The 71,532-nt window shown below is 47.3% G+C and overlaps 3 protein-coding genes across 5 annotated transcripts in view; all 3 read left to right on the plus strand.

Annotated features, from left to right (window-relative positions):
* The first annotated feature begins 2,111 nt into the window (after positions 1-2,111).
* Positions 2,112-8,724, plus strand: LOC133344964 (ras-related protein M-Ras-like). Of its 2 annotated transcripts, none has more exons than XM_061555294.1 (6): positions 2,112-2,358; positions 4,574-4,836; positions 6,312-6,465; positions 7,042-7,141; positions 7,363-7,442; positions 8,614-8,724. In XM_061555294.1, the coding sequence occupies exons 2-6, from the start codon at positions 4,644-4,646 to the stop codon at positions 8,708-8,710; spliced, it is 624 nt and encodes a 207-aa protein (XP_061411278.1). In that variant the 5' UTR covers positions 2,112-2,358; positions 4,574-4,643; the 3' UTR covers positions 8,711-8,724. The 2 variants fall into 2 exon arrangements, with proteins under 2 accessions (XP_061411278.1, XP_061411279.1); XM_061555295.1 differs by having other exon boundaries at positions 8,618-8,724.
* A 10,938-nt stretch (positions 8,725-19,662) lies between these two features.
* On the plus strand, positions 19,663-56,670 carry LOC133345054 (band 4.1-like protein 5). 2 transcript variants are annotated; one of them, XM_061555457.1, is made up of 21 exons: positions 19,663-20,150; positions 23,835-23,939; positions 24,529-24,571; positions 24,882-24,960; positions 25,903-25,947; positions 26,280-26,332; positions 29,156-29,276; positions 29,966-30,053; positions 30,207-30,295; positions 30,410-30,479; positions 31,343-31,512; positions 32,005-32,111; positions 32,665-32,695; positions 33,443-33,479; positions 34,137-34,246; positions 41,894-42,060; positions 44,233-44,306; positions 49,370-49,521; positions 51,145-51,859; positions 52,248-52,369; positions 54,266-56,670. In XM_061555457.1, the coding sequence occupies exons 1-21, from the start codon at positions 19,920-19,922 to the stop codon at positions 54,333-54,335; spliced, it is 2,679 nt and encodes an 892-aa protein (XP_061411441.1). In that variant the 5' UTR covers positions 19,663-19,919; the 3' UTR covers positions 54,336-56,670. The 2 variants fall into 2 exon arrangements, with proteins under 2 accessions (XP_061411441.1, XP_061411443.1); XM_061555459.1 differs by lacking the exon at positions 54,266-56,670 and having other exon boundaries at positions 51,145-51,377; positions 52,248-52,357.
* Positions 56,671-59,611: 2,941 nt separating this feature from the next.
* Positions 59,612-71,532, plus strand: part of FRRS1L (ferric chelate reductase 1 like) — a 15,931-nt gene continuing 4,010 nt past the window's right edge. The window contains exons 1-3 of the mRNA XM_061555460.1: positions 59,612-61,478; positions 69,338-69,422; positions 70,213-70,351. Of these exons, the coding sequence (XP_061411444.1) occupies positions 60,248-61,478; positions 69,338-69,422; positions 70,213-70,351 (1,455 nt within the window). The 5' untranslated portion in view covers positions 59,612-60,247. The remainder of the gene's footprint in view (positions 61,479-69,337; positions 69,423-70,212; positions 70,352-71,532) is intronic.

The following is a 71,532-nucleotide window of genomic DNA, read 5'->3' on the forward strand; positions in this document are numbered from 1 at the left end:
ATTTGATTGTCCACTCGAGGGCACTAGAACGCAGACAATCTCTCAAACCAAACACCTCGTGATTTATTATTTTATATCTATTATTTTTATCACTTATTTTTTACCTACGTGACTTTACCGATAAAAACCTAAGAGTATGAATCCTTGCAGTCACGAAAGCTTCAAATCTAGAACAAACACCTCTTGTATCCAATGGCATTCGAACAGCATAGTAACACCGGTTATGGGGCCGTCAATAAATGACGTCACGCACCTTGGGGGGGGGGGGGGTCAGATATTTGTGACGATGTGTGACGAAGGGGGGGGGGGGGAGAAATGTGACGTCACATCAAAATTCGCAACTTTAAATAAATATAGACAACACGTTCTACTTAATTAAACAGACTTATTAATACATGTTTTCTACCTACAACATCAGAGTGCAGCGCCACATTAAATACGCACTACAGTGGCAATAGTTTAAAGCGATTTGAAGCATGATAATTGTTTTTTTACCCTTTTATCTGGCAACAAAACTGACACCTTTTTTACAAGGAGTCATGTTTGCATTGAGCACAATACCTGCGGTCGGAATACAAACAAAAAACACAACTCTGATAATGTTTGCACTGTCCTTGAAATTGATTGGTTTCACACCCAAGACAGCTTTTCTTAGAGCCTAGTCTCACATGGTGATGGACCAGATGACGCCAAAGGGCGATTTGAAGCATGGTTTTTTTTTTGGGGGGGGGGGGGGGGCAGAGCTTTGTGACGTCATATTTTATGGGGGGTCTGACTTTTTGTGACGACGTGTGACTAGGGGGGGGGGGGGGGTCAAAAATCGTCCAAAATCGCGTGACGTAATTTATGGACGGCCCCTTACACACCTCTGTTCCCAACCATCATGCCTACGATAATCACCCAGGAATGTCTGTCCTTAACGCTCATGACGTTACTCCACATCGACCAGCCCCCCTTCATTAATATTCATGAGCAGGTGACGTCCTCCAAATGGACACCCCCCCACCCCTCCTCATTAATAATCATGAGCGGGTGACGTCACTCAATATGGTGTACTCCCCCCCCCCCCTTCACTAATAATCATGTGCAAGTGATTCACTCCACATCGAACAGCCCCCTCATTAATAATCATTAACAGGTTACGTCCTCCACATGGACCCCCCCCTCATTATTAATAATTAGCGGCTGACGTCACTCCACATGGGGGGCCGAGGCGCCTCCTCCCCCCTCCTCGGCGTCAACTCACAGCCCTCACTACAAAGGCAGAACCCTCACGTCACGCGGTCTCCGTAACGCTGTTGAGACATCAAAGTAAAAAGGACGTCATGATGAACAAGCGATTATAACCTTAAAATGAAATAGATCCGTGTCACCGCCCACTTACAAATTGCACACGCATTCATGCAACGAATATATCACGTCCCGGTCTGCTTTTCGCTTGCAAGTTTCAGATTTACTGCAATACACCCTTCCTTGGACGGGCTAAAGGCTGGTGTTATTATATAAGCAGGTCAGAGCCACAGGCAAACATGTCCCTTTCATGTCCCCTTCCAGGTCTGAATTTGGTTTTGTGAAAGGTTTTCAGTGGCTTAGAGACTATTTCGCGCACACGTGGGGTTTCTCCAAGTGCTCCGGTTTCCTCCCACACGTAAACACTCACTCGTTGGCTGAAAAAACATGTTTATAAAATATTACAATGCGGGACCCTTCTGAAAAAAAGAGTCCTGCGGCTCGGTGTCGCTTCCTGCATAAAATACGCGAGTACCGTAATTACATTTTTGACTTGAGTTATAATAATACTTATACAGTTGTTCACGCCGCAGCGCCACCTGTCTGTGAGACACGAGCTCTCACAGAATGAGAATCTTTTATTTTGGACTGGAGGAATCCGATGAGCTATGGGTCTTGTTTTTATTTTGCAGTATGGGCAGGTTCGCAAAGTTGGATGCCAACGTGACACAGGGGGTGGCCACCGGCCTGTTTGGTGGAGTCTCCCCCCCCCCCTCACCCCGAGTGAAGGAGGGCCTCGGTGAGTAATGCAGGAAAAGCCACGCATGGGTGGAGCAGCCCATCCGCCCGCCCATCAACACACCCACACCGTGAATAATTGCTACTTTCTCTACTTATTTCACGAAATCCCACACTTTTGTCGACGTAGTTTTGTCACAAGCGAGGGTGAATGTCGCCCGAGCTGCCAGGAATGAGCGGCATCGGCTGGAGCGAAGGGACCGAGATTTGAGAGCGCAGTTCGGTGGGGAGGTGACAATAGCACCCGGGGCTGGAGAAGAACCAACTTCTGGGAGAGTTGCCACAGCAGAAGCCGAGTCTGCCCACTCCGGGTGACCTGCACAGTGCCAGGTACCCCGCTTCTTCTTGGTGTTTAAATTCCCATTTTCTTTCAATACTTTGTCGTGTAACCAAACATATCGCCGTTTTAGTATCACTTCATTTTTATACACACAGTATATATATAGAGAGAAAGGCCGTCCTACACTACAGGGTGGTCTCGATGTCTTGTAACCCCTAATTAATTGACCCCTAACATTTATTTCCTTGGCATATTAATTTCTGCTTTAAATAAACTTTACTTTAAAAAGAGAACGGTTTAGAGAGCTAAAGAGCCATCTGGACCACCCTGTATGTATCGGCTCATTCACGGGTGGGTCTGCTCTGGGATATTTTGTCCAATTCTTTGTACTCATCTATCCACTGTAAATATATAAATACATTTGTTTACTGATAGTTTTAATATTAGTTACTCACGCAAGAGGATGATGATTATAACCCCCCAAAACGTGTGTAAAAAAACATAGAAGTAATGCTAACACACCCGTACTCAATGTTAATTTCAGAGCCCTTCACGCTTGTCATAAATTGAGTTACCTTGATTCCCTGCCAGAATCCGAGTTGAATCGCTGAACGTTACGAGTTTCCATGGTAAAACGATGTAAACAACATTACTCGATAATAGCTGTTCGATGTAAATGTAAAGCATTTTCCAACAGCCCCCCTCTGTTGGACATGTAAAGCTGTAAAGTCTGCAGAACTCTACAAAGAAATGCCCTTGCGATCGAATCGCCAACCGTAATCAACATTTTTGATGGCATCGGAGAGTCCCGCTTTGTGGTGATGTGTGCATTGTTGCGTGTAAGCTTCAACCTGAGGCGTTACAACAGCAGGGATGTTTCCTACGCTGTTGTGTGCGGATGTCGAGATGCTCACATTTACCCGTCATCGCGTTTCGTGTCACGTCTCTCCCCGAACGAAGTGAAATTTTTTTTAAAGCCTTCAGTGGGACATCAACACCACCTAAAATCATAATTCTCCGTGTTTATGCTATAGCATTGCGTCCCATTGCATAAATATTAAGCTGAAAGGAAATTCCCCCTGAGTTTGACACTTGATTAAACGAATGGCACAAGTCAAGAGTAAATGGTAATTTCAGGGGTTTTATGCAACTCCACTGGTGAGTGCCCAACTTTTCAAAGAAAACGTTGAGTGTATATCTTGGTTCAGTGACAAATCGAGCCATCATTCCTCAAATATTGAATAAATCAGTACGATTTTGGAAAGTAAACAGTTGACCTGTGGAGAGACAGGTGCCTATCGTAGGAATCTGGAGTTTCCACCAATGGCCCAACAAATGGAGGTGATCGCAATCCATTTTCCTTTTAAAAAGGTGGCTATTTTGGCTATTGACTCATTATAATAATTATTGTAATGCCAATAAATTACTTGATACATTTTGTAAAAAAAGTATGAAATCAGTACAGTACACCCTGCAACTATGAACAATTTTTTTAAATCAAATACTGTGTGGTGTCAACATTCGCATAAAAATACCATACTATTGCCATAATTTACAGTTTTCTTTTTCAATTGAAAAAACATTTAATCTACTTTTGAACACTTGGCAAATTGAGTGACATTGTCAAGCCAGCACATTTTGAGTTTGAACCTTTTCCAACACTTTGATGTAGCTCTATGTTGATCCCCACAGTATTTGTGCATGGGTCTGGCCCATGATAGTGTCGAGTTACGTAAGTACATTTATTAAATAGGCTACAGCTTTGCTTGCGAGCATCAGAGGAGCCGACACAGGTACAACATTTCCTCATTTAAACAAAGGCTGCGGGGCTTCATTCATCGAGAAGGCCGATTTACATTCGATGACCTGAATGCTCTTTAAATATCAGTGATTAAACAAACACCATTATTAAAATAGAAATCTTACTTCATAAAAAGGAGTGATATAAATGAATGGCTAATTGTCTTAATTCAACCTGTGCTTCACATACGATAATTAACTCAGCAATGATTACACAAAGGCACACGTGCAGCCATTTTGTCCATCCACTCTTGGATGAGGGTTTCCTCACACCGTGGTCTTGGGGGTTATTTGATCATATTTCTTCATGACAGTATGGTTTGGTGAGGGAGGTTAGCATATACTTGGACCATAGAAATATAGTACAACAGTGGCTTCTTCCGCTTGCAATGTAGCCCTCGCAGTAAGGTGTGAGTGATTCATTCAGATTGTGCTGCGTCTTCCTCTCGGACACGACGGATGCAGGTCAGCCACCGTCGACGAGCCACCTGTTGGTGGCCACGATTGTGGTCCCATTGAGTGGAGTCCTGCACTTATGGCCAGCGGTGGAGTTCCCAACGAGAACCTCCCCACCTACAAGGTGGTGGTAGTGGGCGATGGTGGCGTGGGCAAGAGCGCGCTCACCATCCAATTCTTCCAAAAGATCTTTGTGCCAGACTACGACCCCACCATCGAGGATTCGTACATTAAGCACGCAGAGATTGACGGACAGTGGGCCATCCTGGACGGTACGCCATAGCGCCGCGTCTTCTGAAGTGTTGTGGTTTTTGTCAAGTATTTTGCCGTTGCTAGGTGTGCCACATCACATTTATACGTCTAATCAAGCAATTAACTTCAAGTACCTCGCTTGTGTTAAGCATGTATTTTGACATGCACGAATGCACTAATTACATCGTCATGGCACCATGAAATTTTACTCAAACAAAAATATAAAAACTTAAAATGCGAGACGTGGAAGTTAGAATCGCTTCCACAAAGAAGAGAACCCTCGAGGTTAGGAAACATGGAAAACAAATCTCCTTCACCCTCCCCTCTGCATGACATGGAATGTTCCAATTTCAGCACCCTTGACCAGCACAGATGTAAGTGAGGTGTAAGTAACCTGGAATGTTCCTTGCTCAGGGAAGCTTGTGGAATGGTAGGTGTTGTCTTTGCTGTGGTGGACAGCGTCATAGGGCTGGTGTGGTTTGAAGGATGTTTTTTTCATGATGGTGGAAGTGCTCCCTTCCTCACAACTGGAGGGTATAAAGGGTCACTTCCTGTCCTATCTCAGACTTTGCCGGTGGATGCTCTCTGGGACAATAGCAGGAAACCTGTGATAATTCACGATTAGGTTTGTGCAAGTCTGTAAGAATACATGCAATGCAGAAGCTGCTTATAGATGACACCCGTAGAGTCAGGTGTTAAAAACAATCCCTTGTAAAAAAAAAGAGTCCAAAAGGCGAATATATTTGTGAATGAATTAACTGTCGCAGTCTGCTGCACATATCAGAATTTGAGTGTGGCTGTTGTCTTTACGAGGCATGTAATTGTGCATTTAATAAAATTGATTCTTACACTCCTGATACATACATACATACAATGGTGATTGTGTGAATCAAATGTTTACAATTGACACACATATGAAGTTGACATGCTGGTGGTACATTTATGCTAATGGGGCGAACACAGCTGTACAAAGGGGACAGGTATGAAAAAGGAAACAAACGAGACAGTAAACGTAATCAATTCCATCAACAGGAGAGTCATCAATTACGAGCCCCACAATAAACATCATAAGGCAGGAGTTCCATTCCAAGAGGTGTGGATGATGTGGTTCAGTGACCACTTAGAGGAGGGGGGAAAGGGGGATGTCTCTCTCAGGCCTCAGATCTAAAGGGGCACAATAAAGGGCCCAGGTGACCTCAAAGGGCCTCAACTGCCATTTTGCCACGGGCCTTTAAAACGTTTCAATAGCCCCGAGACGGAGCATGTGTGTGTGCATCTGTTGCGAAGTGGCTCCATTCACAAAAAAACGCAGCACATTCGTCAATACAGTATATAACATTGTGGCCTTAAAAGTAAAACACATAACGTGACATTTTGGCCAATGGGCCTTCTTCATAGCCCATATATTGTTTAGCGGAGTCCCTAAGTGCCATGTCACTAGTTCTTAGCATGGCGCATGGCTCATCTGTCATTGCTTGCGACCTCTCCCTGGCAGTGCTGGACACAGCCGGGCAGGAGGAGTTCAGCGCCATGAGGGAGCAGTACATGCGCACGGGCGACGGTTTCCTCATCGTATACTCGGTGACGGACAAGGCGAGCTTCGAGCACGTGGAACGATTCCACCAGCTCATCCTGCGCGTCAAAGACAGGTGGGCATGCCCACGTCGTTAGGCATGCTTGGCTATTGCTGGTATAGGAAATGTGGAGGTTAAAATATGTATTATTTAATTTCACACTCAGCAGCCCATAGCAATGGACTGGAAATAGGCTAATTTTGATAGCTTGAGTTAAATTTTGATTTAAAGCTTTCGTGACTGCAGGGATTCATATTTTTGGTTCTTTCGGTAAAGTCACGTAGAAGGGAAATATATGTTTTATATCTATATTATTTTATTATTTCCCTTCTACGTGACTTTACCGAAAGAACCAAGAATATAGCTTGAGTTCAGTTATATTTTGTAAGTGTTGAGCAACGCATTTCCAAAACCTCTTTTGAACACAACACAAATTGCATACGACCACCCCTTTGCAGTTTTTATCAATGACGACCAAACGCTTGATTCCTTATCATTATTTCACATTTGCTTTCTCCAATCTTATTACATTTTAACATCTGCACAGTATATGTTATTGTGCTTGACAACATGCTGTCCTTTGTGTGAGTCCTCATTCGATGATCATAACACCTGTTTCTTTTCTCGTTGGATTGAATGAACCTGGCTCAGAGAGTCATTTCCCATGGTCCTTGTGGCTAACAAGGTGGATCTGCTGCATCTGAGAAAAATCTCCACGGAGCAAGGCCAGGAGATGGCAACCAAGTTCGATGTAAGAACTCGTCGTCACGAGTTGTTGCCAAAAGGATTTGGGAGGCCTGGGTCAATGCAAGATGAGGCCTGCTCAGCCCTTTCTGAGGCTCCCTTGTATCTGAGGCTCAGAGTAAACTGCTCCACTTGCCCCCACCCCCCCTATCTGCAGCCATACTTTTGATGTCTACGAAAAACAGTTGTCATTTTAGGATTTGTTGATGTATCGTTCTCTATTGGCAGATTCCATACATTGAGACAAGTGCCAAGGAACCTCCCTTAAATGTGGACAAGGCATTTCACCAGCTGGTCAGAGTCATACGGTAAGGCTTCTGAATTCACCAGTGAGAGTCATCACTATTTTCAACATCCATTGTCAATATTGTGATGGTGTTTTCCGATTAAACTATTATTTGACGACTGATAATTGTTTTTTTACCCTTCTATCTGGCAAACAAAACTGACACAGTTGATTGGTCCACACCCGAGACAGCTTTCCTTAGAGCCTAGTCTCACATGGGTTGGACCAAATGACGCCAAAAGGTGCACAACTCAAAGACAATGCACCATCAGAGTATGAGAGCTCGGGGTAAGCATTTACACCATTGGAACTTCCTTTGCCAATAGCGCCTTTTGGCGTCATCTGGTCCAACCCATGTGAGACTAGGCTCTAAGGAAAGCTGTCTCGGGTGTGGACCAATCAACTTCAAGGACAGTGCATATATTATCAGAGTTATGTTTTTTGTTTGCATTATGGCTGCAGGTATTGTGGTCTATGCAAACATGACTCCTTGTAAAAAAAGGTGTCAGTTTTGTTGCCAGATAGAAGGGTAAAAAAACTATTATCATATTTTTTACTGGCAAATGAGGTTCCAATGGTTGTATTTGACGACTCTCTATGACCTGGTAATGATGGCAGAACAATTGCACATTCCCATACGTTGACCTCATCATTCCAATTATGAATGTAGAGTTGCAGCCCATGAAAGGTCTATCATCATCTAAATATTATTTTGTGCAAATTACATGCTCTCAGAGCACATACCATACATCAGTTAAATACAGTAACACAATTTAGAAGACAATTATTACATTTATTTAAATTTCCTGGAAAAAATATATTAAACTATTGAATTCCTTGTTCATGTACTTTTCATACAAACTAAGCTGAGCACCTGCTTTAGATGAGTCGCAAGGAAAAAAAATCCTATTTTATAAGTGGCTAGACAGGTTAGGAGCGACATCCCTTTCTGCACTGAACTCTGAAAACCGTCCACTGTACTGTGCTGTAAATGTCCAACTCAAACCACAGCCCATTGTTTGCTCTCTATATAACAGGCCATGTCCACCACCAAACCTATACTGGGTCACTCACCTCAACTTTGTAAACATTCATCTCTTTACACTTACACAGTGTTGGGTGGCAGGCTGTTCAAACGAGAATGCCACGGCTGACTACTGGCCTGCCCTGCCGCCCTCCCACATGCCCCACAGGCAGCAGGTGCCTGAACACGACTGCAAGAAGAAAAAGAAAGAGAAGTGGAGAAGGGAGCGAGTGAGAGGGTCCAAGGTCAAGTGTGCCACGTCCTAGTGTGGCACCCATGGTGCTGTCCACGCTAGGGCTGGTGTCACACACAGCCACCCACACGGTGCTGTCCACGCTAGGGCTGTGTCACACACAGCCACCCACACGGTGCTGTCCACGCTAGGGCTGTGTCACACACAGCCACCCACACGGCGCTGTCCACGCTAGGGCTGTGTCACACACAGCCATCCACACGGTGCTGTCCACGCTAGGGCTGTGTCACACACAGCCACCCACACGGCGCTGTCCACGCTAGGGCTGGTGTCACACATAGCCACCCACACGGCGCTGTCCACGCTAGGGCTGTGTCACACACAGCCACCCACACGGCGCTGTCCACGCTAGGGCTGTGCCACACACAGCCACCCACACGGTGCTGTCCACGCTAGGGCTGGTGTCACACACAGCCACCCACACGGTGCTGTCCACGCTAGGGCTGTGTCACACACAGCCACCCACACGGTGCTGTCCACGCTAGGGCTGTGTCACACACAGCCACCCACACGGCGCTGTCCACGCTAGGGCTGTGTCACACACAGCCATCCACACGGTGCTGTCCACGCTAGGGCTGTGCCACACACAGCCACCCACACGGTGCTGTCCACGCTAGGGCTGGTGTCACACACAGCCACCCACACGGTGCTGTCCACGCTAGGGCTGTGTCACACACAGCCACCCACACGGTGCTGTCCACGCTAGGGCTGTGTCACACACAGCCACCCACACGGCGCTGTCCACGCTAGGGCTGTGTCACACACAGCCATCCACACGGTGCTGTCCACGCTAGGGCTGTGTCACACACAGCCACCCACACGGCGCTGTCCACGCTAGGGCTGGTGTCACACATAGCCACCCACACGGCGCTGTCCACGCTAGGGCTGTGTCACACACAGCCACCCACACGGCGCTGTCCACGCTAGGGCTGTGCCACACACAGCCACCCACACGGTGCTGTCCACGCTAGGGCTGGTGTCACACACAGCCACCCACACGGTGCTGTCCACGCTAGGGCTGTGTCACACACAGCCACCCACACGGTGCTGTCCACGCTAGGGCTGGTGTCACACACAGCCACCCACACGGTGCTGTCCACGCTAGGGCTGGTGTCACACACAGCCACCCACACGGTGCTGTCCACGCTAGGGCTGTGTCACACACAGCCACCCACACGGTGCTGTCCACGCTAGGGCTGTGTCACACACAGCCACCCACACGGCGCTGTCCACGATGTAGGATCATCGAACGGCACAACCCTACCGGGCCGGCACCATACAGTGACATCCCCTATGCCACTACAAATGCACAAATGTTCGTTATTTTTGTGATAATTAAGATGATGGAACCTGTTTCTATTGTGTTCCTACCTTGGAGCCATTGAACACCCTCGCTAAGATTCGACAATTCAGTGTTAATATTTTAAATCGCGCCTGAAGGTACAACTTATACAAAACAGCGTATATAATTTAACTTGGCAGCACTGAGCGGTGTTTTGTTTAAATGATTTTAATCTCCGAACGTAGCTTCAGCACAACTCTACAGCCTTGCGTATTAAGTTATATAATTTATTTAGTTCGTTCCGATTGGTTGTTATCACGCAGATTATGATCGTCTATGTTGTGTTCTACAGTAACTGTAGATGAGGGTTGGATTGGTAAACATTTTTATAGTTCTTCATCCCGAAGGACACTATATATATCTAAATATATTGGATACAGTATTGATATATTTAAATGTTAGAATGGGTCTTAATTCAGCCAGTGCACTCCGAACACCCTCGCAGAAAATATTTCATGAAAAATTAAGCCCTGATTAATTACTGCGTGCAACAGTAAATATACGACAAAGCTAATGATAGGAATTCTACTTAATGAGCGGACGTTTTGTGAATAATAATTCGCAGCAATTAAATCTTGACTCGGAAAGCCTCCTTACAGTAAACATACAATACTTTTAATTATTAAGGGAGAGGAGTGTTGACGCAGTGGTCAGCACACTGCGTTATGAATCTTAACAACCAGAGTTCGATTCCTTTTTTTTAAATCCTCTATATTAAGTTCACTTGCTTGCTTGCTTAGGATCGTGCAAATCTTTCAGCCGTTTTTTAACCCACTTCCCGTGATCCAATCGAGCTGACATTTTGCACACAGACTCGTTGTGCGTGACAATTAATTTTCGTGAATTTTTTTTTCCAAATTTTACACTGTTTAGGGAAATTTTTAAATATTTAATTACCAATTGCTTAATGGTGGCAGACAATCATCTGACCCATAGGTGGCAGCCATCTCAAGCCAGAGGACGAGAGGACTCTAGCCGCCCCAATGCCACGCATATAAAGGATTTATAGTGAAAAACTTTGTTTTTACGGCTTAATTTTTTTTCCTCTGACCCCGTGGTTTAAAGTGCAGTCTCCAACTCGTGTTGTTCACTGCCTGCCCGGCCTCTATGAAGAAGGGATATTTCCCGAAACGTCACCTCTGATTTATATATTATTGCAAGGCCAGAGTGTTATTGGCGGATGTGAGTTTTGAGTGCAATTCCGGGGAAGTGAGCCTGAGTTCAATCTCTGGCCATGACGAACATCGGTAGTGAATGGTGACTGTAACCGTTCCTGGGTCTCCCCCTACACTCCTACAGCAACCCACATTGATCAGCACGGTGAAGTATGGTGAAGCATCCACCACCATCCACACAGCAGTGGGTGGACAAAGGAATACGAATAAAAGAATGAATCTAAGTTGCAAACAATTGTGTTTACAATTATTTTAACAAAACCTAATGCTTTCTCACACAGCCAAAAGTCGCAAACTAAATTCATAATTATAAAATATGCATAGTATAGTGACATGCTACACTTTTCAGGTACCAATGATGTACAAAATGACTGTTCCGTTAAAAAAAAACATACAGCAGTAATCATTTTTACACACGCAGTAAATGTACATAGTGTTCTGTGGGTGTAGTTTGGCATTGTACGCGGGAGGCCAGTCACTGTGAGTCCTGATGACTAACCGACGGAGAGAATATTGGAGAATTGACTTCACACAGTAGAGTCACAGTGCCCGTGGGGTGACGTGGCTCTATCACGTGTCTCGGCTCACCTATTTGTCTTTGTTACTGGATCTACTTAGACTAATTTAAGATAACCACATTTCTCATTCACTGCGTTATAAATATATGTATATATTCTTAATAAAAAATACCACGACGTTTCGATCGTGATATTTATTATTATTTTATATTTACGTGGCTTTACTGAAAGATCCAAAGAATATGAATTATTGCAGTCACGAAAGCTTTAAGTCAATAGATATATGCCTATAAATATACCCCGGGTTTGCACAAGACAAGCTGTTATTTTATTTCCATATTGATATTCCAATAATTTCGAAATATAATTAACAGGAGAGTACTTATTATTCGAGAGAGAAAAACGAATTTGAAATCCACTGCATTGTACTTTCACGATACCGTAATCAGCCACGATGCCTGCTGGGTGAAGGCATCACAATCAGAATATGTATTTCTACTGGAGGAATCCAATGAGCTTTCAAGCTCTTTTTTTTACAAATGGGTATGTGATTCAACAATTCATATAGCTTCTGCACACGAGCTAATTTCAGCGCTCCATCTCCTATTAATGTCCCTCCTTTGGCTGTTCTCCCATAGCCAGTCTCTATCACCTCTGCCATCCATTCTAGTGACATATCCTACCAAAGGCCACTATTTCTGAACATGCAATATTACGTCTCTCGCTTAATCCCTGCCCTTGTGTTCTGCTGTCCCTCGAAGTAATTCCGAGTAGGCATGCATGTGTCTTTGCCATGTACCTTATGTTTGCTTGTACCCTTATCAACGTTCCATTTTTTTCGTCAATGTCCATGTTTCTGATTCATATATGTCATAACAGGTAATATGTACTTATTGAAAACGTTCTCCTTTCGTCACATTGCTATGTACAGCAATTGCTTTTCATGATCAATCTCAGTTTTCCCAAATCAGCGTGTATAAAGAGCATCAAGTTACCCAGAACTCATGCGTGGTGTGCACATCCAAGCGTCGGGGACAGGCGGAACGCGCACAAACTCTGTCCGGTGCGAGTTCACTCCAGCGCAGGACTCGCCAATCGCTGGTGCTCTTTGCACACGTGTTGTATCTGCACTCACGTGCGTGGGAGGGGAGCTGGGTCGATGGGGATATCTGGAGATAGGGGAGAGGATTGGATGGTTTGCGGTTAGGGGTGGGGGTATATTTGGTCGTTAGAATTGGGAGGTGTTCTGGGGGGGGAAGAGATGCCGTGGGGAGTAAAAGAGACGGGTGCGGGGGGGGGGTGTAAGGAGAAGGGCTGTGTGAGAAGCAGGGCCGTAATTATAATATATCGGGGGGGGGGGGCACATCCCCCACCCCCCAATATATTGCATCCCCCCCAATATTCAAATATGCTCAAAATGTCCCCCCCCCCCCAATATATTGCTATAAAATAGATTTCTGTTTATATGATTGTGGTTATGGTTGGACTTTATTAATCCCTAATCTCTGCAATTACATACAATGCAACAAGAAAAGGTAAAGAAGAAAAAACAGAGCAATGGAATACAATACACTATTAGACATTATTGTAAAAAAAAAAAGTCCATCCTATGTGTTAGTGAATTTTGTAATATTTGAGGCAGGAAATTAGTTTTCAAATATAAATTTTTTTCTGGGGTGGGGGGGACCCCCAAACCCTCTGGAAGATGTGGTCCCCCCCAATGTCGACTCCATGGCTACGGCCTTGGTGAGAAGAGATGATTGGTGGGAGAAATGGAAGGTTGGTGGGGGAAAATTAAGGAGCTGTGGAGAGATTGGTGGTGGGGGGCAGATGGGAGGGGTGTGATGGGGGTGGACATGGGATGGGAAGGCATGAAACGTGTATTGGACGGATGGGAAAGGAGTGGGGGGGGGCATGGGCGGGGTAGTGTGGGGATGAGATGATGTGTGGGGGGCCATTGAGAGTGGTGGGGGGCATAGGGGAGGGAGAAGCGAGAGGGATTAGTTGGAGGTTAGTGGTGGGGCGGTGTGGAGAGGCCTGATGGGAGGTATAGGTGAGGGAGATCAAGGTGGGGGATGAGATGGGTGGGGGGGAGGTGATGAGATGGGTGGGGGGGTGATGAAGTGGGGGGGGGGGTGTGATGAGATTGGTGGGGGGGGGGTGAGATTGGTGGGGGAGGGTGGTATTGGTGGGGGGAGATGAGATGGGGGGGGGGGAGATGGGGGGGAGATGGGGGGAAATGAGATGGGGAGGGAGATGGGGGGTGAGATGGGGCGGGGGTGAGATGGGAGGAGGTGAGATGGGGGGAGGTGATATTGGTGGGGGGTGAGATTTGGGGAGGTGAGATGGGGGGGAGATGGAGGGGTGAGATGGGGGGGGGGGAAATGAGGGGGGGGGGTGAGATTGGGGGTGTGATTGGGGGGTGTGATTGGGGGGTGAGATGGGGGGGAGGGGGTGAGATAGGAGGGGGGTGAAATAGGGGGGGTGAGATGGGGGGGTGAGATAGGGGGGGGTGAGATAGGGGGGGTGAGATAGGGGGGGGGTGACATAGGGGGGGGTGAGATGGGGGGGGGGTGAGATAGGGGGGGGTGAGATAGGGGGGGTGAGATAGGGGGGGGTGACATAGGGGGGGGTGAGATAGGGGGGGTGAGATGGGGGGGGGGTGAGATAGGGGGGTGTGAGATAGGGGGGGGTGAGATAGGGGGGGGTGAGATAGGGGGGGTGAGATGGGGGGGGGGTGAGATAGGGGGGGGTGAGATGGGGGGGGGGTGAGATAGGGGGGGGTGAGATAGGGGGGGGTGACATAGGGGGGGTGGATAGGGGGGTGAGATAGGGGGGGGGTGACATAGGGGGGGGTGAGATAGGGGGGTGAGATAGGGGGGGGTGACATAGGGGGGGGTGACATAGGGGGGGGTGAGATAGGGGGGGGTGAGATAGGGGGGGGTGAGATAGGGGGGGTGAGATAGGGGGGGGGGGGTGACATAGGGGGGGGTGAGATAGGGGGGGGGTGACATAGGGGGGGGGGTGAGATAGGGGGGGTGAGATAGGGGGGGGTGACATAGGGGGGGGTGAGATAGGGGGGGGGTGACATAGGGGGGGGGGTGACATAGGGGGGGTGAGATAGGGGGGGGGGTGAGATAGGGGGGGTGAGATAGGGGGGGGTGAGATAGGGGGGGGGTGAGATAGGGGGGGGTGAGATAGGGGGGTGAGATAGGGGGGTGAGATAGGGGGGGGTGAGATAGGGGGGGGTGAGATAGGGGGGGGTGAGATAGGGGGGGGTGAGATAGGGGGGGGGTGAGATAGGGGGGGTGAGATAGGGGGGGGGGTGAGATAGGGGGGGGTGACATAGGGGGGGGTGAGATAGGGGGGGGTGAGATAGGGGGGGGGTGAGATAGGGGGGGTGAGATAGGGGGGGTGACATAGGGGGGGTGAGATAGGGGGGTGAGATAGGGGGGTGAGATAGGGGGGGGTGACATAGGGGGGGGGTGAGATAGGGGGGGTGAGATAGGGGGGGGTGACATAGGGGGGGGGTGAGATAGGGGGGGTGAGATAGGGGGGTGAGATAGGGGGGGGGTGACATAGGGGGGGGGGGTGAGATAGGGGGGGTGAGATAGGGGGGGGGTGACATAGGGGGGGGTGAGATAGGGGGGGGGGTGACATAGGGGGGGGGGTGACATAGGGGGGGTGAGATAGGGGGGGGGTGAGATAGGGGGGGTGAGATAGGGGGGGGGTGACATAGGGGGGGGTGAGATAGGGGGGGGTGAGATAGGGGGGGGGTGAGATAGGGGGGGTGAGATAGGGGGGGGTGAGATAGGGGGGGGTGAGATAGGGGGGGGGGTGACATAGGGGGGGTGAGATAGGGGGGGGTGAGATAGGGGGGGGGTGAGATAGGGGGGGGTGACATAGGGGGGGGGTGAGATAGGGGGGGTGAGATAGGGGGGGGTGACATAGGGGGGGGGGTGAGATAGGGGGGGTGAGATAGGGGGGTGAGAAGGGGGAGGTGAGATGGGAGGTGAGATGGGGGGGGGTGAGATGGGGGGGGTGAGATGGGAGGTGAGATGGGGGGGGGTGAGATGGGAGGTGAGATGGGGGGGGGTGAGATGGGGGGGGGTGAGATAGGGGGGTGAGATAGGGGGGGGGTGACATAGGGGGGGGTGAGATAGGGGGGGTTGAATAGGGGGGGGTGACATAGGGGGGGGGTGCGATAGGGGGGGTGAGATAGGGGGAGGTGAGATGGGAGGTGAGATGGGGGGGGGGGTGAGATGGGATGGGAGATGGGGGGGGTGAAATGGGGGGGGTGAGATAGGGGGGGTGAGATAGGGGGAGGTGAGATGGGAGGTGAGATGGGGGGGGTGAAATGGGGGGGGGTGAGATAGGGGGGGTGAGATAGGGGGGGTGACATAGGGGGGGTGAGATAGGGGGGGTGAGATAGGGGGGGTGAGATAGGGGGGGGGTGACATAGGGGGGGGGTGAGATAGGGGGGGTGAGATAGGGGGGTGAGATAGGGGGGGGTGACATAGGGGGGGGGTGAGATAGGGGGGGTGAGATAGGGGGGGTGAGATAGGGGGGTGAGATAGGGGGTGAGATAGGGGGGGGTGACATAGGGGGGGGGTGAGATAGGGGGGGTGAGATAGGGGGGGTGAGATAGGGGGGGGGTGACATAGGGGGGGGGTGAGATAGGGGGGGTGAGATAGGGGGGTGAGATAGGGGGGGGGTGACATAGGGGGGGGGGGGGGTGAGATAGGGGGGGTGAGATAGGGGGGGGTGACATAGGGGGGGGTGCGATAGGGGGGGGGTGAATAGGGGGGGGGTGACATAGGGGGGGTGAGATAGGGGGGGGGGGTGAGATAGGGGGGGTGAGATAGGGGGGGGGTGACATAGGGGGGGTGAGATAGGGGGGGGTGAGATAGGGGGGGGGTGAGATAGGGGGGGTGAGATAGGGGGGTGACATAGGGGGGGGTGAGATAGGGGGGGTGAGATAGGGGGGGGTGACATAGGGGGGGGTGAGATAGGGGGGGTGAGATAGGGGGGTGAGATAGGGGGAGGTGAGATGGGAGGTGAGATGGGGGGGGGTGAGATGGGGGGGGTGAGATGGGAGGTGAGATGGGGGGGGGTGAGATGGGGGGGGTGAGATGGGAGGTGAGATGGGGGGGGGGTGAGATAGGGGGGGTGAGATAGGGGGGGGTGACATAGGGGGGGGTGAGATAGGGGGGGTGAGATAGGGGGGGGGTGACATAGGGGGGGGGTGAGATAGGGGGGGTGAGATAGGGGGAGGTGAGATGGGAGGTGAGATGGGGGGGGGTGAGATGGGAGGTGAGATGGGGGGGGTGAAATGGGGGGGGGTGAGATAGGGGGGGTGAGATAGGGGGAGGTGAGATGGGAGGTGAGATGGGGGGGGTGAAATGGGGGGGGGTGAGATAGGGGGGGTGAGATAGGGGGGGTGACATAGGGGGGGTGAGATAGGGGGGGTGAGATAGGGGGGGTGAGATAGGGGGGGGGTGACATAGGGGGGGGGTGAGATAGGGGGGGTGAGATAGGGGGGTGAGATAGGGGGGGGTGACATAGGGGGGGGGTGAGATAGGGGGGGTGAGATAGGGGGGGTGAGATAGGGGGGTGAGATAGGGGGGTGAGATAGGGGGGGTGACATAGGGGGGGGGTGAGATAGGGGGGGTGAGATAGGGGGGGTGAGATAGGGGGGGGTGACATAGGGGGGGGGTGAGATAGGGGGGTGAGATAGGGGGGTGAGATAGGGGGGGGTGACATAGGGGGGGGGGGGGTGAGATAGGGGGGGTGAGATAGGGGGGGGGTGACATAGGGGGGGGTGAGATAGGGGGGGGGTGACATAGGGGGGGGGTGACATAGGGGGGGTGAGATAGGGGGGGGGTGAGATAGGGGGGGTGAGATAGGGGGGGGGGTGACATAGGGGGGGGTGAGATAGGGGGGGGGGTGAGATAGGGGGGGGTGAGATAGGGGGGTGAGATAGGGGGGGTGAGATAGGGGGGTGAGATAGGGGGGGGTGACATAGGGGGGGGTGAGATAGGGGGGGGTGAGATAGGGGGGGGTGAGATAGGGGGGGTGAGATAGGGGGGGGTGACATAGGGGGGGGTGAGATAGGGGGGGTGAGATAGGGGGGGGTGACATAGGGGGGGGTGAGATAGGGGGGGGTGAGATAGGGGGGGGTGACATAGGGGGGGGGTGAGATAGGGGGGGTGAGATAGGGGGGTGAGATAGGGGGAGGTGAGATGGGAGGTGAGATGGGGGGGGGTGAGATGGGGGGGGTGAGATGGGAGGTGAGATGGGGGGGGGTGAGATGGGAGGTGAGATGGGGGGGGTGAGATGGGGGGGGGTGAGATAGGGGGGGTGAGATAGGGGGGGTGACATAGGGGGGGTGAGATAGGGGGGGTGAGATAGGGGGGGTGAGATAGGGGGGGGGGGGTGACATAGGGGGGGGTGAGATAGGGGGGGGTGAGATAGGGGGGGGTGACATAGGGGGGGGGGTGAGATAGGGGGGGTGAGATAGGGGGGTGAGATAGGGGGAGGTGAGATGGGAGGTGAGATGGGGGGGGGTGAGATGGGGGGGGTGAGATGGGGGGGTGAGATAGGGGGGGTGAGATAGGGGGGGTGACATAGGGGGGGTGAGATAGGGGGGGTGAGATAGGGGGGGTGAGATAGGGGGGGGGTGACATAGGGGGGGGGGTGAGATAGGGGGGGTGAGATAGGGGGGGGTGACATAGGGGGGGGGGTGAGATAGGGGGGGTGAGATAGGGGGGTGAGATAGGGGGGGGGTGACATAGGGGGGGGGGGGTGAGATAGGGGGGGTGAGATAGGGGGGGGGTGACATAGGGGGGGGTGAGATAGGGGGGGGGTGACATAGGGGGGGGTGACATAGGGGGGGTGAGATAGGGGGGGGGGTGAGATAGGGGGGGTGAGATAGGGGGGGGGTGACATAGGGGGGGGTGAGATAGGGGGGGGTGAGATAGGGGGGGGGTGAGATAGGGGGGGTGAGATAGGGGGGGTGAGATAGGGGGGGTGAGATAGGGGGGGGGTGACATAGGGGGGGGTGAGATAGGGGGGGGGTGAGATAGGGGGGGTGAGATAGGGGGGGTGACATAGGGGGGGGTGAGATAGGGGGGGTGAGATAGGGGGGGGTGACATAGGGGGGGGGTGAGATAGGGGGGGTGAGATAGGGGGGTGAGATAGGGGGAGGTGAGATGGGAGGTGAGATGGGGGGGGGTGAGATGGGGGGGGTGAGATGGGAGGTGAGATGGGGGGGGGGTGAGATGGGAGGTGAGATGGGGGGGGTGAGATGGGGGGGGGTGAGATAGGGGGGGTGAGATAGGGGGGGTGACATAGGGGGGGGTGAGATAGGGGGGGTGAGATAGGGGGGGTGAGATAGGGGGGGGGGTGACATAGGGGGGGGTGAGATAGGGGGGGTGAGATAGGGGGGGTGACATAGGGGGGGGGTGAGATAGGGGGGGTGAGATAGGGGGGTGAGATAGGGGGGGGGTGAGATAGGGGGGGTGAGATAGGGGGGGTGAGATAGGGGGGGTGAGATAGGGGGGGGGTGACATAGGGGGGGGGTGAGATAGGGGGGGTGAGATAGGGGGGGTGAGATAGGGGGGTGAGATAGGGGGAGGTGAGATGGGAGGTGAGATGGGGGGGGGTGAGATGGGGGGGGGTGAGATGGGAGGTGAGATGGGGGGGGGTGAGATGGGAGGTGAGATGGGGGGGGTGAGATGGGGGGGGTGAGGTGAGAGGGGAGGTGAGATGGGGGGGTGGGGGGGGAGATTGGGGGGGGGTGGGGGGGGAGATTGGGGGGGGGTGGGGGGGAGATTGGGGGGGTGGGGGGGAGATTGGGGGGGTGGCCTCTGCGAGTGGTGCCGTCACGTCCGGCGCCGCTCTGCGTGGCGCATGCGTAGACCGCGCTGCTGCTGCTGTGGCTGGTGCTGTGGTGGCGGTGGTGGCGGAGGAGACGACGCAGCGCGAGTTACCGTCAGGCGCGCACCGCGGATTCATCATCGTCCTGTTGCTGCTCGCTCGCTCGCTCCCCCCTCGTCTCTCGCCCTCTCATCGCAACCTCGCGGGGGCACAGCTCCACGCCGACACCGCGCCAAGGACGAGCCGAGCAGAGCCGCCCTGAAGAAGCGGTAGGGGAGGGGGGGAGGCTTGGTTGAGGTGGAGGGAGAGATGAACTTCTTGCGACGGACCTTCACCAGAGGTCCGGTCCGGCCACCGGGCCAGGGACCGGGCCACGGTCAGGGCCACGGCCACGGCCACGGGCATGGACACGGGCACGGACAGGGCAAGGCCGGCCCCGTGGAGGCCGCGGCGCACATCCCCGCGGCTGGGGACGCGAGGGACCCCATCACCTGCCGCGTCTCGCTGCTCGACGGCTCCGACATCACCGTGGAGCTGCCGGTGCGAGACGCGTCCGTCGCTCTCTCTCTCACCTCCTCCGCGCTCTCACCTCATCTCTCACCTCCTCATCTCTCTCACCTCCTCTCTCATCTCTCTGTCACCTCCTCCTCTCTCTCACCTCTCTCATCTCTCTCACCTCCTCCTCTCTCATCTCTCTGTCACCTCCTCCTCTCTCTCACCTCTCTCATCTCTCTCACCTCCCTCTCACCTCCTCCTCGCTCTCACCTCCTCCTCCTCGCTCTCTCACCTCCTCGCTCTCACCTCCTCCTCCTCGCTGTGACACATCTCTACACCATCAGCGACACTTGGATTCCATACGAGACGGTCTCCTTCCCTCCTGTATCACTCACTCTTCCTCCAACACCTCATTCAGCTTGTGCACCTCTGACGACAAGCACGTCATTCCTCTTTCTACTTCCTCTTTCTTTACGTCTTCATTGACCTCAAACATTCCTACCTCCTGCTGCAACTCGTCCACCTTTCCGTCCAACCGACCCTGATTATTTTTCGAGTATTCACTTCACTCGCAACCATCTCTTTCTTCTCCAACACCTCTCAGCTATCCACCATTTCCTCCTCTTTGTGCTCTTCGACATTCATCGTTACCACCTCCTTACTCTTCTTCCTTCTTATCCTGTACCTCCTTCCCCGGTTAGTTGGCACACAGGGGGCCTCCCCCACCACCCACCCACCCACCTGGCCTCACGGCTACCTCTGGGATTCTGGGGATGATGGATGACCCACTGCCGTGTTGAGGCCCTCTCCGAATCTCGCCTTAGCAAGTGGCAGGTGGCTGTGGTGGCGTCTGTGGTGGCTTTGGTATTGGCACAAAGCGTATCTCTGTGCCGTTTTGACCAAGTCCGTAGTGTCTACGTCCTGTGACTGTGACCGCTTGGGAGACGTGGGCTGGCTGTGGCTGCTGCCTGCGTCTTTGGCTCAGTTGCCGTAGCTATGAACGGATGTGATTGGTGGTTGCTGTGGCTTTTGCTCGTGGCTTTTGCTCGTGGCTTTTGTGTGGGCAATTGTGTGGTCGTGCCTCGTGCGTTTAGTTCTCAACCCGCCACGTAACTCGGTTACAGATGGAGATGCACGAAGCGCAAGCGATTGAGGGCTGCATTCGTGGTTTATTTGTTTAAACACGCTCCACTGTCACCAGGCACCAGAACTAAGTAATACTTGCATCATTATTGGCATTTTTTTACTGCACTGGTGATGTCCTGTCATTTATTTGACTAATTTTAAATGCAATCTTTTGTCAATAAAAGTGGCAGTTGGCCTGCATTTTTTTAGCCAGCCAAATACAAAGAAAAGCCATCAGGAAATATCTGGTTGCTTTCGCTCGGGAGAGCCATGCAAACCATGCCCTCTAACTATCCATGTTAATGAATAAAGTTATGCGTGTAAAGCAGCATGGGATAGTGATTATTGTTTCTTGGCATGCCCACGCTCGCCACGCTTGTTATCCTGGAGTGTGTTGGCTCGAAGGTTCCTGCCACGGATCATTAGCATCATTTACCATGGCACCCAGTGATGTTTGCACGGTCCAAAGCTTCACCTTGTGACTTGCGGAACCACTTTGTTTTAAAGCACCTGGCGTGATAAATGTTGGCGATTTGCACTTTTTTCATCTTTTGTATGTCTGTGGGGTATCCTGGACAAATCGGTCTTTGAGTTCACAGGTTACATTTGTCATGCAAAGTGATTTGCAGGGACATTTCCCACAGTAGGCCACGCCGTTTTCTTTCCTTGTGTCGTCTTAGCAAGCGTTAGTGACAGATTATTCCCTTTTCTGGTTTTACACTTACGTAATTACAATCTGTTTAACAAGTTTTCCCAATGAAATTGGCCTGTTATATTTACCTTGGGTTGAACAAGAAATATCTGTAATTGGATCAAATATGAGTCAGCCTGGAATTCCCCAGGTGCTCCATCGGGGGGGTGGGGCAGTGGAGTGAATGTTTCATTCGAAAGCACTCCGTGTTCAGACAAACATGTTTGTCACATCTCACCTTGGTCTGGAAATTCCAGGTAGCCCACGTTTTTGCATAACAATTGGACTCGGCAACCAAACCTTGAAAACTGCCCCGAATTTGTGCTGTTTGGCTGACAGATTGCACCTTGCAACCTAAATGTGCATTGTTTTGGACTTTGGACAGTAACTGCTTTGACTGTGGTGCCCCTCCTTCGTGATATAGGATGTCGTTAATCAGTAAACAGACATGCTAATGTAGTAAATACATTTTAAGCCTCTCTCGCGCAACATCCGACGTTGCAATACAATCACATGCATGTAACTTTATCATCTTCACAGAGGGTGTCCCGTAATTAAAGACCGTGTGCCAGATCTGTTCATGACCTAGACACTTTCCTGTGACTCAATAGGCCACGGAAGTATTGCCTTCCCATAATGTTGCTGGTGTCAGGTCTTTTTTTTGCCGGTATTATTTTTACGTTGACAAGCGAGTACAAAATGAAGACATCTTAACGAACCTAGGCATATGCAAGCACGTCATTGGAGGCTTTCATTCAAAGCCTTATTCAAAAGTTTAAGAAAAAAAGTACATAGCGTGACTTGTCTTTATTTATATCTGGCAGCATTCCACCTACGCCAGCACGTGCAAGACTCGATTTAGCCAACCGGTTACCATCTAGTCCTCAAACGAAACTTGTTGCTGAAAACCTCTTGCAGCGGCATCAACCATGAGCTTCGATGACATTTTAACATGAATACACCACTGATCGCATTGCATCGTGAAGCAGACACCGAGTTTACGTGGCCGCAACACTCAAATATACTGGCTCACATCAGCACAGTTTCACCTTGTATGCGGAAAATGCAATCTGAGCTTATTATGTTCAAATCCATATCGTAATAAAGTCTATAATTCTGTAATATTGTGCCACATACAGTAGTAGTAGCCTGTGCTGTGGGATTGCGCTAATCCCTCCGACTGGCTGAGCCAGTACTGTCACCCAGCGTGTTGCTTGTCATCATCGTTCATATAAAACGCCACTTACGGAAGCGCTGCGTCGTGTACACAGTACTAGTGTAGGTGAAGGATAAATGTGTATTTTGGGTGAAGTCTTGCTTCATCATCACCCCGCATTCTCGATGTTTAACCTTGTTATGGTTACTGTATTTGGCAAAATTATGTTGTACGATTCTAATAAAATGTTAACAATACAAACTACTATACGGCAAAGACCATTACGAATGAAGCATTCTAATTACGCACGCCTATATCAACATCGAAGTGTATCCCAAGACTCAAACGAATAAAGGGCAGTGCACACCTTCCTTGCCATTTGCCAGTTTTGAGCCAGTGATGGAAATTCCACACTACTGTTCCTGTATCTAGTCTGTAGACCACTGCGTTGACTTATCGCAAATAAGTTTGCATTTAATTGGTTTGTGAGAGATTATAGGCTAAGTCAACCCCCAATTGGAATTTGCACTGACATCTAATCGTGAGTCCGACGTGTTGTCACATTGACACCTGCCCGGATATACTTGTATGTCGCCACCTCTTTGTGGAAAAGTGTCTTTCGTGGCGGTATATTTCTGGCTCCACTTGGATGTTGCTGCACATGTATTCCTAACCCAGATGGCAGAAAGGAAAGCGCATGCTTATGGCCACTCTAAAGCGTTCTTTCTCATGAAGGTAGCATGTTGTCGTTGCGCAGAAAAAGGCGGTGGGCCAAGACCTCTTTGATCAAGTGATGTACCACCTGGACATCCTGGAGGTCGACTACTTCGGCCTGCAATTCATGGACTCGGCACAAGTCTCCGTAAGGGAGCCTTTCACAATCTCATTCCAGTGTCAGCAGCAGACACAATAATGGATTTTATTTTTTAATTTTCACAGAATTTCTGTACAGATCTTTATTGACAGTTGTTCGGTAAAAAAATGCATTAATGTTTTGACGTAATCTCTCTGGATCAGTAGGAGCATTTCTGCAATCTGTTATTTTTGAGGCGGGGATGGTAGGCGCATGCATCATCATGTTTGATATACACCAACCTGTATAAACACAAGGTGCCTTTGAGAGATAGCACAGCAAGTAGATTGCTAATATCTTTGAAGGAGTTTTGATTGTTATCTTCTCACGGGGATTTGCCCTAGAAATTCTGGTTTTCCCCGAAATGCAAAAAAAAAATGCATTGCCAACATTTTTCCTTCCAGAACCCTCCTAAACTAATTCTGGGACTAAGTGAGGCTTTTTGGGTAAAAAAAATACATTTCATTTTTTTTATTATGACAGAAACATAGCAGAATATTAACAATATGAAGTGCTTTAGTTTATTGGCACTATTTATCATTCTAATGTGTGCCTGTCATATTGGATTGTTTTACAATTATGATTTGTTTTCATGCAGCACTGGCTGGATCACACCAAGAACATTCGGAAACAAGTAAAAAGTAAGGAATGTTACTGCTTTACCAAGCTGGTTTGGTTAATGGATGTTTGACAGTAGACCATTCAGCCATATAGATTTCCATTAACTACATGTATTGCACATGCATTTATTTACTTAAAATGTTATTGAAATATTTAGAGTTCATAAGTAGAAGTGCTATATTTAAATACATTCACTAAACACCCTTGAACTTTTAGAACAGCTAAAGGAAGGAAAGAGCCCAGGAGAGAGGTCTGCCGAGCTAACATTGCACTGCGGTGGCTTTACAAACTTTGCCATTCACAATTCCGTGCTCTCTTCGCTGCATGCAGTCGGCCCTCCCTACTGCTTCCACATGCGTGTCAAGTTCTACTCCTCGGAGCCGAACAACCTGCACGAGGAGCTCACCAGGTGCTCACCTCGGTTTCCCTCACTTGGGGCGCCCGTCTTGGAAGTGTCATGTTGGGCGATGGCAGCCAGACATGGTGCCGGCTCTCCACTGCCCCCCTTCCCCTTTGCAGGAAATTAGGGCCATGCTTGCAGAACATGCACATGTGGTCTTTTATGCCGGTAAAACAGGAAGGGGCGGTCATCGTCGTTAAAACTCGAAGTTTTGGGGTGCTGTAAACGGTTAGGAAACAAGATGCAGCGTTGTACAATTTTTTATTGTATTATTGGACAATTTCCAGGCAGTCTTTTGTGACTATCCCCAAACTTAGGAGTTTTTCTTAAATAATAATGTGTAAAAAAAAAACACCCTCCATTGTGAGCACAGTTTAATGTGCACTGGGTTGCATGTGTAGTGTTTGGCATGCCGAGTGCCGGCTGTGTAGCAGAGGCTGCCGTTGATGCGCACAAATGGTTTGTACAGCTTGTTGCTTTACTAGTCGACGCTACACGCGATCAGAGCCTGGGTTCCTGCATTTGAAAGAACGTTGCAAAGTTGAATTGTATCGTTAGATGTTATACATGTCTTGTGCTGGAAGGCAAATGTGCCATTGTTCTCAGAATGACTTATGCATGATCAGATATTTTTGGTTTTGTTGAAACCATATGGGAGGTGTCAATCATATCCTCATTGCAAGTAATTGCGCAAGCGTTCCTGTTGACATACTCAACGGCTGCTGTAATAAAAGTGGGCTGAACTTCGCATGGCATACTTATTTTGCCGTTTGAGTTTGCGTGCAGAGCTGAAACGTTGGTCAATGATTCATGTAATTTCGAGTTCTCGATCAATGCATTAATTGTTTGGTGGTAGTTTAAGAGCTCTTGGGGATGACAAAAAAAATGTGGCGGCATGCATCACAAACATCAGGCCCTTACTCCATAAGTCTCTTTTCTGTTCTCTTCTAGGTACCTGTTTGTTCTCCAGCTCAAGCAGGACATTCTCTCTGGAAAGTAAGACTTACATTTTTTATCTTTATGTGCAAGGTTGTGCTACAGCCGTCCGCAATGCTCGTGAACATCAAAAGCGTCCGCTGTGAATGTTATATTGCATAGTTGCTGAGATGAGGTTCAGCCTGTGCGCTTTGAGAGTCACTTGATATGTGAAGTGCTTGGAATTGCAGTTGGCTCCAATAATTCCCTCTGCCATCTGTGGAGTGCCCTTGGTGTACCAGCAGCCCCTCGATTGTCAAAATCTGTGCACATTTTCTTAGTTGATACTAGCCCCTCTTGCTACCACATTTTGCACTTCATGTGCTGACTTCTGATGTGGTATTTGTCTGCAGGCTCGAATGTCCCTTTGAAACGGCCGTGCAGTTGGCAACCTACAGTCTGCAGGGTAAGTCGCGCGGGAAATGGTGTTTGGAAATTTTTTGGTCATTTTATGAAACTAACTTGGCAATGAAAATGTCAAATTAAATTATATTGTTGCACCTCCGATTAGCAAGGTTGGCTACATACGGTGTGAAAGAAGTTCAACGAATATACATTGGCGATTGATTTCTCTGTCTATATTCTGTGCTCTTATTTATTCTCTGGCTTTGTTTTTCTTTCTACATTTTGTCATAACGAGTCCTTGGCCTTTTGTATTAAATATTGCAATTGACAACTCGGCAAATCACAAATCGTATAATAACCTGAACCTGTGTTTTATTGACACAAATTGACATTGAAACAGACAATTGTAAGTTAATTGAACAGAGCAGAATTCATATAGCTGAGTGAATTGCCCATAAAGATATTTAAGAGGTATTCTGGTGTTTTTTTAAAGTAAATTGCCGACATTACATGTACATTGATAAAATAGGGTGATGAAGTAAATTTGCATTTAGTACCTTGTTTTGATTGAATATAGGCTCTTTTTGCAATCAAATGTCCAGGTTATATATACACACATGGGCAATATTATGCAAACAGGGCAGTGTGTGCTGGTGAGTTGTGGATTTATAGCAGGATAAATAAAATACTTGGCCAGTATCTTTATTCGTTCACATACAGCCCTTTAATCAGTCCACTGAACAAGGGCCCCTCCCCATACCACTTGGGGGTCACATGGGTTATTTAGAGCATACTTCACCATGCTGGTCAGCACATGTTACGTCGGCTGAGTATTGATCTACTGTCTAAATATGTTAAGGATAGTTAAGCAAAATCAACTGTCAGAGTTCTTTATTCTGCATTCGTAAACAATTAAGCCTGCAAGATAAGCGTCACATTCTCACAAGGAAGTGCACATAAGTCAGTCCCATAATTTAGTTACCCTTTTGCTGTTAATCGAAGAGCATTCCGTTGAATAGTCCACTACGAACAATTTTTGCTGTCCATTCCTTGTCACTAATGTGCACCGTATTCGTTTTTTTGTGCAAATGGTCATCTGAGCGTGCGACGTCTGTGCTTCTAGGCAGGTTGGAGGAAGGTTACAAGAATCAAATTGCATACAGTGATTGTTGAATGCTGGCTAAATAGCCGATGGATGTTTCACTCTTTCAAGTTCACAAACAAACAGTGAAAGATGGCGATGGCTTTGGAAGGCTTTTATTCAGCAGTAAATGAACGTCGATGATGAATAAGACAAGCGATCCTGACAAAACGCCAGATTTTCCACTCAACTGGATTTGTACAGCTTTGTAATGTTAAGTCCCTCAAAGTGCTTCAGGCACAGGTACTTGTCTGCTCATGAAGCAAATGGGCTGCTTTTGTGGTTCGTTCACACATACCACAGGGCAAGAGCGAGTTGGTGTACGGGGTGTGTCTGCCGAAAAGATGTGAACAAAATAAAGGCTGCAACACCAATTGATTGAGCAACTTCACCTGCAGCCCCTCTGCCATTCTTTATTAGATGGTTAAAACAATTACTTGCTAATGATGTGTTGGCAGTGGTGCACAGTGGCATTTAATTTAAAACGATCAAAACGTTCGTCAATCGCAGTGCCTTAATAGAAGGCCGTTGCCTGAAACATGAACTATGTATATCTTTCTTTTTTCAAGGCAATGTGTTATTTAGGAATGTGATTTTTTGTATTTGATGGTTGTTTTTTGGATATTTGTGGTCAGAAATCTTGGTGGCTTCTATCATCATCACTGTTTTCATTTTAAGCACAGTTTGTGATTGTTCAAAGTGGCTTTTTACATTTGTATTGACTCTCTAGTCCCTGACTTTGCGCTTGGAATTCTATTTGCAGTGAACTGATAGGAGAAGTAATGTTTTAAAGTATGTTTACTTGTTCAGTAATGAAACCCTTGATTTTATGGAAAGCCTGAAGATTTATTTCAGCCTTTCTTTGTAAATAATTCAACGGGAAAACTGGCTTCCATTGTAACTGTAAGATTGTCCCCACATCCATGTACTTTCAAGTGTACGTAGGAAGCTACTGCAAAACTAAACTTTTTATTTTACCAGGTAAGGCCCACTGCTGAGCTATATAGCTTTATCAGAAGTGGCTTGGCCACAAATGATAGCCCAATTCAGTAATTTATGATGTGTAAATTTATAGCAGCCAAATACTCTAAACGCATGTTTCTAAATGTGGAAGGAAAACCCAGGGGACCTAGAGAAAAATCCACGTAACCACGAGGAAAACATGCAAACTACGAATATACAGGCATCTGGGTTGGGATCGCACCCATGACCTGCATACAACTGCATATATTTAACATCTCACCACCGCGGTGCCCTAAGTGTCAGTGTCCCAACATCAGTACTCTAGCCATACACAATCCAAAGTGACAATTTAACTAATCACAGGTCTCATCTTGGTCAATTCAACTTAACATGTGTACCTGATCCAGTAGGTGAGCATCATCACTGGCAACACACAAATATCTGGGTATTGTGGATGCTACACTTTTCTCCAATTCTGTCATACCAGCTTTGATAGGTACCCACAATATTAGTACTTGATTTGAATCTTGATTTGAAGCTTTCGTGACTGCAGGAATCTATACTTTTTGGTTCTTTCGGTAAAGTCACGTAGGTATAAAAATCTAATAAAAAATCAATATATCACGATGTTTCGATCGCAACACAACCGGTAACAGTACTTACCATAACAATAACAGTACTTACCACAATAACGCTAAACCGGAAAGTATAGGCCGTCTTGCATGAGTACGTGCCACCTCTATCGACCCCATTACTTACACACGCATGTGATTTTCACAGCGGAGCTGGGAGACTGTGATCCCGTGGAGCACACCCCTGCGTTGGTGTCAGAGTTTCGCTTCATCCCGAGCCAGTCGGAGGAGATGGAGGAAGCCATCCTGGACAAGTGGAAGGAGTGCAGGTGCTCGTCATGTGCTCGTCCTGTCCTGTCACTGGGTGGTCATGATATGCAGCTGCTATGGCCAAAATAAACAAGACTACGAACCCTATATTTTTGGCCCCTCGTATTTCCGTTCATGGTTTACAAGCTCACCTTCCCGAAAACAAATAAAAGCACCCCTATCACATTTGCAAGGGATGTTCTAGTTGAGCTGATCTAGCTTGTGTAAAGTATGTAACGTAAACCAAAAGGTATACATATATGGAGTGAATATTTAGCTGTTATCTTAAAATGTTATTTATTTTAAAATTTGTATTTTACATTCAAATGAACACGACACAATGTACACTTTGTTGAGGACGACGCTGTGTGGGTGTATTCGGTGTACTGCTTACAATGAACTCCAGTCTTTAGTTTTTACTGTGTTGGTTTTGTCGTAAACTTTATCATTTGACTTGGGTATGCATACAAGTCATTAGCTGAGCTCTCTGATGTAGAGCACTGTGATTCATGGCAGGGTATTGATAGGATGCGACGGTACTGGCTGCGAGCTAAATAACTAGGCAATAAACGCTTTTCATGACAATAAAGGTTACAGTACTATGCCTGTCAAATGTACTTGAGGTAACATTGACTGGCTAATACAGTGTAGATCTGTGTGTGTTTTGTTGAAGATGCCTAAAGTTGATATGCCTGCCATTTCTGCACAGGGGACAGACACCTGCACAGGCTGAGCTGAATTACCTGAACAAGGCAAAGTGGCTTGAAATGTATGGTGTGGACATGCACTCTGTGAAGGTATATAGCGCAGTTGGCTACATACGGTGCGAACAAAGTTCAACATAATTAGTATCACAATTACGTTGTGGACTGTACATGGAGGTGACATTGCTTCGTGAAAAATGCCCAATGTGTGCATTTACTGAGCAGCTCTTTTGCCTTTCTTTGCAGGGAAGGGATGGCAATGAATACTCATTGGGGCTCACACCCACTGGGGTTTTGGTGTTTGAGGGAGAAAACAAAATTGGCCTCTTCTTCTGGTAAGATCACAACTCCTTTTAGAGCACATATTTGTCATATATTGAGCACAGTGTCACAGTTTTGTTAGTTTTGACGTCAGCTTTTACTGACACGGATCATGCTCTGTTTTTAAGGCCCAAAATTACGAGGTTGGACTTCAAGAGGACCAAGTTGACCTTGGTGGTCGTTGAGGATGATGATCAGGTAAAGTGTTGCTTTGTGATCGATGAAGCGTTGAGAATGATTGGTGTCTCTCTCAGAATTTGTCAAGTGCCATGCATTCGCCATGTCCCCGGCCACCAGCCTCGTCACACAATAATAATAATAATAATGCAATTTATAACGCGCGCAAATTTGCGGATGTAACGGCCGCAACTGAGAGGCGCGGAGCCAAGCTCAGAGTCACTCTAAAGCGCGTGGTTATAGAGGTGAGTTTTTAAGTCTCTCTTGAAGGAGGTGATTGAGGTGATGCTGCGAATCTGCAGAGGGATAGTGTTCCAGACTGTTGGGGCTGCCACCGAGAAGTGGCGCATAGACACGACCATCCTGGATCTGGGTATCAAGAGGAGGTCGTGAGTCGCGTTGCGCAGGCATCTGCCGTGTGCTGAGCTGCAAGTTGTCAATAATGAAGAAAGGTACGGCGGGCAGGCAGATGTGAAGGCATCGTGGCAGAGGCAGGCGATCTTGTATCTGACCCTACTGGTGATGGGTAGCCAGTTGAGGGCACGGAGAGAGGCTAGTGAGTCGAGACGGGGATGAGTGTGGCCAATGACGACGCGTGCCAGGTTGTTTTGTAGTCCTTGAAGTTTTTTTAGGTTGCCGGTGGATGTCCAGACTAGGACGGAGTTGCAATAGTCAAGGCGAGACCCAACTATGCAACATGCCAATGTGTTGGTAATTTCAGTGGAAATGAGAGGACGTAGGTGTCTGAGAGCCTTCAGGTGAAAGTTACTTGAACTGATAAAATATGATTGGTTTGACGGTCGAAGGATAAAGTTGAATCTAGGATGACACCGAGGTAGCAAAAACATCTGCCTTTCATCCTGCTCCCTCCTGACTGGTTTCAGGCCAAGGAGCAGGAGCATACCTTTGTCTTCAGACTCGACCACCCGAAGGCGTGCAAGCACCTGTGGAAGTGTGCGGTGGAGCATCATGCCTTCTTTCGATTGCGAGGCCCCTCGAAGACTAACGCCGACCCCAGCAGCTTCATCCGCATGGGATCGCGGTTTCGCTTCAGGTGTGTGATTGTGCGAACCGCTCACGAGAAAACTCGCTCGTGGTGGTCCATTGCTGCCTGGTCTGGCATACGTGCTTGTTTTGAATCAGATATGTATACATCATTACGAAAATGTGTTGATATCGGACACAATCGTTCGATTCTAATATTTGCACACTTAATTGAAAATACTTGATATTTACACCTTAAATGTCATGTGCTTTTTTGCATCAAGTTGTAAATAATTTACAAAATGGCTAAGTACACGAGCATGCACCCAACTTTGCCTTTCACCATTCTCTAATGATATTGGAAATGTGTTTTATACATTTATTACACAATTTTTATGTACCTTTCAAATTAGCGTCACATTAATCTTAATTTCACAACATTGTGTAACTTTTGGCATCCATGTCTGTCACTTCAGTTGCATGATTGATTTCGATTTTGCCTGCTGAAGTGTTCGTTATTCCAGACATGTGAGGCTCATGTTGTTCCGCTGTTTGCTGCCAGTGGACGGACAGAGTTCCAGGCAACAAAAGTGAGTAAGGCACGGAGAACATCATCGTTTGAGCGCAGGCCAAGCAAGCGCTACACCAGGAGAGCCTCTTTCCAGAAAGGTAATGTGGGATGTGTGTATAGCATGTCCATGTCAATATAGCCATCGTTTCTTGTGCTGCTGTTGTCGATAGTCTCTGGTCTTGCATTCAGCGTATTTCCTTGCTCAAACGATCAATGGGGCAAGCCCGCAACCAGCAACTGAAATTCCTAATTCCCATGGCAGGCGCCGTTTTCTCCATAGGTCAACACTGTTGACTTAAATCAACCCCATAGGGATATTAAAGTGAACCAACCTCTGACTGGAATTTGAACTTGTATTCTTCTGATGGCGAGTCAATTGCTCTAACCACTGCATCACCCATATCTTGCATTTACACGTTTATTTCAGTGAAATATATCAATTATTCAGAATGTGTTTTCATATACTCAAATCTAAATGTGAATAAAAGTTTTGGCTCATGGTTATTTCATTAAAACGCCACATTTTCCAGTGTTAAAAATGATAAACCGAATCTTATATGATTTACAGTTGTCTTCATATGCAATATACTTTACTGCTGTACATATAAATGCTGTCATATTAAACATTGTTTCACTGCCTATTGTGTGCAGCATCAGTTGGACAAAGGAATTTGCCATCACTGTAAGTAATTTTAACCAAATGCTACTCGTAGGGATTACATTGTTTCGCGAAATAGTATTGATGTACACTACACTATGAGACCTCCTTGACCGGGAGCAAACTATAGTAATAGGTTTTTACCCTTTTATCTGGTACAAAAACTGACACCTTTATACAAGGGATCATGTTTGCAATAACCACAGTACAAGCCAGTCAAAATGCAAACAAAAAGAGACAACTCTGATTATGATATGCACTGTCCTTGAAGTTGATTGGTCCACACCCGAGACAGCTTTTCTTAGAGCCTAGTCTCCATTGGTGTTGGACTCATAGTGTAAATGCTTACCCCGAGCTCTCAATACTCTGATAGTCCGCTGTTTTTGAGTTGTACGCCTTTTGGCGTCATCTGGTCCAACACCAATGGAGACTCGGCTCTAAGAAAAGCTGTCTCGGGTGTGGACCGATCAATTTCAAGGATAGTGCATATCATCAGAGTTGTTTCTTTTTGTTTGCATTTTGACTGCTTGTGTTGTGGTTATTGCAAACATGATCCCTTGTATAAAGGTGTCAGTTTTTGTACCAGATAAAAGGGTAAAAACCTATTACTATAGTATTGATGTTGTGTACTGCAGGCATATAAATGTCTTGCTTTGTTTTCACCTTGTCAGTAATGATGCACACAGGTGTATTTTGTTGTAATATTCTCGTGATGGTATGCTTGATTCATCGTGTGATTTCATTCACTGGGTGTTTTCTTTTTTCTAACAGAAGCCCCGAAAAGAACCGTAATCAGCATGCCCAGCAGGTAGTGTGTTTGCTCTTATTCTTTCATATCTGAATATTTATTACATGTTAGGTGCCACTCTACGTACGTGTAACATAATGGGGACACATTGGCAACCAAAGGCTGACGTGGTTGTCATTGTCATACCTGGTGGCCACATTTAATATATTTCACTATTTAAATCGCAGTTTCAAAGATTGACATACATCAGATGCATCAGTTTAACATGTAGGCTTTCGCAACCAGTATTATTCATAATAAAGGCGTTTGTGTTAGATCGCGTGAGTATAAATGTGTCACAACCCTTCACTACCCGACACGGCCAATCAGTGAGAAATGTGTCATGTTAATAAAACGCCATTTAGTTACTTCTTCAGCCCACCGGTGTGTTTGAAGATTGAATCCGCAACAATTAGAATTTGAAACGATGTTTCGCTGGATATGGACTCATCTCTTTAAATCTTCATCAATGGTAAATGCTTGGGTTTGTACATCTTAATAAACATTTGCTTTAATATTGTTCCCCATTTTAGTGGTTTAATTCACAGTCACATTGATAACTTGGCTCACTGACCCCCCCCCCACCCCCACAAGACTCTTAAGGGTTTAGATAGGCTAAATGCTAAAGCCATATATTCTTCATGTGTTGATTCTCGCTACCTTTCGTTTGACATGTAGCCCTGGAACCGCCCTGCCGTGCCCGTGGCAGCCCCCATTCCCTCGGGACACATACCCCTGGAGGTGGCACAGCTGCCTGCAAGCCCTGGGAGTCATGCGGCTGAGAGGAGGTGAGGCTCGGCAGGGCAGGGCCCACCACTCGCTGCCAGGGTGTGGCGACGTGAGGTTGGCGCTTGTGTGCGCACTGTATTAATTAAACAGGACACATAACCCCGCGGTAGCTACTGCCGTGGTGATCCAACTGCTGTACCGCAAACAGAATCTCCCCAGCAGTTTTGCCTCTTTACTTGTAAATTCACAAGTGAAATTAATTAATGTTGGTTGAAAATTATTTACAGTTAAGTGATTTCTTTAATTGGAACTAAATGCTTACATTTGGGTGTATGATAGTTACACGTAAGGTTTTTGCACCCTTTGTTCAAACTTAAATGCATGGGTGCCTAACTCTTTAATGTCAATTCCATTTGCCTCATTTGATCTTATGACATTATTTATCAAGCACTGATGAAGTAGTGGGCAAGGTGTGCTATGTTTTTTCCCCATGTAGTTAGACTCTCCGTGCATGTTCATGATGCGACTGTTTTTGTGTTGTGCATGTCGTGCTCTATTTGCTTGGATTTGCTCTGTGCGTCCACCCTGCCTTGATGCTGTCACATAGACTGCTTGCTGGCGCTGCTGGCAATGTGTGCTGATAATCCTATCTGCCAGCACGCGTGCTCTCTTAAGCTATGGGGTGGTGGGATTCTCAAATGGTGCTGGGTGCTCAATCTTAAACACTATGTGGTGGTGGTGGTGGTGGTGATGGTGGTTTCTTTGTTTTTTTTTTATTCCTACTGATCACTGCATGGCTTGATTTCAAGACTGTCTTCATAACATGTTTATATCATACGCAAGGAATCAATGTACCTACTACCTCTCCTGTTTGAGTTGTCTTAGCAGTAATCTTGAACATTGTAGTATTGCCATTTAATCACTCAGGAGTTTTTACTTTGTATTATTTGGGAAAACTGTAAACGATTTATAAACAAAACAGACGTGAATGTAATCAACTTTGGCAAGGCAGATTTTTCATCCTATGATTGTGACAGAATGTCTTTCTGCGTCACACAGACCTGGTTCTGCAATGGATTATCAGATTTGTTTTGGGCTCTGTTGCATGGTGAACTGCTCAGTGAATGCACGGCTTGCTGCGTTTTTTTGCTTTGCTTTTAAGGTTGCTTAGTGTCAACCAGTTTACTTTCTTTGCCTTTGGGGTATTTGGACACTTCTTGTGACCCGTAACTGTCGGCCACCTCTGTGTGACCCCCTACATGCTTGCAGATGAATGCTGGTCATGTTCCTGATCTGTGCAGGTCTTTATAATTCTAGCCCAGTTCTTCCCTGACCACCTTATTGTACCTTAACTAATGTTAAAAATAATGAGCACGGTAGAGTAACTGTGAAGCAATTCCCAATTGCTTCTTAATAAGTCTTGAGTTTCATGTTGCTACGTGTTTCGCATGACTGAAAGAGAAAACAGAATCCTTCATTCTGGGGATTGTTAGAGGAGGTGGTTTTTGAATGCTCTGTGTTAAATATCATCCCGGGCGCACGCAGATGCTTTCGTGCGACACCGATTTGATTACTTTCTGATGCATTGTGTAAAATGCACAGAGAATCTGGTGAAGGTAGAGGAGGACGGCTCACATTTTACAAGCAAGTGGATGCGCTGATGGAATGCCGCACATGGCTTTGTCTTCCCCATAAATGCACACCTCTTGATTTTCCTGCTGAAGGAAGAGATTGTTTTACTTATTTATTTTCACTTGAATAGCCCTTTTGAACAGTTCCTCTGCATCGGTTAAAGGCTTCGATTGAGAATTATTATTTTTATGTGGGACTGGGACTGCATTGCTGGCACAAATGCTTGACCTGCATGGAAATTAAGCAATGTGACATCTCTTAACACATTTACTGCATGGACACGATGGTGCAATGATAGATTTTCTATGAAAATCTTCTCTTCACTTATGACATGAAATTTCTGCATTTGGATGAATCTCTGCTCTCACTTACTGATTCTGCATGGGGACTATCCCATCCCTTCCTATGGAATGCCTGATGCTGCTCTTCGACAAAAGCTTGCCTGCATTCACCGTATTTGGAAAACACGTGCTAATGTCCGGTTGTTGCCATTTCCTACGAAGCAGGTCAGAATTACCAGCCAGCCACAACGGTGGGAACCCCAGAAGGCCCTCGGGCGATGGGTACAACCAGGCTGTGCAGGAGAAGAACCTGAAAAATTGTGGCAGCACTGGGCCACCCCCACCCCACCAACCGCCATCATACCAGCAGCAGCGACAGCCGCCACCCTACCAGCAGCCACCACCCAGGCCCCATGCTACTGAGCTGTGATGGGACAACTGCCATCAACAACACTTCGTGAACGTCCGTTCATTTTAATTGATTTTGTGTTTCTGAATAGCACCAATGTCACCGTTGGCCGACTGCTACATCAGAAGTTATCACATAGAACCCTGTATGTGTGTTGAAGTGGGGAAAATATTCTGCATCTGAAAAAAATCAGCTGGCTGAAATGGCCGACATGGAAAAAAACCCACAACCATGTTTTTACCATCAACACTAAAAAACATGCTACTGTATCCTTTCCAATCAGTCCAAGGGTCTGCCTTCTGATCCTTCATCAGCATCTATAGTCAAGTGTGTGGACGTCTTCACAAGGATGAAGGTCAACCAATGATAACTTAGTTGCCAACTCTTGGATTTTCAACACCCAGGCCAGACAATGGGTGAAAAAGGGAATATTTTTGATCGGCAGTTTTGGCATTCTTACACTGATTGCACATTAGAATCCTCCTATCTGAACACGTTGCTACCCTCCGATTTTTAAAACGTTCAATTTGTGACCTGCCAGATAACTAAAACACCAAGATCTTCAGCTATATTTTATATTGACTGGGCAGTAAGCATGAGTCTTGTGACTAATACCACGATGCAAGTTGTACTCTGCTATCTCAGTCGCTCCATGTGACTTGTAATTCAGGGCACTGCACTGCAATGCACCCCGCAGCTCTATTTGCATACGGGAGAGTGGGGTCCTGTGTGCGTAGGGGCAGCCTCGCCACACGGTACGATGGGGTTGTAAAATGCGGCTGGGACGATGGTTCCAGGCACTCGTGTCGCCGGCACCAAGGCCACGCCAGGCTATGCCAGAAGCGCTGCTGGTTACACTGAGTGCAAGCGGGGGGGGGGGGGGGGGGGCCTGTTTGGATACCGGGGCTTCGGATATGAGGTGTTCTACTGTGCTTGAAAGCATGCCTTTGTGCGCCATGCCGCATGTTCATGGGTGGCCTGGGGATGTAATTGCCGCCCCATTTCACTGTGAAACCTTTCCCCCAAATTGGTCACACAACCAGGATGGGAACTGGGGCCATTAAAGGGAGTGTGCCCTTTCCACGAGTCTCTTTGTGCACCATCCTCTTTAATATTCCCTGTGTACGTCGCTGCTCATGTGGGCACAATGAGATATTTGATGCTGTGTGGCTCGGCCACTTGACACCTAAACGATTTTGGTTTACAAAATGACATTATTTATCAAATTGTACATTCGCCGGCATCTGCGTTGTGTGGTGGTGGTGGTGTTGGAAGTGTTGGTGGTGGTCACGCTTGCACTTAGTTGTGGTCCATCGACTTTTAAAAGCATGTTGAATCGAGTGCTGATACGTTAATGTAGTTCGGCTTTAAGATGTTGTGGCACGCCGATAAATGGGTCCTGTCTGTACGAACGTGTAATGCCTAAAACTCTCTTGGTAATGGGTTTTTTTTATCACATGAACCGTGTACACCTTACCAAATATAGATGCTGACATTAAAAAAACCAAAAGTATCTGGAAGAATTTAGATTTCCGAGTGGGATGTTTTACAAATGGGTGCGGGTAGCTAGTGTTTACATTGCTGTAGAATACAAGTGAATGACCTCACGCTCAGCTTGATGAGAGTGTGCACAGCGCTAGTGACATACAACGACCACGAATGATTCGGCACAATTGCAGGGCCAATGTCCACTCATTTGTAAAATCGGGTAAGTGCCTTAAGTTTAACAATAATTGAAAGAAAATTTAAAAAAATCAGGTTTACAATGTTTATTAGTTAGGCGATTAATTATTAATACAACAGACATCAACATGGAAATATGGGGTTTAATGCTTGATGAGCTGCTTGCTTTTAAACTTTTTAAAACCACGAGTTCCGTGTTGCCAAGTCGGAACACTGCGTGCCGCTTGTATTTTAGAACGAGAATTGACACTGGCAACAAGGGCAAATAGAGGGGCAGATTTGTGCTTTGGCACTTTTAAGATCAATTTTATATTAAGAGTTCTACGCAAGTGTTTCGAGGTAAATCCTAAATCAGTGACAAGACCGTATTCTGATTTCCAAAATAATGAATATTTTACTATTCAATTTTAATTTACCGTTTGTTGTGTGTTTTATGCAGCAGTGTTTTAGTTAATTGAGGGTGGGGGGAAACTGCACTTTATTTGTTAAGGAATGTGTATAGTTATTTGCCAATATATAATCCGATTTTTTTCTGTAAGTAGATTTTTATTGACTGCATGATTTCTCATGATCCATGAAAGTGATGTCATTTGTAGAATTGGTTGTAGCTAGGTTTCATTCTGCATGCATTTTGCTTGTGTTTTCATTAACTGGGTGGGACATGGAGTGACACTCGGTGAAGACGTTTCAATGCCACGACCGCATATTCATGTATGTCTTACGTGGTTAGCACATGCTTGGTTCGTGCCAGATTGAAAAGAGACGGCGCCACACCAAGACATCGTAACTCTGCCATGTTTGACATCATTGTTTACCTCCCAAATTGTGTCATGGCCCGTTTTGTGAGAGTGGTGTGTAATGTATGAAAACGTTTTCACTTGCCCAGTGGGATGTGCATTTTCAGATCTGTGCCTAAACTTAGTGTATGCATTCCACTTGTTTATGATCATAAATGAACTTTCTGCAGCAGTAGCACTTGGTTATTAAAATGTTTTGCATCCATTTCTGCACACCAGCTGGGTTGCGCTCAACTCGGTGGAGGGCTGGGCGCACGTGTTTGGCGTAATTACGTGACTTGGTTTTCCTGCCCAAACTGGGGGGCTATTTGGTCTTCAAGGCTTTCACGTCAGCCACCATCTATAGCCTGGATTGGGCAAGGAGAGTGCACGATTTGTGTCTACCCTCTCTAAGTTCTGGGTCTCATTTATACCCAAAGTGTAGCACCAGGATTACCCAGATGCAGGGTGTATTGCTGGTTGCTTGAAATATATTTGGCCGAGCAATCCAGTTCACTGACTTGTCACTCAGGCCATAACGCCCCATTACTTGTCCACGCTCGTGAAGGCGACTGAATGGTCCTTTTGGACATTGGATGGCCATGTGTAAAAGCTAAACAATAAAACAAAAATTGCTGAGCCAGCTGAAGCTACATTTAGCACAATGAACACGTGCGCACCATATACATGGCAACATTGTTTTGGTAGAAATTCTGGGCCGATGGTTTGTTAAAAACACTAAATTTGTGCTGATTGTGAAGATTATTTTTTTACATTAGGCAACAAAATTCTACACATAAAAACTGAAAATAATAAACCTAGTTCAAACTATATTTTACCCGTACTTGAATAGAATAGGCTAAAATAAGCTTATGACGTAGACACTTGAATGTTTACCGTGGGACTTTAGAATAACGTGTCCTGAGATCGTAGTTTCAGGGCCACTACTGTAAAGAAAGCCATGACCGGGGCGCTTACTCAGTCCTCAACGGTGCTGTGTGTGACGGCGAGACGTTTCACGTAGCAGGTGACGGTTCGCTGAAGTGGGAGTTGAATGTTGCAATGTTTGTGTGTTAAATGCCTTCTGAAATCACCTTTAGCTTGACTAATAGCTTTGTTTTAAAAGTGTCTCATTCAGCAACTTATGTCAACGTATCTGCAAACGCAGGGCCTCATCTTGTGTTTATAAATGCTGCATTAAAACACAATCCTTTGGAAAGTCTTTATTTTCTGTACAGCGTGAATGATTGAAGATTGCTTGTACGTGTGTGGCCTTGGAAATGTCATTTGCTTTTAGGTAATAAACAATGAAAGTCTGTCTTGTTCTAGGAAAAGGTTATATGTTTCTCGGTTGTGTTCATCATTTTGTCAATGTGTTTTGTAATGGATCGATGCATTGATTTGCCGATTGATATCTTTTGGAGCTCGTGTATTTGAATCGTGTGCATGGGAATCGATGATTTTAGGCTTGTGTGCGTTGTGTGTAATGGGTTCACATCACCTGCAATCACTGGAGGTGCAACCAGTCACACTTTTTAAAAAAGAGGAATCGTTTTTAAATCGCGACTCTAAATTGTGGTAATTCATCGAATTGCTCAATTAGCAGACCTATTAAATCATGTTTAAAAGGAAATGAAATGCTGTACCTCGATTATGAAATGATGTTGCAAGAATTATTTTCAAAAAGAATGACATGCTCATCAGCCGCCTATCACATGTTTATACATTTCTCACAGATCTGAGGAAACACATTTTGTGGATTTGCGAGGGAAACCAATCACGTGAGCAAGGATAGATTTAGGAAAGGTTTTTTTTTTATTTCCATCGTTGACCACGTAAGATTGAATGAAATCATTAAAGATACGAATGGATATAAAACATCATCCAGCTTTTGTCAATCATGAAAATGCATTTGAAACGGTGGAAACTCAAACTTTTTACACATTGCTACCTTGAGTACAATCCAGAATAGGAGTCGGGCAAGGAGATATGCTCTCACAAAGTTAATTTGCAGAAACATTAGCTTGGAGAAATACAGGCTTAAAGTACATTGAGACAACTATAGCCATCTCAGATTTGTTTAGCAAGCGGTGAAAATGTATTGCAAGGTATTATTGAAGAACCTCGGAGAAGACTGCGAAGTTGAACTTAATAGAAATGTGAGCAAAACAAAGTAATGTACGGCAAGTTTGCTTACAAAACTAAATCATCGATGAAGGGCACAACTTTGAAACAGAATATTTATACTTTGGGCAGTTACAGAAGGTGAATTCGGGTCAAGGCAATGAAATCAGATAAGAGCAGGGTGGAGTGCCTTTGGAAAGTTTAACATGAGCATGGAAAGAAGCTTACCAATTTTAAAAACGTCAGTCGGCACCAGCTTTGACCACAGCAATGGGTAATGGGACAGTTGTGAGTGCAGATGGCTAAAGTGTGAGGATTGATACCGAATGTCTGGTTAATTAAAATGCCACAATTCATTGTATTTAGAAATGAAATACTAATATTTAGGGTAATTGCCTTCCGTTCCACTCAAGATGAACAATTTTTTGAATTGTTGGAATATTTTTAATAGTACCACGAGACTACGAATTGTACCTATAAGTAATCCACAGAATAGAAGCAGCCGCATTCCTTTTTAGCATGCAAATACATTCATGGTGGCTATCATTGCACTGAATACCTGAGAACCCATAACGATACCTCCATAGCCACGTCTTACAGCCTTGGGGCCGTCTACATCTTCAGTAAAAAAAACTTTTTTTGTTTGTGAGAAAGAACCACTGGCTTTGTTTTCACTGGGCAACAGTCCTCGACCTGTCTAAGCAACTGCGTCCGCTGTGTACATGGGGACGTGCGCTGCAAGTGCCGTGCAGCTGTGGCCAGCAGTGGATGAGGGCTGCTTGTCCACGTGCTTGCTTACAGGCGTGTGCCGCCGTGCCCCTCGCCGGAGGTGCCCATTGCGCCAGGGCTGGCGGTGGCGTCGACAGCGAGCATTGGCCCGGCCGTGGACACGGGCGCCGTTGCGCCGAGGCTCTCCGTGTCGCCCACGGGAGGCGCCCAGCTGCTGCACTCGAGCCAGGGAAGCAAAGGTACAACAACACAGGCGTTGGCAGGCGTGTTGCATCTGAGCATCTTGCACGGTCAGGGTTGTGCTGTCGCACCTCCGATTAGCATGTTTGGCTACGCACGGTGTGAAATAAGTTTAACATGCATCACTGTCCGAGATATGCCATTGGAACCTCCTTTGCCAGTAGCAAATTGTGATCATGGGTTTTTTACCCTTTAATCTGGCAACAAAACTGACACCTTTTTTTTACAAGGAGTCATGTTTGCATTGACCACAATACCTGCGGTCGGAATGCAAACAAAAAAAAGACAACTTTGATAATGTCTGCACTGTCCTTGAAATTGATTGGATTCCGACCGCAGGTATTGCGGTCAATGCAAACATGACTCCTTGTAAAAAAGGTGTCAATTTTGTTGCCAGATTAAAGGGTATTAAAACAATTATGTCCGAGGTATGTTAGAGGGTTGTACCGCGTGCTGTTCGGCATGCTGTCAAAATATGTTGCTCCGTGTGCTTGGGACCTTCGGGATCTGAAGAATTGTCAGACATCGTGCCGAAGATACATGGGGTAAAATCCTCGAAAATATCCGCAAGCCAAATCTATTTTAAACTGCTGGACCCAGGCGACTGCGTTGGAGCTAGGCCACGGCAAGGTAAGGTAAAAGGTAAAAACAACGAGACTTACCCGGTAAAAAGGGTACCTTACCTTGCCGAGGCCTAGTTGGAGCACCTTGCTTGCATGGCTGAGATCCGTTCAAATTAAGGCAGCCCCATTTGCCACTACACTAAAATATTAAAAAAATTAATTTGGTGCATAGTCGGCTTTATAGAACAATGTTTTCTAGCAGCATTTGTTTAAGCAGAAAACTATGGACACATTATTTTTTTACTTTATGAGCCTCATAAACGATATTGGGAAGAGTTAAACAAATCCGGTTTGGCTGCCTGATGTTAAGAGTCAAGAGCCATCAACGAGCATCAGTATAGTACGGCCAAACTATACAGAAACTATGCGCAGCTGTAGTTGAATATTTGACTGTTCGCAGTCCGTGACAGTGCACGTTGTTATCTACCCTGCGTTTTATTGAACGGTGAGTGGGTGGGTTGTGACGCACGCTGGATCACATGTCGCTAACAAGGGTGAGCGAGGGAGCGACTCCAGGCCAGGTGGAAGACTGGTTCAACTCCTTCTGTTCACTGTTCACACGCCCTGGACCAGTCGGCGCTAGACAGGAGAGAAACTTGAGACTTCGTGTGCACCACCACCCCATCGCTCTTGCCAATCCTGCGGTTACATTTGACAATTAACCGTGTTTTGAGCCCATTCCAACCAAATGTTTGATTTTTTTTTATCCAACTCATCTGTGTGTATTCGTGTGTGTGTGTGTGTGTTGATACCAACATGTAAATTGGTTTAAGAAAAACATGTCTTGAATGTGAAAGACGAAGGAGTCAACGTGTTGGCTAACAATGCGTGTTCAGTTTTGTGTTGTCGGTGTATGTGCCGTATTGTTTTACACGCCCGTGTGCAGTTGTTGAAACTGAAACGTAACCTTCTTGTTATTACATAAATGTCTGTTGAGCCAATATCCAGAGTGCCTTGCCTGGTGGCGGTTTTACCGAACTGTACATTGTCAAATATTCTTCCCGCGTACGCCGTGTTGCTGAGACTACAACAGATTTTTTTAAAATATGTATAATGGCAACAAGAATTATGAATTCATTATTTGGTGCCGCCGTTCAATCGTCTTGGTTATTATATTAAGAAATGCGACCTGTATATCAAAGAAAGAGGGTCCTTGCCTATAAAATGTGGCAGTTCACGAGCATTGATTTGAGCAAATATGAACCTGTTGGTGAGAAACACTTGAGTCTAACGCGGTCCGACGTTTGCTTGGACTGAATCAATGCTGGTGAAATGATTCACTCCCAGCAGGCCATGGAGGCCGATGGGTTGTATGGAATATATTATTTTTTTACACGGACAGACAGATGTATGAAGCAGATGTATTTTCTGATTATCTATGTTGCTATTTATTTTCCACACTGCGACGTGAATGAACATTTTGAGTTTTATATGCTTAAATGATTGCTGCTGATGGGATATATGGATCTACACACTGCTGGTTAGAAACCCATGCTGCGCTTAACAATGTTGACTCGTGCACTGACACGCCGGGCATCTGTGTTACAGCCTCATCTCCCCTGGCAATGAAGGCTGAGGAGGAGGCACCCAAGGGAGCAGTGGTCAACACCATCGTTACCGTGGTTAGCGCTCTCATTCCACGTTCCCACGCCGAAGCCAGTTCGCAACGCCTTTCTACGTTCATTTTTAAACGCGGATCAGCGTTCGTTAGCTCCTGAACATTTGGAGGTAGTAATAAAAAAAAACGACAAATATTTACCAATTCATAGCCCAGCATTGATAGCAACATTGTGGAGGTGGCGCTTCGGCGTTGCGCACTCTGATGTGGCACCGGCACACGAGGGCTCTCGGTTTGCACGGTCACCGAGCACTGCAAACTTCCTCCGGCGGTCATTGTACTCGAGTTTATTTCTCTCTTTCGTTTCCCTTTTTACAGTCTGTCTGGTGAGCGCACGCTGTAATCACACCGAACTTGCCCGTCAATGTTGTTTTTTGTGTTGTCTTTTCGTTCACACCGTCGCCATCATTGCGCCCTTGGCAGCTATTGAAAACGACACCGCACTTTCTTTGACTGTGTTCAATCGTGTTTTGGGGGAAAATGCATCACGGGTGCGATGTTTTGTACACGTGTTGACGGGCAATGCAATTATCACTTCTATCTTGGCCTCGTATATATAGATCGCCGTCGAACAGGAGCGAGTGCTGCGCATTGACGTGTTGTAGACTCTCTTCCCCCTGCTTTAATAGCTCATGCCGCTGCCTGCTCGCCCGGCTTTGCTGATTGTGCGTGCAATGGGCCGTGAATTTCTGTGCGAGGGCCTCAAAAAATGGCACGTGGTGTGCCTGTTGTGACTATATGGCGGTGCTTGGCCACCTCCTTATTGCATCTTGCCGGCCCCTTCACAGGTGCTGCTCGCTAACAGCACTTGTCCCCAACAGTTTGTTAAGGGGAGATCTTTGTCTTATTTACGTGTAGGGGGCTTGCACACTGAACCATTAACTCGGCCACCCGGGTTTTCATTCCCGCTCACAGCAACCACCAGTGACGGTTATTTGAAACGGTGACTTGGGCCTCCCCTAGGTCGACTCAGCTTGAAATGAGTACCTGGTGCAGTGTGTAGTAAACATCGCCACTTCGGAGACAAAGGCGGCCGTGCGTGGTGCTGGCCACCCACCCCGTCGTGTGCCGTAGTGGCCTTCATAGGTACTTGCTAACAGCACTTGCCCCAACAGTCTGTGAAGGCTATGCAGGGGATCTTGGTCCCTTTGCCTTCGTATGCATCGATTGCTGCTGGCATGGAAGTTTCTGCTTTTGCAATTAACACATTCCTGCAGAGGGAGCTGGTAGGAACGTTGAGTTACTCGGTCAATGGCCAGGGTCAACGGCGGCGTGGTGTATTCCGCAAATATGCCCGACTGTGAGGGCGGGCACAAGCCGGCGTGAGTAGGTTAAACGTTGAGTTTTATAAGGGTACTACGGGGTGACCAGCCCCTCCCCACCCAGCCCCACCCCTCCCACCCCCCACCCAGCCCCACCCTCCCCACCCAGCCCCTCCCTCCCCACCCAGCCCCTCCCTGCACGACGGACGGACGGACACAATAATCCTCTGTGGGCTGGTGGAACCAGTGGGTTCCTACCAGTATGAAGCAGCATTATAGCCTTGATTATTTGTGAAGTTCACAGTTTTTTTTTGAGAATATATTACCAGTTTATTAAAAAAGAAAACTTTCGCAGTTTTAAAGTCGGCGTGGGAGAATGCACTTTAATGCCAGTCGTTTAATGTCTAATACAGGCAAAGCGCAATAGATTGGTCAAGTTTAGTCATTTATGTTGCGTAACCAGAGAAATGTCTAATTTCAAGAGTGATCTGCCTCACGAAAATTAGTAAAGCGAAACAATTAATAATTTACAGCAATGAAGCAAAGAGAAATCAGAGAAAATCTCAAGTACAGCACAGATGTAAGTCACCGTCAAATAATAGATTCTCTGTCTCACAAGTCGGTTCAGGCAGATTATTTTCAAACGGATCCTATTACAATTGCAGTGAAGTTACAGAAACGTTCAGCATAGGGTGACGATTGTATTTATATGTAAACAAACAAGGATATATGTGAACTGCAATTGCAGTTTAGTGTGACATTGTGTTATTTAGATGGGAGAATAACCAACGACATTATTTTGTTGAAGCGACGACATTCCAGGTATTTGGGCATTAATAGAGACCTCGTGGGAACCACGTGAAGTTTTGTGTCCGCAGTACAGTGCACATCAGTGCTGTGGGGGGCATCTAAAATTTCAAGGGCTTTGTTCCTGAATAAATACTTTCGATAGGCAACACACTGAGTTACGTGTGTATGCGTCGGTACGTGTCTCGCACAGTGGCATAACTCGATAAAGGTGATACGCTTCCGGCTAGAGGGGGTTGGTGGGTAATTTAGATGGTAGTCACCTTGGTATTGTATTAAAATGAATTGCCTATTTAAGGATTTGCACTCGTGTAAATGTGAGCGGACCAATCGGTTTCAAAGACAATGCATATTATCAGAGCATGTTTTTGTTTGCATGTTCACCACAAGTATGTGCGGTTCATGCAGACCGGATTTCCTTGCAGAAGGTTTCAGTTTGGTGTTTTAACATCTTAACGCCTGTTTTATTATCAAAAAGGGTAAAACCTATTCTCTATGACTCGTCATGCGCGCGTTTTAGCATTAGCTCAGGCATAGAAGCTGCAGAGCCATCTGTGTTTACTCTGCAGGACGTCCCGTCTCTATATGTTTATGATTTGGTAGGCATGGTAACACCAGCACGCTTTGCTTAATTATGAGCAGATATGACCGTTGATATACACGTGCCTTGCATTACTGACAGAAAAGTGCACAGCAGCAAGCAATGCACAATTCCATTGACATGACTGTGGTTTGGGATAATATCATCCATTTTACATTGGTGTATTTAAAGACGGACAGAGTTGTTTTTGCAGTTTTGCAAGTTGAGGTGTGTTTTAATGGATGACTAATATTGTGTTTCAAATGTATTGTTGGTCATAGTCTGATGGGACATTACGCCTCGCCATTATTAAGCTCCGATTTCTGACTGAAATCAGGTAGAAATGGGCTAAGGTTTTGAGATGTTTCAGCCTTTGCATATGTAGTGACATAGAATCGGTCACGTAGCAGCACAGCGCTGGCTGCTGGCAGGGAAGGGGATCTGCAGCTTATAGCAGCCCTGACTGACAGCAGGTCACGTGATAGACCAGAGAGGCATGTGGGGGAAAGGTTACGGAAGGGGCACATCGAGAACCCGCTAGTAGGTTCCAGAAGGGCGCATGGCTGGGGGCGGAGCCAGGCCACGCTGACAGTACAACACGTACACCACACCAAAACAGGCCCCGGAGGTTGTATTCCCATTAGTTACATTAATTGCATTTGCTAATGAGATTTTGTCATCTGTAATTGCAGCATCTCTCGCAATATTTCTCCGCAGAGCTGTACTTCCTTCACAGTTCCACGTGTGGCTTTCACTGGTAGAGCTTATCCTCGTGTGTGGGTCACGCACGTTGTGTCATAGGCGGCAGTGTAGCGGTTAGCGCGCTGCGCCATGAACCTGGCGACCCGAGTTCGATTCCCGCTCACGGCCACCACCAGTGACGATTATCTGAACCGCTCCTGAGCCTCCCCGAGGTCGACCAAGCCTCAAATGAGTACCTGGAGCGGTGTGTAAACATCGCCACTAGGGAGACAAAGGCGTCCGGGCGTGGTGTTGGCGACCTGCCCCCTCGTGTGCCGCCCCGGCTTTTATAGGTGCTCGCTAACAGCACTTGCCCCAACAGTCTGTTAAGGCTACACGGGGGATATTTGTCTTTGTTATAGGCGCAGAGCGCTTATGGCCCGGTGCACATTCTACCTCCCCGTGGGTAGAGGAAGAGTTGTTTACAAAGCTGAGTCTCGGCAGTGACATCATGACCTGTGTGATGAGTAGTCGGCTGACCCATCTGTCTGGATTATTATTATCTACTTGTATTCATGGGTATTTCATCACCACACCCTAACGTAAAAATAACACCAAAAAAACGAATTAGTCATAGATTTCCAAGTAGTCTATAGACTTACTCATACATTTCTGAATAAACAGAGCAACCATTATCACTATAATACCTGGTTGTGTGGCACAGTAGTTACAGGAGCAACTCGCAACCTTCCATTTGTGACCTTCCAATGCTTACACATTTCGGACGTTGCCAATTTCGGATCCCTTATCGGTGGCAGTGATTCAGCCGTTTCTCCGTCCATGGATTATAAAATCAGTACCACTCTGTCGGGAGTCAGGAGTGGTTGTTTGATGGAAACTCCGCCAGTGGTAGAGTTTCCATCACTGGCTCAAGGCTCTAAACCTCACTATCTATGTAAGTTCGAGTGGGGCACCATTTGGGATTTTAAAACATATATACAGTAAAATCTCGTTATTTCGGTATTTGGTCATTAATAATTGGGGATAATTCGGCACGACTGCGCTTTCGGTATATATACAGCATTAGTAAATTGCCATGGCCAGAATTGCCGTAGCCTAATGGTCCAATGTAGTCTCACACATGGAGCGACGCCACGCACCACGACCAAAAACAATGACTCAAGTCTCGTGGCGGCGAGCGTTTAGTTCAGACCTGTTGCTTTGGACTTTACCTTGTTTATGCAATGTGCAAGCCATCCCTCGAAGAAATGTCGTCTACACCTACATCAAGAAGTGATAGAAAGGGACTGAAGTATACATCGATTAGTCTGCGAGACAAATGCTAAGTTTTGGATAGATTTGATGCAGGTGCGTTAATTCGTATGGTGTGTGAAGAGTTTAGAAAACAAATTTGGAAAAAACATTTCCATTGGGGCAGGAGGCACTGGGGTGTACCGTTGTACATAATTCGGAATATTGGAAAATTCGGCAAGGCCAGAGCCCCATATGTGTCGAATTAACAAGGGAGTTTAGAAAACAAATTTGGAAAAAACATTTGCATTGGGGCAGGAGGCACTGGGGTGTACCGTTGTACATAATTCGGAATATTGGAAAATTCGGCAAGACCAGAGCCCCATATGTGTCTAATTAACAAGCGTTTACTGTATACTCAAACTAATATAATTCCTCGTGACGCGCGCGCGCACGCGCGCGCGCGTGTGTGTGGTGTCATCGCAGGAGGCCAAGGCTCTGTCTGGCCGCACCACGAATTCCACGGTTCCCGAGGAGAGCCCCACGTGTTGCCCTCCGCCCTCTGTGCTGCGCGCTCTCTTGCCTCCAGCCAAACAGGCGCGCCAACCCGCGCTGCTCAGCCATGCGGACGCCGTGAGGTATGAGACGCGCACAGCTCTGGCTGCGCGCGTGTTTGTTTTGTTGTGGATGCCGTCCCCTGGGTGAAACGCGGATGAGACTTTTGTCATGTTGTGTGTACGAGTGCCACGCAGGCGATGTTTAATTACGGTTAGCCGCAGTTGACCGCCGACGTTATGCAGCTCTGAAGGATGAAACACTTGATGTGTGTGCCTGGGAACAATGAGCCAGCCACCTGACCGTCGTCAAGGCACTCGAATGTGGTCACACATTTCAGCATGTGCTTGAGATTCTAAAATTGCAGGGATGTAACGTGTCCAGTGTATGGGAGTATAGCAGGTAGGTGGATACTTTATTTGCTTGGATTAGTAAGCATTCCTTTAAATATGCATTGGGCGCCAAACAATCTTTTGCGGCTTTCCATCCGACAAGGGCTTCGGGGTGAGTGAGGCTTCGCTGCAGTATTATTACTACTGCTACTACGGTACGAATACATTGAATGTGGTAATCACAACACACGGCTTCGAAACCAGATCTTCCACTTCAGGGCTCATTGTCTAATGATGGGAACGAGAATAACAGCATAAAGAAAAACTCCGACTTAGGACGGAACCTTAACAACAGTTATCAGAGCCCAGGGCAAGATTAGTTGATGTATTACCTGCCACACCCAGCGCTTGTTCAACGCTGCCCCACCTAGTATTAAACACTTAAATGGCACAATACAATCTGGGTTTTTTTTTAAGACGAAGACACACACACGCACTGCAAACACGCACACGCACTACCCGCACTAATCACAAGCATTTTTTTTGGCGGAGAGTTGAACAGGTGATTCCCGATGTTAACAGGTAGGTATGTGAAATTCAATAACCAGGTTCAGAGTGCATTGTGGTGCTTGCATTTTAAATTTGGGGGGAAAAAAGTCAAATGAAGCTAGAGGCATGAAATCAGGGTATGAAATAAAAACGACCAAGAAACCAAAACACACGCGTGCCAACATGAAAAAAATATATGTTGATATACGTAGAACTCTAACGATCTCGCACCTCCCATTAGCACGACTGTCTACGTACGGTGCAAAAGAAGTTGAACATACACACGTGATGGATAATGTTGTATTTTTAAAAAATGTGTGTAAACATTTCACATCTAAAACGTGCAAGAAGGACTGCCATTACTGACAGGCGGAGGAGGGAGGCTGATGTGGAGCAATCACAACTGGGGAAGAGATACGACAATTTATTCTTGGAGGTCACAAGTGACGGCTTGAGGGGGGCGGGGGGTGAGCAGCTGTTCCTAGGGACCTGCCCTCGTTACACCGAGAAGCGGGAGTTGCTGAAAGGGGGGCTGCACGGATCCCGGCTGCCGGCTGCTCCTGAGCAGACGGCCCCAGTGGAGCAGCTGCTTACATCCAATGCCCAATGAAGGACCACCAACGTTGTGGAAGCACCAACATTTGTGCCGAGCGACATTGTAAATTGGGACAATTGTCGCTTTTTTACAAAGCATTAGGATCTATTTTCTTTGCACGGAAACGGCTTTTAGATGTGCAAGCTTGCCCGCTTCGATGTATTCTTTTTCAGGGATCCAGGGACCGTGCTAACGAGGCATTGTGCGTGGGTGTGCGGTTGTGTGCGCAGCCGTGTGGAGCTGGAGCGGCCACAAACAGAAAGGCAGAGCGCGATGCCTGCGCGAGACGCCAGCTGCCCCCACCTCGGCGCTTCACCGACTGCCGACTGCGCCAGCAGACACGTGCTTCCTAGTCAGCCTGGCACTTCACGTTCGACAGAGCCAGATGTCTCTCCAACAATTAAGCTGGACTTTGTGGACAATGCTGCTCGCTCCTGTGAGCCTGCAGGTGCCGAGAGTGAGGGTGAGCATCGCCTCTGCACGAGAGACTTCTCAAAGGGCCCCGACTTTGTGATTACAACTGGGAAGATGGCCGGCAGGTTGGACGAGGGCTTCAAGACGCCAGTGCAGCATTACACCTTGAAGCAGCTCTCTGCTGCGCCACCCTCAAAAAGCAGGATTGAACACGATCACTGCATGACAGTTCCCTTGAAGATGCCATATGCCGGGTGCCAATCCAGCCAGGACGCCACCGGTCCTGTCTCGCATCAAAAGGCTGCTGTGCCGAGTGAGGCAACAGAATTCGGCGGAGATTTGGTCACCACGCGCAAGGATCACCCTGGTGCGAGCTTTCCTGCGGCTGATGCGGAAAGTTACGGGATGCGCTACGCCACCACCGAGCCTCGGCCGTTTAACTTTCCCGCCTACAAGTACAGCCCCGGCGAGCAGTCTGAAACTCCAGCCTGCCGACTCGCTCCCAGCACTGATTGTCCGCCTGTAACTAACGTAAGCATCGCTTGGGGCAGATCACACAGGGGGGCAGCACAATCCCCAATGGCTAAACGTTTTACGTGCACCCATATAAATGACTATCCACGCACACAGCCTCCGCACATGCTGTACCATGAACCCAGTATTGATTTGCTATTTAGATAGTGCCACCTTCAGGGAATTGTAGGAATAGTGAATGCAGCATAAATGTAATATGCATGACGGTTGATATCAGCACTGAAATCACCTGAACTGTTGAACACTTGGCTATTGATGTGCCCAGATGACAGGCAACTCAATATGAATATGACAGGCAACTCTTGAAACAAACCTCGTGTACAAATGCAATGAATGTGTTCATTTACAAAACGAAAGGTGTTGTCGCCCCCACTTTGCTCTGCAGGTGGAAGGTGAAGGCGCCAATTTGGGAGTGCCACCCTCATCGCGACTCTGGGGGATTTCGGATGCACGGCTCTCCACAGACCTCGCCGAGCCTCGCGACGGATCCACCATCGCCAGCGACGGGTCCGTGCCAAACAACTTCCTAGTGGCACAGCCCAAACACGTGGTGGCATACTCTTAAGTTTTTTCGGTAAAGTCATGTAGGTAAAAAATAATAGAAATAATAATAGAAATAAATTAATAAATCACGACGTTTCGGAGGCAACACAAGTCTCCGTCATCAGGTGGGACCGTCACAGCTAAATGTACTGTATCACTTTACTTGATACAGTAAATTTAGTTGATACAGTAAATTTATCTTCTTGGTTCTTTCGGTAAAGTCACGTAGAAGGGAAGTAATAAAATAATAAAAATAAAACATAATAAAATAATTCTCACGACGTTTTATTTTTATTATTGTATTACTTCCTTTCTACGTGATTTTCCCGAAAGAACCAAGAAGATGAATCTCTGCAGTCACGAAAGCTTTAAATCTAGACAGTAAATTTAGCTGTGACGGTCCCACCTGATGACGGAGACTTGTGTTGCCTCCGAAACGTCGTGATTTATTTTATTTCTATTATTATTTCTATTATTTAAATTTTTTACCTACGTGACTTTACCGAAATAACCTAAGAGTATGAATCCTTGCAGTCACGAAAGCTTTAAATCTAGAATTAATGTGGTGGCATCTCATCCGTTACAAATCAGCGGCGTGCTCAGTGAGGAATTGACCAGACATGTTAATGCAGAACCCTCCGGGAAAAAAAAACTGTATTTAAGTTAAATGGTGTATTCCTGGATATATATATAGTTTTCTGATTTGTATAATTCAATTGCATGGTCTGTACAAGACACCTCTATTCAGACTTGCCTTCCCATAAAAACAAAAATAAATAGAGAAAATATATTTCTAATACTTCTTATTTAATGTATTTACCACTTACCTTTCTCATGCTATTGGTTGCACGCGGTTGCAATTTACTTTGCTCCGTCGGTGTTAGCCGCTAATGGCGTGATGGGTTTCTTGGCTCATTGCTGTTGCTCTAAACCCCTGTACCGTTCCCATTAATGTGCACTCATGCCTACTTTGTTGAGGGCGATATTGGCACGTGAATAAAGATTGATTGATTTACGTTTCATAAAAAAAAAACTTCCATAGCACTGCCTTAAAAGGAAACATCTCATCGGCAAATGTTCGAACAATGGCCCTTCTTTATAGCACAGAGCGCCATTGTTTGACATGTCACCCATTGTATCTTCTTCCTCGTAACGCAGTCTTATCTGGGTTGACCACCTGAATGTGAAATTGTCGTTGATGCTCTGCATCTACATCAGCAGCCGTACGAAAGAATCAACGAGGAACGTGTTCAGTTTCTGTTAATCGCGATTGTGCGCCACTACCAATACAGCATCATTCATTCATGTTTTCTATTTTTTAGGTGGACTTCACAGCCAAAGTGATTATCGAAATAATTATTTTGTAAAATCTATCTATATTAGGTTTATTCGATATCTGAACCTTATGGCGGTACCCCAGGGTGTCTATAGGACCCCGGCTCTCGCACGATGTCCGTGATGCAGTCACTTTTAGTCTGTGTTGATGGTCGTCGATGCGGCAATCGACTCATCTCGACGAGCTGTACACGATGCACTCTGGTGCGTGCCGAGAGCGTTCAGGATTTCAGCGCAATCGTCCTCGTTGCGTTTCGACATCGCAGAGTAGCACCGATTTCGGATTGATTGGTACCCCAGTCGCGGAGTTAAGTACACCCCCCTAGGAAACAAAATATTGTCCCAGAAATAAAATATTTAATTGCCTCGGTCATTTTGTATTATTTGGTACTCCGGGGTACCGCCATGAGGATCATCTCTAGAGTAGCAACGTTTAACTCAAATATATGAATTGTATTTTTGTTGTTTCTATCCATAAACAATATATAAACGACTCTCACCCTCGCTGCTTGTTTTTGATTACAGGGTGTCCTGGCAAAGAACTGGAGCAGCAAAAGCAGTTAAACCAAGGAGAGTAATGATGACAGAACTTTAGGCCATGCTTCTGGAAAATTTAAACTCTCCGTGCTAACACTTTACACCATCAACCATTTGTTTTTTTTCCCACACAATCCGTGATTAATGTCGTCCATTTTCTTGCAGTGTGACGAAAATGTTTAATTATGCACATTATATTATCTGCTGTGTTGTGTTAATAAGATCAGCCATGGTACAGTTGGTAGTATGTTCACACCCAAATGAGTATTGCTAGAGTACTTGCGCTGTAATCAGCGTAGTATGTGCACAGTGGTAGGTGTTCGGAATGAATAACCTTGCAATTCCACTCATTAGGGACTCTTCTTCATAAGCACACGCGTGTCGTGGACACACCTGCGAAACTGCCTCTGTCGCTGAACATTTACCTTGCCTTACTTTTGCAGAGCTCACACAAACTGTATGCAGGGATCACGTCTGCAGTGAGAGGTTTTTGTCCTCTATGAGACATCTCCTTTACCAGTGGCAAAATATAGTAATAGGTTTTTACCCTTTCAAACTGGTACAAAAACTGATACCTTTATACAAGGGATCATGTTTGCAATAACCACAACACAAGCAGTCAAAATGCAAACAAAAAGAAACAACTCTGATAATGATAATGATATGCACTGTCCTTGAAGTTGATTGGTCCACACCCGAGACAGCTTTTCTTATAGCCTAGTCTCCATTGGTGTTGGACCAGATGACGCCTTTTGGCATTTTGACTGCTTGTGTTGTGGTTATTGCAAACATGATCCCTTGTATAAAGATATCAATTTTTGTACCAGTTGAAAGGGTAAAAACCTATTACTATAGGTTTTTGTCCGCCAGTTTGGTCATCTTTTCAACGTAAGACTTAAAGACAGACAAGACATCGTATTCATGCATTCACCAGACATCTGCCCAGACGATGGCAATGAACAATTATGCTTATCCACGCTATCTCTGCTATGCCATGCTCTCCTAAAGGCACGCTGATGCACTTTGCATCAATCCACGCGTGTGGATACCCCACCTGTGAGTTAGTGGCCAAGCCTTCCTGTGAGGGATGCTTCTTGGTAAGAGATGGGAGGCCCGCCATGATTTGCTATCCTATCACGATTGGCTCGAGCTCCAATGCGATGAGATGGACATTTCAGGCAAATTGCACCTAACTGGAATCGACTGGTATGGTGACACGCACCTGTAATACAGCATGTACGTATGTACGTTGAACTTAGTTTGCACCGTACGTAGCCAACCATACGTAGCCAACCGTGCTAATCGGATGTGCAGGGGAAGGACAAAAAAATAAACAAAAAACTGTTCTAAAGAAATTAGTTTTAAATCTAGATTTAAAAGTGCATAGCTCCTAATATTGTAAGAGCGTTCCAGATGGTCACAGAAGCGCATCTGAAAGGGTGCGAAGCAGTGACCGCATTTGTTCGATGGCTAAAAGCAAATCTGAAGGTCGGGTTGGTTGATCATGCAGCAATAAAATGTGTCAGTTTAACACGTAGGCTTTCGCGACCAATGTTATTCATAATCAACGCGATCTAAACCCAAAAACGTTGATTATGAATCAAATGTGTGTTAGTGTGGTGCCTGTATGATACAGTACAGCAGCTAGGTTGCTGACCTGTCTCGTCAGCTTTAGTGCCGTGCAAGGTGCACGTGTGAATTCTCTCCTGGGCACCCACGTGCAAAATTACACGAATAAAAATTGGCCAAACATCCTCGTCAGGGACTGTCGCTGAAAGAGCCTTGAAATTCAGTGAAACTTCCTGGACACATTTAATTACAAATTGTTATCTATGCTTAAACAACATTCACAATGAACAGGCTGTCCCTGTTGAGACATTAACAGGTACAAAAAAAGGTGTGGCATTGGAGGGGGGGGGGGGGCTCCCCAAAGGGAGGTTATGTTTACTGTAATCTTTCATGCAAAAAGGGTTGTTTATGAATTTACGTAACCACACATACGTTTAATGTTATGACAAGATTCACAAAACGATGTAGTTTTGGTGACCTGTATTTTAATCATTGTGCACCTCAAAAAAACATCCTTTTAGATTTGATAAACAAGCACTTATCCGTGAAGTGTCTCGTGGGTTAACAATGATCGTACATGTTCTGTTTCTGGTTCGTAGGCTATGCTGTAGAACGGTCACTAAAACACGACGTGTCATTTCATTGATGTAAAGTGGTATTTAGATGTAAGTTATTTAGATGTACAGTATACATGAATATTGCCGTTTGTATGTAGAATTTCATGTTCGTTGCATCACTTATTTCGTAGCCATATATTGTACCTTTTCATACTGTTGGTAATCACGCGGATGTTATTGATGTCACATTGCCGCAGAGATAATGTATCGCTTTTCTATGAAATATACAATATTTTAACCTAAGCAGCGGCGACGGCTGTGTGTGAATCGTGATGCATCGTACACCAAGGGACCCACCTTTGCATGCTATTCAAGGCGTTACACTTTCCAAATGGGCCGTACCATCTGCTGGTTTGTCTCGCCCGGCGAGCCCTGGTGAGCAGGCTTTATTATACTATTGGTGACACGGTCTGCCCAGCGAGCTCGTGCAGCTTGCAGTGGCAGCGTCCAAACATTTGGAGCAGAAGGGACCCAATAATATTTTAATGAGCTGGCATCTGTCGAGTGCTTAATATGCATTTATTCACGAGGAACCACAGGGGCGCAGGCTCGGATCACGAGGGCCAAGGAGTTTCTGTCCAGGCCATGGTTAGGGCCCTACGGCCCTTTGTGTTGCCACTGGGAGCCTGGCCCGTGGCCAGCCCCAGGTTTGGTGGCGCATGCCTTCAATGCGGAGACGTGCAAGTTGTGGTTCGTGGGTTGCAATGAGGTGATGTGCTTGGAATACTCACCAGCAGGGGCAGTGATGTGTCTATGTGAGGCACGAGAGCGAGATCAGTACTGCAGTGCAAGGTCTGTAACATATCTCGATTAATTTTGAGTGATTATACTTATCCCTCCTTTCGATGGGTTTATTTTGGACATCGTTTCTTCACGTGCAGACGTCCTCAAGGAAGCTGGCCAAACATGTCAAGTATAATCCTGCTGAAAACGTATTGACACCCAGTGGGATTTCCCTGGATATAAGGTAACTAGCAATTTCCCGTTGCGTGTGTGCGTGCACCCTGCGGAGGGAGGGGTCCCACCGACCGATACGCTAGACCAGCGGTCCCCAAACTTTTTGGCACCAGGGACCGGTTTCTTTCGTGGAAGACAATTTTTTCACAGGCGGGAGGGGGGGGTCATCATTTGGTTTTCCCCCTTTCAAAGAAGCTCTCCAGCGACGTTTGTTCTTGACTCATTTTGGCTACTAGGGGTTAGCAGCTTGTGGGCTCACCAAACTGTGACAAGTGCGCAGTGCGGGAAAGAGGCGCGGACGGAAGTGGGGAATAATAAAATGGGGGCGGACCACGTGCGTGGCCTCACCGCTCTCACCTCCTGCTGCTGTGCGGCCCGGTTCATAACAGGCCACGGACCGGTCAGGACCGTGGCCTGTTAGGGGACCCCTGCGCTAGACCAGTGTTCTTCATTGCAAGGCCCGCAGGCCACTGGCGGCCCCTGGTGGCCTTTAGTGTGGCCCCTGACGTGCAGGCGGTGTGGCGGCCCTCACATTGATATCTTGTTGGTGAAAATAAGTGAAGATTGCTGCGCTAGGTTCTATTATTACTACGAGTATGTACCCAGGAGAGCCTGAAGACTTTTTTTTGTTGGAGGGTCCTGTCAAGTTTTCGCAGTAGGGGCGATGTTGCTGCTGCGTATAATACCAATTGAGTAATTTTCCGGTAAATGTTCAGAATTGGTATGCTTGGCCAATGCCAATTACATTGTATAGGGGGCGAACATACAGACTCCACAAGGCGCTCGAGTCAGCAATACAACATAGGGCCTTGTTGCTGTGAAGCAAACATTACCACGAGGCCACGCTATTATGTTGCACTTAGCTGTCAACCCATACGGGTTACCCGTATTCTTGTACAGGGGGAATTGAGTTTTCAGGTCCATACGGCGTACAACCTTTTCAATACGGGCAAAAACATAATTATCTACTGTCAATTAGTTTTCTCCCTTGTGATGGGACTTTGTAGGATGAACGTTGAGATTTATAAAGGCACGGGGTGACCAATAATGTTTGAATTGGTCTGTAATAAGGTAGGTTGACAGATATGTGTAGCATATTATTAAAAACGGGAATATCATTAAATGGTTGCCATCACATGTTTACTGTTCAGTCGGATTATGTAATGCAAACATTGCAGTGCAGTAATTTTCATGGCATATACAACAAAATCTAACACTCCTCTGCCGACCGTAATAAATGTTAAAAAACATCACTTGGAAATACATGTTCGCGTATTGTTTAAGATGCATATTCAAATGTCTTAATTTTTAAATATGCTAAGCCAAAGCTGTGCCCTTGGTCGGCTGGGGTATTTTGGTGTATTGTTCATGTGTTTCGCAGTGGTAACAATTGTGCCTTACAGCAAAACAAAAACTTCTGGGTTCGATTCCCTACTCGGCCTCCTATCTATGTCGAGTTTGTATCCTCTCTGCAAGGGGTTTCCTCCGGGTTCTCCATGTTCCTCCTGTAGCTGAAAACACAATGCAACCGGTATCGGCCAAACATCCCAAGACTGAAGCATTACCCGTAAATTACAGTACTCAATTTGGCTTACACATAGCAACATTGTCCAGCTGCAGTGAAAACTTGGCAGAACCCTCTTTTAAAAAGTCGACAGTGAGGCTGTCCTCGGGCAAACAAGCGTAATTAATCAATTCATCACAGTGGTGGCCAAGGAACGTACAGTGTTACACAAACTTTACACATTTAAAATTCTTAACAGAAATGAACAACGACACGATCTGCTTCTATCGTGCACTCTGCTCTCGTTCTCATACACTCTACATACGAGGAAAGGCTGCGACATCCGTAATTTTCCGCCCAACAGTTGCTGACTTAACTACAACAATTGATGCTCATGGGGGTACCAAATAATACAAAACTCCGACGCAATTATTATTTTTATTTCTGGGACAATATTTTTTCCAGGGGTGTGTACTTAACTCCGCGACTGGGGTATCAATCAATCTGAAATCAGTGCCACACTCCGCGATGTACCACAGTGCATCGTGTACAGCTAGTCGAGATGAGTCGATTGCCGCGTCGCCGACCATCAACAGACTAAAAATGACTGCATCACAGACATTATGCGAGAGCATTGGAGGTTGGGGGTGGGTGCTGAAGCTTCAGCTCGGTGGGGGCTCAACCCCCTCGAGCAGCCCCGGCGCTACGCGGGGCCGCTGTCCGTCCGTCCGTCCCACACCGCGCACGTGGTCTTCGGGAAGCCCTCTGAACTCTGAAGGCAGCATGGCAGCAGAAGCCAATGGCCGTTACGAAACAAAAGCGCCTCTTGCGGGAGTGGCCGCGCGGGACTGGTGGGCGTCGCTGCTTCTTCCACAGCTCAGCGCGCACATGGCAGCGCTGCCGCCGTTAGCAGCGTAAGGGCGAAGAGGCTTCGAACCAAATTCTAGCGGCGACTGAAATCGCGAACAATGGGGGCAACGCTGCAGTAGTAACGACGGGGAAAATGAAGGCGTTCAAATACAACGACGCTGTGATGACGCGACCTGCTGCTGCTGCTGCTGAACACGGTGGACTGAAGCGGCCCTAATATCAGCAGCGAGCACTAATAATGGTTCCGGTCATAGTCTAATGGGAATAGTAAATAAATAAATAAGCGCAATTTGAGGCTTTTTTGTCTGGAGCTACGGAGGAAACGACACGTTCCGCATCCGATTTGTATCGGATTCGTGTTCCGGTCGGTGTCGGAGATCGCGTTCCTCTCGCTCCGCGTCCGAGTAGCCGGGGGCATCGAAAGCGGCCGCCGCAGCCTCCCCCTTCTCCGCCATGGCTTCGCACCTCGGTCCGCTCCTCTTCTCCCTGCCTCCTCCGCTGCCTCCTCCTCCGCTGTTGCTGCTGCTGCTGTGGTGGCGGCTGACGACGCAGCGCGCGGCGAGCAGCGCGACCGGTAGCGCGGCCGGTACCCCGGACAGCTCCCGGCTGCAGCCGCGGCCCGCCTCGTTCTCGGCCTCGGACTCCGCGGAGAGTTCGGCCGCGTGGCCCGGCGGGGCTGGTGCCGGCGAGAGCAGCCGCAACGTGAGTCCCGGCTACAACAGCGCGGCGGGGGATACGCAGCAGCGGCAGCAGGACCACCCTGGGCAGCGGCAACACGAGGAGGAGGAGCAGGAGGACCCCGCCAGGAGCAGTGACCCCGAGCTCCTCGTCGGGGATCCGAATTTCCTCCCGTCCCTGGAGTCGCTGCTGCTATTGGGAGAAGATGAGCAGCGAAATCGCCATGAAGATGACAAGCAGGACGGAGAAATGATGGTAATGGTGATGATGGAGGGTGGTGAGAGCGACTACGGCGAAACGGTCGAGCGACACGGGGAACGTGGGGACGAGGGGGGGCGGACAGAGGGAGACGGGAAGCTGGAGGAGCAGCAAGGGGAAGAGCAGGAGATGCAGGAGGAGCAGGAGATCGAGGAGGAGCAGGAGATACAGAAAGGGCAGGAGATCCAGGTGGAACTGGAGTTCCAAGAGGTTCAAAAGTACCCGGAAAATCAGGAGATCGAGCAGGAGCCGGAGGGGCAGGAGATCCAGGTGGAACTGGAGTTCCAAGAGGTTCAAAAGTACCCGGAAAATCAGGAGATCGAGCAGGAGCCGGAGGGGCAGGAGATCCAGGTGGAACTGGAGTTCCAAGAGGTTCAAAAGTACCCGGAAAATCAGGAGATCGAGCAGGAGCCGGAGGGGCAGGAGATCCAGGTGGAACTGGAGTTCCAAGAGGTTCAAAAGTACCCGGAAAATCAGGAGATCGAGCAGGAGCCGGAGGGGCAGGAGATCCAGGTGGAACTGGAGTTCGAAGAGGTTCAAAATTACCAGGAGAAGCAGGGGATCGAGGAGGAGCAGGAGATACAACGGCCACGAGAGATGCAGGAGTCCCAGGAGATCCAGGAGGAGCAGAATAATGAACAGATGGAGCTTCCACCGATTGCCCCCTGGCACGGGGAGCGACTCGAGAGCCACAGCTTCAGCTCATTCACCCGGGAGCTGTTCAGCTCACACGTCATCGGTGAAGAAGGTGGGTGAAGGTTGTGCCGTAACTTCTCCATGTGAGAGCCTATTGCTTGCTTTGAATTTTGGCGTAAACTGTTTTTTTCCCGTCCATGTTTGCCGATAACTGACCGCTGATGCCATCTTTTCGTCAAGCGGATACGGCCTTCTGCCCGACGCATAGTTTAATCTCTTGAACAAGGTGTGGGTGGGGGGGGTTATCATGACCTCCAAGATCGAGTGGTTTCAATCCGGAAACTTCGCGCAATGTGTATTAATAGCTTAGGGCTAACGTCACACATTAACATACACTAGTGCAGTGAAAACAATCTGGTTTGTGAATGCTAACGTGGTACAAACAAAAAGTAAAAACGAATGCTTACATATTTTGTTTTATGTAAGGTACCTTTAATGGTACAACTGAAATATTATGAATGTAGTTACATTACAATGAATAATTTGGTGTTACGTACAGTACTGAAACTAGTCTACACGTTTTATTCAACCAACTTCAAAATATAATATCTATATCTAAAGCTTCAAATCAAGATTGATAATATCTACATTTGTATGTAATGATTTTTCTTTTACTCTTCTGGGAGATTGTAGTCGTCTTAATTGAACTGGGTGAGATCCCATTCCAGTCACAAACATCTCTTGCAAAGGAGATCCGTGTCTCTTCGAGTATTCGGAGGGATGCGGGATAAACGGAACATTTGGGAAATTCCACTTCATTTAGGATACCAAACGTTTGTGCACGGAAAGATTAACAGTAGTTTAATAGTTTATTTATTTTGGTTGCAATAAAATCCACCGTGAATGGATTTATTGGGATACGGTATTGTTCGTTGTCCGCAGTAAGTGCACGCATATGTAATATCCAGAAGGAATTCTGCTCTTCGTATGCCAAATGCATATGTATGCAGTTGTCACTACGTCTTGTTTAAATATTAGTCTTATTTAATCACAACTGCTGACTTTTTCTCACTGTTTTTTTTATTTACAAGCATTGTGTATGTCTCGTAAACCGGTCTTCAATGTACCGTTGTGGTCAGTGTGACTTTTAGCCGCAGCCATTGCTGATGTTATACAGTTGAAAACATTATTTGTGTTCTCTTACGTTCCGCTGCATTGCTTTGTATTCATTACTGGGCATCATTTGAAATCGTGCCTTCTGAAATCTCACCCACTGCTGTTGCAATTGCGTGTAGGGACCATCATCAGGTTGATTCCCCACCCCTCTCAGGCTTTGTGATCAATGCAATCTGTCCGACGTTCGTAGCAGGGCCGAGTCGTGCTGCTTACAGACACAATTATTTTAATAAGCACTGTTTTGGTTTTATGAATGGCAAATCAAAAATAGAGAACTGATTAATCAGCATTAACATTTGACAACAATTGTCGACATTCCGACATGTATTTGATGGCTTAATTATGAAGCTGCGTGAGTTGCTTAGTCGCGCAAAGTGCAAACCGATCATCCCTGATGAACACAAACTCGCCTCATCCCCACTGATGGGAATCTTCCGAAAGTATAATAGTAATGCACAGCCCTTCCGTTTGTCCACTGCCGGATGAAAGCCTCCCACACCTTGTCAGTTATTGGGGGGGGGGGGGGTTATTTGACCATACTTCACTCAGCGGGTCAGTGCGGGTGTATGAAAGAGGGGATCCTGGACCAGATCGGTTATCTTTTGTCACTGATGTTAGCCATGGCCAGGAATCAAATTCGGGTTGCTGGGTTTGTAGTGTGGTGCGCTCACCACTGTGCCACCCCTCCACCCCTTCTCGCAGCAAGTTGTGTAATTGTGCGATTATTTGTTCATCACGTCACGTGCTTGGGCTCCACGCGTTGTCCATTTGAGAATTAATTGGACGGTATGGGTACACAGCGCGGCATTGGCAAATACACTAATCGCTTGGCTGCATTCACACACACGCCCAAATTGTAATGCATGTTACTGAGTTAGGCACCATGGTATGGGTCTGATACTCTTATTGTCATCGAGGCATGTTTTGGGTTAGTGGCGATTTTATTACAGTCATTACTTAAAAGCTCATTCCTGACATTAAAAGTTTATTGGGTTGTGACGAAAAAATAACCTGACAGGGGAGTGGTGAGCTCACATGCATTGTCAATTTCACGATATACGCATTTCGACCAAACTCTGCACTCTATGGCCCATTATCATAACTACGGACGAAGAAGCAAATTTAGCTCATTTTGATTCTTAAAGTGTATTCAAAGTGGAAAAATATATAGTGGAGGCTTCCCCACATCTTCACAATTCCTCACAGTCCCCCGACAGACAATCCTTCTCGCTGCTGTGCACGGCGCTCCATCTCGTCGCTCCATCTCCGCAGTGGTCGATCTCTCGTCTGTGTTCCTAGCTTTGGCTGCCAATCGATTACGAGTCACGTCCATCGGCGATTGTCCCGTCCACTGATACGTCCTGCCCAGTCCCACTCCTTTTTATTACCAATCAAAAAATTGTGTCTCTCGATGGCATTTGTTCTCTGATCCACGTTGCTGCTCTGCTTGCATCTCAATGTAATTCCAAGCATGCATCTCTCCCTGCTTCTTTGATGCTTGTTCTTCACTTGAATTCCGCATTGGTTGTCGGTCTGTGTTTCACATTCCTGTCTTAGGAGGTAACATGCACTAACCTAAACACTTTTTTTTCTGTAGTCACATTTGGATGTTGCCTTTTCCCGAACAAATGTAATTTCCAAAAAATACCCCAACCCCATCCTGTCCTCACTCACCTATTTATTGTTATTATTTTAATCCTGGTCCATCTTCAATATTTGCCCCTAATTTACATGCTCTGCTGTGCTTCCCTAGCTGCGTACCTTCAACTATTATTTTCCTTATTTCAGTGAACATAATATATATGGTTTTCTCACCTACGCAGCGTAACTTCAATCATATTGCTGCGCATTACACATGTTATGGTATGTTTGCAGTAGTTATACAAAATGAACCAGGCTACAGCTCTGTATTCCCCAGTGCGAGTTATATACCGTGAAACAGCCCATTAGATAAAGTGCAGTAAATTCAGCTGAATAATTATGGGCTTCAACAATACGTATTTCACATCTATTGATCCGGAGTCTTTCCTGGCAACATAACTCCAGTATTGACTATTCCATACTCTGCCATCACATGCTGGGTGTGGTGGTGCACTCCTGTAATCTCGTGACTTCAAGTGAGGGTTGATAGATCACACAGAGATGCAGCCAATATATTTGTGCGACAGACACACGCGGGGCAAGAACGTGGTGGTAAGAGGCCAAGCAATTAGGTGATTGGCCAGCTGGTAAAATATCCAAAGCAGCAGGATCCTCGTGAAAGAACAAACATTGAAGACTTCGTGAGGCTTCCCTGGTTGCATAAATAATTGCTGTCATAAATTATTTAAGAGGAACTGCACGTGCTCTGTCTGCAAAAATAAAATAGTGAACATATTCGTCAATAACATTGCCCTAAAACATTGCCCTAAAAACCTTAGGGGACATATTACAATTTTATCTGAAGCTTTATTGACGAATGAGTTGAGTTTTTTTTTATTTGTGCTTGTGCACATCTGGCCACGTGGAATCACCAAATATTTTTTTGTGAAAATATGCATCTTCGCTCTGTGAGAGCGGCAAAGCGCCGCAAACGTTTGTCAAGCGGTGACGCTGACTGAGGATGATGTCCTTCCATTCCCCGTAGAGATGGCACATGGTGCACATTTGTTGGCATAGCCGTGCCAAGGGCTGAAGAGCTCGCTCTCATGTCACCCACACTCATGGCTTTTCGATCGACTGTCTCTCACGTACAATTTTGCTATGGAGGCGTAAATTGATGTAACGTTAGTCGTCTGTGCCTGGCGCTCCTCCTTGCTCCGCCATCAAAGATTTTCATGGTGTAAAAATAATATCGTCGTTGGCTGCTGAACACAGTGCAGAAATGAATGCAAGTTGTTCTGCCCCATGGCTAGTATGGGGGTGTTGATTACACAGGAACTTCCTGATAAAGTGTTGAGTTTGGTCGCGTGACCAGGAAGTGACGATTTAACATTCTCTAAGCCATGAGGCAGGGTGTCAGCCATTACACAGAGTACAAAATTAAGTCACAAATAGCGTCTCAGTGAAGACAGGTGCATCTCTTCATTGTGGGACTTTAAGAAGCATTGGCTGTAGGTTCGTTTATGTTATTATAATGCTAGGATTGCCGTTATAATGCCGTAAAAGTCTTTATAATGCCGTTAAATTGTTATTATACATATGAGGCCTAGTTAACAACGAAGCCTGCCACTTGCATTATTGTGAATGTTACTTGTAATTGAATAAATCGAGTCAGATCTTGAGAGCAAGGATGAAGAAGTATCTCATCCACAGCTCAGTGTTATGTGCAGCGCTGCACATTTATGCTGCAGTATGGTGATTACACGAAGTGACCTTATTAAACACAGTAGCTTATTCTCTTGTGTAGCTATTCAGTGCTGATGTAGGTGCCTGGTCCATCCAGGACCAATTGTTGAGTTTCATGTTATCTAAGACAATGTTTCGATTTAAAGCTTTCGTGACTGCAGGGATTCATCTTCTTGTTTCTTTCGGTAAAGTCACGTAAAAGGGAAGTAATAAAATAATAAAAATAAAACATAATAAAACATTATTATTTTATTACTTCCCTTTTACGTGACTTTACCGAAAGAAACAAGAAGCTAAGACAATGTGATGATGCTCCTTGTGTTCATTCATTGTATCGATATTGCAAGTGTAAAGGTATTAGTGGGCGAAGATGCGCCATCTCCACGCAGTGAGCCGGTAGTACCGGCCACATGCCAATAGGGGGCAGAAGAGGGGCTGAGCCCCAGTGTTAAGGGACTATGGCCCACAGGGCCCAACGGTAACCCCTATGGAACGGCATGCAGATCCCAGACCACAGGAGGGGGCTGTGGGATGACAACACGCCCAGGTCCTGTTGGAAGGTTCGAGAAGGAAGGTGTGGCCGGGGCGGAGCGAGCCACGGTTCTGTATAAAAGCCGGACCTCTGAACGGTCCCGGCAGTCGTCGTTCGCCTGAAGACTGAAGAGGACTCCTGAAGAGAAGAGCTCAAGGAGCAGAGCCGAACCCCTGGCAAGGGTCGACTCCAGCTTATACCAGTGAAGACTGGAGCCTCACTCAAGAAGATGTATATTAGTCAGCGAGAGGCGTACATTGTCTGGAGGGGCTACCTCCTCAGCGTATCGGGTGTAAGGGGCCGTTACCCCTTTGTGTTAGCAGTTACTGTTAATAAACCGTGTTGCCTCAAATAAACTCTCCAGTTATTTACCCACTACAACTGGGGTCAGAAGTGGCTACATTAGTATGGAGACAAGGAGGAAAACGCGGACCAGGAGCCCGGGCGAAGACGGCGACGACTCGGCTGCCGCAGGGACGCAAAACCCGGCGGAGGACAGCGAGATGCTGCCGGCTGAGCAGCAGCCAGCTCAGCCATCGGGCGGATCGCCGACATCGGGGAGTGCGCTCTGAGCTATGCACTCCTGCCTCTCCGAGCTTCTCTACGCTGCGGCCGACATCCTCGAAGAAACTTATCACGGCGGAGGAAGAAGACGGAGCGGGTCTGCGACCAACGGCCGTTCCCGCCACCGATCCGGCAGAAGATTTTGAATCTCCCGCCCAGAGCACAGGAGCTTCCGCCGGAAGTCACGTGTACCATGCACTAGAGAGCGCCGCATCATCGACAGCGTGATCAGCGACCGGGGGCCGCCATCTTGTTTGCTGGCGGGGGCGCCAAGTTCAGAGAGGAGCGGCTGACCATGGAGCTCGCGCCGTCCTTTCAGCAGCGCCTACCCGTCTTGAAAGAATTCTCCACGGCGAGGAGCGACTGGGCGGCCTTCCAGCGCCGATTCCTCGCCCACCACGAAATGGCGGGGTGGACAGAGGAGGAGGAGTCGCTACGGGCACTCCCAGCCGCCCTGGATGATGACGCCCTCGCTGCCCTTGTCACCATCCCACGGGCGGACCGGTCAACTCTACAACTGGCGCTCCAACGCATTTTCCAAGATCTACGGGCCACCCTCCGTATTAACAGATGCTGTATTTTGTGCTGTGTTTTTCCATCAGTTTTACCTCGTTCTATTCATTAAATACGTTGGAGTCGGATGTTCACCCTGGCTCTGAAAGTCTACTCGGATAGTGGTGCAACGCAGCGCACAGTGAGACCGAGACACAAGTATTGTAAAAAAAAAGAGAATTCACAAATTTGCTTTTGTGTCTTGAAAAAACTGGAGTTCTGCTTAGCGACAGTGGACGCTGGCACTGACAGCTGTGATGTATTGACTCAACGCTGCGTGGTGCACGAGGGAGGAATACGGTGTGGGAAGCTCGCAGCTTCGATAACCTCGACTTGATGATTGTTCCACAAGCCGAAATGAAACAGCACGGGATGTGCCAGCCACAGGGGGAACCGATTGCATCCGTGCCTTGCTCATGTATGCGCATCCACTTAATTTAATACTACATTCATACATTTCCAGTGGCCATCAAAATCGTCTGTCCCTTGCAGTTCATACAGCTGCAACGTTCGTTGTAAAATCCTACAGCATGGCCATGGAGATAAGAAAGCATGGAGAGATGTTTACTAAACAATCCAGGCAGTGCCCATACATGAAAATCGGTACTTCTACATTACAATTTACAATACGATGTGGATATATATATAGAATGTAACATCCACTGTATCTGAAGATGCTGTTCAGAAACAGTGGGCCTATTTATTGAATAGAGACAAAGAGGCACTCATTTTAGGCGGAAGGAAGAAATAAAAGGTCTTGAGCCTGGACTTCGAACAAGGGCAAGGGAGTCCACGAAACAGATGGCTGGGGGAAGGGAGCTCCAGACTATGGGGCAGCAGTGGAGAATGAGCGAGGGTTGAATGGAGGTGGGTGGGGGGGCTTCCACAAAAGCCTTGGTTAATGGAGGAGAGGGAAGTCGAGTGAGAGGAGAGAGGTAGGCAGGCATGCATCAGGCCATGGATTCATCTTCTTGGTTCTTTCGGTAAAGTCACGTAGAAGGGAAAATCGGTGAGAATTATTTTATTTTATTATGTTTTATTTTTATTATTTTATTACTTGAGAATTATTTTATTATGTTTTATTTTTATTATTTTATTACTTCCCTTCTACGTGACTTTACCGAAAGAACCAAGAAGATGAATCCCTGCAGTCACGAAAGCTTTAAATCGAAATTCAGGCCATGGATGTTCATGATCATTTTTCTTGTAATCGCGGTCGCCGAACATAGTCCCCCAGAGGTTCAAGAGGCCGAGAAGCCAGCAACAAACGGCACGATAAAAAGTGTAACAGATCGGAGTTAATATATTTCTTGACTTGAGCAAGCTCAACCTGAGACAACGGGATGGGAAATCCAAAGTCGAGCACTGCGGGGAAGAAGCAGGTGACAATGATGACGATGCAAGCATTGAAACACGAAATGCATGCACGGTGCGAGTGCTGCCATTAAGGAACCCCCCACCATCCCACCGCCCCCTCCAAGACAAAGATCCTCCGTATAGGCTTGACAGAATGTTAGAGCAAGTGCTGTTAGTGTGCACCTATCAAGGCCGACACGGCCTTCATAGGGTGGCCAGCACCACGCCCGGCCGTCTTTGCCTCCCTAATGGCGATGTTTACACACCACACCAGGTACGAATTTGAGGCTGAGTCGACCTAGTGGAGGCCCAGGACCCGTACAGGTATTCGTCACCGATGTTGGCCGTGAGCGGAAAATTGAACTCGGGTCACCGGGTTCGTAGCGCAGCGTGCTAACGACTACACTACCGTGCCCCCCCCCACCCTCCGCTACCACTCCGCGTGTCCCCATTTCCACGTGCAGATCGACCGCTGCCCTCTCCTCCACCCCTTGACCCGTTCGTGCCGATCCGCTCGGACGACTGCGGCATCGACAAGGGATGCTTCAGGTGGGCGGCGGGGGGACTCGGGCCATCGCGATCGGTGAAAGTTTAGTTCTTTGTTATGCGAGGTGAGAGACAATTGAGACAAACGCCTGCCTCTGCCAGGGCGACGTTGGACGTGTATTTGCTCCCATGTGTTACATGCAGGGGGCAGCATTATATACAAGCGGAAATGTTACAGGGGGAGGCGGAAGGATTTAGAATTATGAATTGTAAATATTAAGCCTCTTTATTTCAATCCACCGCTGGATGATAGCCCGTCCATGCTGTGTCGGCCATGGGGGTTGTTTGACCATACTTCACCATGGTGGTCTATATGAATAACGTTATCTGGTGCAAGGAAATAAAATCATAACTGAAACACGATGTTCCGATTGCCAAGAAGAGGGAGTTCCAAACAGCAGAGGAGGCAGTTTAGCAGCGTTGCCAAAGTGGTGAGTGATAGGGACATATTGATCTGACATCCTAGTGTGTGTCCATGTGCATGTCATGGGAGTGATGGCGTAGTGGTTATCACACTGCATTATGAACTTGGTAACCCGAGGTCGATTCGCAGCCAGGGCGATCATCAGTTACGAGCGATATCGGAACCTCTCCTAGGTTGACTCATCCTTGAATTGGCATCTAATGTGTACACGTCAGCACTGGTACTGGCCACAACGCCCCTTTCATGTGCCCTACAGGCCTTAATAGGTGATCGCCAACAACATTTGCCCCAACAGCCAGTGAGGGCTCCACGGGTCTCTGTGCGTGTGTTTGTGCACGTGCGTGTGTTTGTGCACGTGCGCGTGGGCAGGTACGGAGCTCCGGGCTGCGATGCCGACTCGTGCGAGTACTTCCTCAGCTACCGGCGACTCGGGGAAGATGTGGAATTTGAGCTGAGCGCCGACACAGACGGCTGGGTGGGCGTTGGCTTCTCGTCTGACCGCCTGATGGTGACGAGCACCACTAAATATCGCAGCACACACCGGCACGAGACATCCCCTTTAGCCTTGCAGACTCGAGCGAAACAAGAAGCAGTTTTCACGACCAGCACATCATGCCAAGTCAGCTTTGGCTTACCACGTTGCAATGTCCGTACATCATCTTCTCCGGGTACTTATTTACAGCCGGGTTTATCTATTGGAAAGCCCATGACAGGTCATCAGATGGAATTTGCCACAAGGTAAAAAACAAGTAAAAGTCATTTCCTGCTCCAATGAGCAACGAGGCTGTGCTCATCTCCAGCTTACAGCTCTGAGCAAGTGGTGGAAATTCCACTGTTGGCTTTCCCACGAAGTGGTACTTATTTTATCGACCTCATGATGGGCTGATTCAATGCCCAACCAGGAGTTGAAATCGCAATGCTCCAATTGCCAGCGGCTACCGCTGAGCCATCTGGTTGGCTGGCTATGCATAAGGTAACACTCCAAACATATGCACTGCATCACACATTACACACATATAACAACACTTTTTACACACACTCACACGTAACATGCCATCATAGACTATACTTTTGAAATGGATCTTCCTATCCAAACGCTCATGCTGGCCACACGAAATGGAGATTCTATTCCTTTCCGTAGTTAAAATCATCACCACCAGGTGGAAACATTCAGCTGAATGTTGTTCAGCTGAATGTGAATGCGGTGCAGCCGTTCGCCACTTGATCCAAACGTTCGCAGCAGCACAGCATCCGCACTTACATCTGGTGTGCGGAGCAATGTGAATGGCAGTTTAACACGTAGGCTTTCGTCACCAATATCGTCCACAATACATGCCTTTTTGGATTAGATCGAATAAATAAATGTGTCGTTAAACCCGCCACCACCCGACACAGCCAACTCTTAAGGGTTGTCACGTAAACAGAACGTGCCAATTCGTTACTAGTACAGCACACTGGTGTGTTGGAGAGCCAAGCCACAACATTTACAACCTTACTCATTGGCTGTGTTGGGTGGTGGCGGGTTTATCGACACAAATGTTTACGCGATCTAACCCAAAAAACCTGTATTATGGACAATGTGAATGTATTTCATGGCTTACTTTTCCATTTATTATATTCCCAACACCGGCGTGCAATGCATTGCAATGCATTGCAATGCATTGCAATGCATTGCAATGCACAGACTTG

The sequence above is a fragment of the Lethenteron reissneri genome, chromosome 21, assembly GCF_015708825.2.
Source record: "Lethenteron reissneri isolate LAM-NWPU_2019-01 chromosome 21, ASM1570882v1, whole genome shotgun sequence".
Classification (NCBI taxonomy): Eukaryota; Metazoa; Chordata; class Hyperoartia; order Petromyzontiformes; family Petromyzontidae; genus Lethenteron; species Lethenteron reissneri.

What these genes read in the sequence shown, in the direction of transcription:
- LOC133344964 (XM_061555294.1), top strand. Translation starts at nt 4,644, where the DNA reads ATGGCCAGCGGTGGAGTTCCCAACGAGAACCTCCCCACCTACAAGGTG. An exon ending in ATCCTGCGCGTCAAAGACAG is followed by an intron (nt 6,466 to 7,041) that starts GTGGGCATGCCC and finishes AACCTGGCTCAG; the next exon opens with AGAGTCATTTCCCATGGTCC. An exon ending in CAGCTGGTCAGAGTCATACG is followed by an intron (nt 7,443 to 8,613) that starts GTAAGGCTTCTG and finishes CATGCCCCACAG; the next exon opens with GCAGCAGGTGCCTGAACACG.
- LOC133345054 (XM_061555457.1), top strand. Translation starts at nt 19,920, where the DNA reads ATGAACTTCTTGCGACGGACCTTCACCAGAGGTCCGGTCCGGCCACCG. An exon ending in TGGACATGCACTCTGTGAAG is followed by an intron (nt 30,054 to 30,206) that starts GTATATAGCGCA and finishes CTTTCTTTGCAG; the next exon opens with GGAAGGGATGGCAATGAATA. An exon ending in CAAAGGAATTTGCCATCACT is followed by an intron (nt 32,696 to 33,442) that starts GTAAGTAATTTT and finishes TTTTTCTAACAG; the next exon opens with AAGCCCCGAAAAGAACCGTA.